This window comes from Rhamphochromis sp. 'chilingali' (genome assembly GCF_963969265.1).
Source record: "Rhamphochromis sp. 'chilingali' genome assembly, chromosome: 9".
Lineage (NCBI taxonomy): Eukaryota > Metazoa > Chordata > Actinopteri > Cichliformes > Cichlidae > Rhamphochromis > Rhamphochromis sp. 'chilingali'.
In genome coordinates, this window is record NC_137936.1 from 8,420,198 (window position 1) to 8,487,097 (window position 66,900).

General features: G+C 40.9%; 2 protein-coding genes and 1 long non-coding RNA gene across 4 annotated transcripts; 1 reads left to right on the forward strand and 2 right to left on the reverse strand.

Moving 5' to 3' along the window:
* Positions 1-858: 858 nt before the first annotated feature.
* LOC308402305 (uncharacterized protein) lies at positions 859-14,650 on the reverse strand. Of its 2 annotated transcripts, XM_080891039.1 has the most exons (12): positions 14,531-14,613; positions 14,385-14,454; positions 12,876-13,065; positions 12,698-12,789; positions 12,367-12,599; positions 11,916-12,152; positions 11,761-11,835; positions 10,948-11,164; positions 6,864-7,072; positions 5,808-5,880; positions 3,355-3,472; positions 859-1,832 (listed from the first exon to the last, which is right to left on the reverse strand). In XM_080891039.1, the coding sequence occupies exons 2-12, from the start codon at positions 14,398-14,400 to the stop codon at positions 1,637-1,639; spliced, it is 1,656 nt and encodes a 551-aa protein (XP_080747165.1). In that variant the 5' UTR covers positions 14,401-14,454; positions 14,531-14,613; the 3' UTR covers positions 859-1,636. The 2 variants fall into 2 exon arrangements, with proteins under 2 accessions (XP_080747165.1, XP_080747164.1); XM_080891038.1 differs by having other exon boundaries at positions 861-1,832; positions 14,385-14,650.
* Positions 14,651-24,286: 9,636 nt separating this feature from the next.
* LOC308402306 lies at positions 24,287-25,162 on the reverse strand. The gene is made up of 3 exons (XR_013972731.1): positions 24,783-25,162; positions 24,397-24,706; positions 24,287-24,316 (listed from the first exon to the last, which is right to left on the reverse strand). It is a non-coding gene; the product is annotated as an uncharacterized lncRNA (long non-coding RNA).
* A 26,421-nt stretch (positions 25,163-51,583) lies between these two features.
* Positions 51,584-54,796, forward strand: eevs (2-epi-5-epi-valiolone synthase; the record flags this gene model as incomplete). Its single annotated transcript, XM_080891897.1, has 5 exons — positions 51,584-51,726; positions 52,542-53,175; positions 53,376-53,615; positions 53,898-54,150; positions 54,360-54,796. 5 exons carry the CDS (start codon positions 51,584-51,586, stop codon positions 54,455-54,457), a joined length of 1,368 nt encoding a protein of 455 aa, XP_080748023.1. The 3' UTR covers positions 54,458-54,796.
* Between the last annotated feature and the right edge of the window lie 12,104 nt (positions 54,797-66,900).

Below are 66,900 nucleotides of genomic sequence, written 5' to 3' on the forward strand. Positions count from 1 at the left end.
AAACAGTGAAACAGTCCTACAAAGGACAAACTCGTGAACAAATTCTACAAAGTCTCACCTCCAGATGCTGAGCCAAAGTTTGATATTTCACCAGAAAATACGAGGATAAGAATCCCAATAATTTCCAATGTGCCAATGCAGCTGGAGATAAATACAGAAGAGAGAGGAGATGATCAGATCTCACTCCATATCTTAATGGGATCCTCTCACGAGCCATTCCGATTAATGACCAATCTCACAATTATGGAAATCAGAGATTGGTCACTAACAGTGAGAACTTGAAGTTGCTCACACAAACAGCAACAGTGTCACATTGCAGAGAGCGCTAATTGGCCACTACTTTTCATGTAATTGCGGCAACCAGGGTCACCTCCTCTGCTAACCTCTCCTTTAAGTATTGTTTTTCAGCACACAAACAGTTAATGGAGCAATTAAGATGGTTCTCACAAGTACCACTTCTGGGGACCATTTGGCAAGAAAGAGGTAGAGAGAAGCGGACTGGTGACTGCTCGGTCCATCATGCTGGGTGCACGAGTCCTAGGCGAAATAGAGCGAGGTGCAAGACGTGCAAGAACACTCCCACACTGGTGTGACTGGTCACCGATGAAGCAAACATTGTGTAGGAGCAAATTTCTGGAGTTTTTAAGAATTCACAAAATATATCAGTTTACTGGTGCTGTCGGCAAAAACATCAAAACTACCTGTTATGCAGGTCTTCTTTGTCATACCAAACAGCGCACCAGGGCATGTGGCTTTGGGTGCCAGGGTGGTGGCAGCTGATCCTTTGGGTCTTTAAGGTAGCAGCCTCTGTGGATCAAGCTTGTTCCTATTTGCCTAATAGACAAATAGGTCAGGTCAGCGCCTTAGGAGTTTTTGTCACATTCTTGTCCCTGAACAATTTTTGCGTTGTGGCACATCTATGGGGAAGAGCCAGCCGCGTTCAGGCACACCAGGATGCCGGCAAACACATGATCAATATTATTCATTTCACATGTCAGTGGTTTTAATATTGGGACTAATTGTTGTACACAGCACTCAACAGCAGCTAATGAGAGGGAAAAAAAACAGTCACACACAGTCTTTCACTTTAACATGCAAGGATAACTTCCCCCAGTTCATTACAATACAAAACCTTTTTACTTTTTATTACCCATTTGTATTTTTGACAGCATTTATCTGTGTTTGTGTTGGAGCAGATACAATAAAGTGTTACAGTCACAGTCATCAGTATGTTTAAGCAGCATCCAGGGAATAAAACACTGTAACAAAAAAGAAACTGTGATAATTTGGTCTCAATTGAAAGTAACGCTTGGTACTTTCCTGCTAAAAGAATTGGTAATAAAAAAAATGTTTATAACTCTTTCCTGTATTTAACATTGTTGCTTTATTTTCCTTTCAGTAAAACATTTTCTGCTGTTGTACCACACCGGACATTGAACTAAGCCTACAGTCTGCACAGAGAAAAAAAACCCCAAACTCCCAAAACTGATCTCACCTGTCCAGAAACTGCAGTTTCATTTAAACTGATATTACTGTTCAAGTCTCAAAGGGACATAATATGAATGCCACCTATTTTTAATCCCTGGAGAATGAAGAAGAGGGGGGAGGAAAGTTTTCATCTCTTCATCTAACCCTTCTACCACAGACTTTGCCCACCTTCTATGACTAAGTTATGCCCTGTCATGTAGTCAGAGGCATCAGATGCCAAGTAGACCACTGCAGCTTGCAGGTCTGTCACTTGAGCCAGTCTACCAGCAGGAATATCTGACAGCCAGCGCTGCACCAGAGGCCTCAGACTCTCCGAGTGGATGAGAGGGGTGTCAACAATCCCCCTGAAAAGAGAAGCAGACAAAGTGAGAGAGCGAAAGAGGAGGGAAAAGCACACACACACAGACACACACAATGAAATCAGAAGACATCACAGTTCAGAGCCAGGAGTGACAGCGTTGTTTCAGAGCCACCACTTGGGTGACAAAAATAAACCCAATTATCCTTTGCAGAAAGGGCATGGCATGGCATCTCTGATGATATTTACTGTGGGACGGGTGGCACTTTAATGACTGGCACATCTCTGGAAGAGCCCATGGGTACGAGGGGACGTGTGGTATAATTTGCACATAGCCTTTGGTTAAATACTTATTATATTTCCCCATTGAAATGTGCTACTTTGATGCCGAGACAGTATTTAGGCGAAGTTTATCAGAAAACCGCTGCTTTTAGTTTGCTGGTTGCACACTGGCATCTAATAGCGCCGTGTCACAACAAATGCCATTCTCTCCACTCCTCTACAGTCAAATATCACAGAGCTTACATTTGAATAAATATGTCAACATGCCCGCCTGCGCCTAATACGAGACGACTTCTGACTTTCCCCACAATCGCTGTGACAGTGACTAAAAGCCATGAGGCCTGAATCATTGTTCGATGTATCCTGGTGCCTTGATATGGAATTCCAACATTTGGCTAAATTAGCACTTCCAAGGAGCGTGTGACACCTTGGTTAACATATTCCACCTCAATTATATTTCTCTTCAGCTGCCCTGTTATCTGGAACCTTTCCTGGCAATCAGAGGTACTGTTTTCCCTCAGCCAATTTTCTAGATAATGCAGCTTATCACTGCTGCGGCTAAAGTTGCCAATGGAATCAGGCTCCAGTCAACCTCGTGAGCGCTAATTGTGTCCCTTTTTTATGCATATTTACCGACTGTCACTTCAAAGAAATCAGCGGCCCATTGAGACACCCGGTTAGCGAGGGTGGGGGGGGGAAGCGAATTGCTTCTTTGCAAATTAAAATTAGCAAACAAGCTGCCGATAAATAAAGCTGAGCGTGGCGCGTGTGTGAGGGCTTTGTTCTGGGGCTGTGACTGGGCCCGGCTCGCCCGGTGCCACCGGACGGATTTGCTCAGGGATGGCTGGGGCTAAGAGATGCTTCACTTAACACCCCCCGCCCCCTCAACCACCACCCCTACCTCCCCTCCCGACACACATTCAAACAGCCCCCTTCCTGTGTTCTCCTCCTTTTTCTTCCTACTACTCAGCTTCACAGACAAATAGATACAAACAAGGGCGCTATTGTTGCGCCGACACTTGGAGTGAGGTTGCAAATTTGATTCCCTAATTGAACAGAACAATTAGAGCAAGTGTTTGGTTGATTCATCCCTCAAGACGTCATCTAATTAAGCATTGATGCATTGTTTGAGGACTTAAATTAGTGCATCCCCCTCAAACGGGAGCTCTTCATATGAAAGCAAAACGGCGCTAATCACTGCCTCCTTTCGCAGCTTGCTATAATCAAAAGGTGGGCCGCTGTGTTTTGGAGGAAGACGAGGAAGGCCAAAAATAGGCAGTACTTACGGCGAGATGCAGTTGACGCGCACTCCTCTGTCGGCCCATTCAGTGCCCAGAGTCTGAGTCAGTTTGACCACACCGGCCTTGGATGTGTTGTATGAAAGCTGCTTCTGAGGATGGGGGACTGGACAGTGAAGGGTGGAAAGAAAATGAGTTACTGAAAAAAGTCACTGCTGTCCATTTCGGGAAGTGGCACGTGCCATTTAAGAAGGCAACAATTACAGCATCATTAATAGTGGTATGCACTTTTCACATTCTTATTAAAGCCTCTTGTTGTTTTATCATTTGCCTTAACTGAAGAGTTTCCTTCTTACAGCGGGCCAATAGCTTCTACGGTGCACATTCCAGTTCCTGTGGTTTCTTGTGCACACTACATAAAAGCTCTTCCATTAGCTGCTGGGGACTCTGTGGATGATGCTAGGTAAAATTAATTGCTTATAATGTCCAGTTATGCTCTGTCCTCAGCAACAAAGGGAGGGAGCCATTTGTTTGCCTTGACCATCACAGATGCTGCACACTGCATGGGATGCCGGGACAGGGGCTCATTTTCTCCTGGTTGATTAATCATCACAAGGAAGGCTCCAAGTTACATACAACTTTAGTAGTTAACCTCATCACCCGCCGATCTGACTGCCAAATGGCTTCAGTGTGAGACCGGGGATGATAAATACCAGCCAGCTGCGGAGAGGCAGAGAGTGGTCCTGAGGAGAAAAGGGCTGGAGCATCCTGCATGCAATTTAGGGATGTTGGAAAAAAGAAGACAAAGAGGAATAAAATTTGCAGTGTAGGGGTAAAAGCTGGGATGTGTTGAAGAAATAACAAGTAAAGGGTGGGACAGGAGGATGGTAGCCATGAGCAGGGTTCAGCGACGAGATTGCAGAGGAAGGTAAGGTTGGGTTGGGCTGGGCTGGATAAGGGTAGGCTGGGACCTCAGAGGAGCAGGCGAGGATGAGCCGAGCCCAGGGCTTACACGCAGATTGACGGTGAAATCCGACTTATCAGGACAGGAAACACAGCTCAAAATGCCTAACAGCACTAATCCTTGCTCAAGACCTGATGATACGGCCGCAAAATACCATTCAGAAAATGCCTTCATCCTTTAAATAAACCTGCATTGATGTTTTTCGCCGTCTTAAAGAGCAGTAATCCCCAGAGAAGCGAAAAAGAAGTAGAAGGAGAGCATTTTCCAAAGCCCTCTTTAACATTCACCCTACTTATTGCCCGTTGCAAGTGGGAGAAAACATGCTCTTTATCAGGCACGCCTTTTAAATTTTGAATTCTTCTGAGCAGATAAGGAGTTCAAATGATGTACTCTTTTCCCAGCTGCTGTTGTTATGTCCATTTCTATGCAGGGCAGATCTGCAGGTATGAGTGCGAGAGTCACAAATCCCTCAAGTAAGGTCAAAACCAAAAAAGAAAAGAAAAAAAAAAAATCAAGATAGATATTTCCTGTCCGGGTGTCTTTGAGCTGCTGGCCGTCATTCAGAAAAAAATAGTTGTTGATGTTCAGAGAGTGTCTGTGTGTGTGTGTCGAGGGGGTGTTTGCAGGCCCACGAGCACATTCCATTCAGCAGATGGACAAAAAGCTGTCATTGTGCATTTTAATTGGACATTTACGGCTGCTTTTTGGTCGTCCACTTGGCTAGAACAGGTCCCATCTGATTACACATTATGACAATATTATAACAGATGTCCAGACCAATAAAGTAAATTCCTGAAGGACTGAGCGTAATGCGAGTAATTGATCATTTTCTTTATGCCGGCCTCTATTTACCAGCATGTTCCTGTTTTACAGATTGCCCCTGCAGTCGGGACTGGGGTCCATATGGCACGGCGCTTTACTGGCGATTTGACTATACTGCTGATGAAGTGTTGCAGTTCCTCTGGAGAAACCTGTTGGAGGAGGAACATTACACCGGTGCAGCGAATTACAAGGCTTTTACTAGGCTCCCACTAAACTCTAAAAGTGTCTTCCGCTGTTCAAACAAGGCCGTTGGCACAGGCTGGGGTTTTGCCGCGGCACAGGAACCCTCCCCTCCCAAGTTGGACCTCAGGTTGCCTTCCACATCCTCCAGACAGCTCCGCGGAGAGGGGATGTTTATTATGATGCAAAAATGCCTCGGCGAGATGCAATCACAACACTGCTACTGTATGCAGGGGTGGATGCATCTCTATAGAACTGTTTAACTGGGCTAAAAGTTGCCTAATCCTGTTTTAAAAGTGAAGGCTCACCTTAAGTTTCTCATAAACGAAGAAAACTGCTAAAAAAATGACTTTGTTTGAAGATGAAAATCTAATGCGATGTGCACTCACCCACATAGCTGTACAGCACAAATGTATTTAACTCTCCCTTCCTCCCCCTCCTTCACTCTGCCCAACTCTCCACGCCAAATGGAGAGATTAAAAGCAGACATGGAGGGGCTCCAGAGAGAAAGTGGGGAAATAGAATCATCACTCACCTATTAGACTGGCCATGGAAGCTGTGTTGATAATCTTGCCGTACCCTTGCTTCAACATCACTCGACCTGCTGCCTAAGGCAAGGATTCGGAGGGGCGAGAGACACGTTAAACACCTTATTATTAAGGCCCTGATATGCCATGCCCAAAGCTGAGCACAGATCAACACAAAAACATGCAGTTTATCGTCGGAGACGGGAAAACGTTTGGTGTGGATTTGAAAGCGGCACAAAAAAAAGGGTGGGCGTGGGGGGGGGTTGTAGGTTGTACATATAGATGTCTCGCAGCAGCTCGATAATTTAGGACTAAATTTAGTTTCTACAAAGGAGCTCAAGCTGGTTGGACCATTAATTAGGTCACAGTCTTAACTAGTTTGGACAGAAATAGAGTGCTGAAGGAATACGTCACCGAGAATCTGTTTGGCTCTTTTTTACTCATATTTAACTGGGAATAATTTGTAAATATATTAAACTGATGGATGCATTTTTCATTTTAACAGAAAATAACATTTCAGCTATGGGGTGTTTGCATGAACTGTACTCGTTGTGTGTGCAGAATCAGGATTTTTTCCTTCTTAAGCTTCGAAAACAGCAAGAAAACATGACCCGTCACAAAAGGACAGATAATGTGATTTATGTATGTCAAGTCTTCAGCTGCTATAGAGGCAGCTCTGTTTTAGATTTGCTTCAGTAAACATGTTCATTCAAACACTTTCCTATTAGTGAATCTGACTGATCAATAAGTGCACGATTCATTTTGAATTTGTCTCTGTTTATAGATTAGTTTTTAATTTGTAATGGAAATAAACCAACTCTATAAAATTAGTGCAGTGAGATGAGCGAAAGCTACAGTGGTTAAGTACATTTTCTGGCAGTTCTGGTAAACATAAAACCCGTTTGTATGCTACAAAACGTCTTCCTACCCAGTGTTTATCAAAGCAGAGGTGTATGTGAGTGAATCTCTTACAAAACTAATTAGGACCAAATCACTTGGAAAAATACTTGATAATATTTACTGCTATTGCACTACCCTCGCACAGGATGGGAGGTGACACACACCTGACAGCACATGAAGGTCCCCCTGAGGTTCACATTAAAGGTTTTGTCCCACTCCTCTAGACTGGTGTCTTCGCTGGCTGAGTTCATGTTGATGCCAGCATTGTTACAACCAATGTGGATCACTCCCCATTTGGAAACGATGGCGTCGATCATCCTCTGGACGTCATCTGACTTGCTGATGTCAGCTGTTATCGAAATGGCATTGATACCTGTTTGAAAGTAACACAGGGGTGTACTGTGAGAAAATTCGGCATTTTAGATTCTTTGACACAAAAAGTAATGCCCTAAGTAATGTGGATATAGTGAGATCACGTTTGATCAAACATTTTATCCTTTAGTATGCTGCCATCTGCTGGTCAAGACACAAACTAATGACAAAATTCACAATGTGAAACTCATTTTGAATGAATAAACGCAGGGCATGCTTGTTTTCTCACAAATAAAGCCCGGTTTGAAGCGTGCTATTCAACAGTGATGCTGTCATAGCAGATTTTCCAGTTTAAGGCCAGCTTCACCACTTTGAGGCCAACATATTGTTGTGACTCTTACAGGTTTTCATTTTAATTTCTGGCTGTCATCGATGTCTTTGAACTTATTGCTCTGCACCGCAAGCAATCTTAAGACATCTGCAGTATTTCGGCTATTGCAGCGAACAAAAGCAGGGAGACTCCAGGCTGTTCAGCATCACATTCCTTTGGACTTCTTTAACAATTGAGTCACAGCAGGGTGAACAGTCCGAAAAAAAGGAGCAAGTTATGTTAAATCAGGGTTGTAATGTAGTTCTTCTTATTAACTTTAAGGAAAGTTTTAAGGAAAGGAACAACTTAAGAACAACAACCATAACAACAATCAAGTGAGTAAAGAAAGGAAAGTAACCAGTAACTTTTTTTCCTTAATTACTGATTACAGAATAAAACTGAACCACACTGTTTTAGGAGTTGTGGATTAAAGCCATCCTAGTAAGTGGACTTCATTCCATATTTAGTGGCGACTCTATCCCTAAATTCTGTCCCAGATATAAATTTTGTTGACCTTGAAGTTACGTGAGTGACGTCCATTCAATGAAACAAACACAAATGGAGAATGTAAAATCACAAGTGCGGGGGGGAGATGATGAAATTAACTTAATGTATACAAAATATATATATATATATATATATATATATATATATATATATATATATATATATATATATACAATATATACAGAAATTCAAAGAATTTAGATTTGTAATAAAAGTATTTTCAGAAACCTGTACATGACCTGGCGGGTCGCGGAGGGTGGGGGTGCCTACTGGGGTCAGCGGGGGAGCTGGCCCCAGGGAGGGGTTACCTGCCCCTCCCTTCCTTCCCTCCCCATCTCCAGCTGCCTCCCTCTTCCCGCTCCTCCACAACCACCCACACATGCAGGGCCTTGGAGTGGGGGTATGTCACCAGGGTGCAGAGGAGGCTACCCCCCCCCCCCCCCCGTCCCCTTCTGGCTGCCTCTGCCTCAATTTTATCCCACAACTTAGACATTCACATTATTCACACTCTCATTACACATACATATAGGATCTTGGGGGTGGGCACAATCACGGAGTCCAAATCACCATCAGGGTGTATACCTCACCCCTGACGTCGTTGCCCACCTCTCAATTTTAAATACACTTAGTCATTGAGGGCTAGCAGGAGGGACTATGCGCTTACCTGCTGCTCCTTGGCAGGTAGCTCCATGCCCTCCTGGGTTTTAATTGCACCTTAGAACACATATGCATCAACACTACAATGAGCGGGTGGAGGGAGGTTTGGAGTCTTCTCCCACCCCCATTCTCTGCGGCCTGCTGGAGCGGGAGGGCTAGTAGGAGGAGTTGGCCGTCCGACTGCGGTCTGGGGTGTGGGGCCTCCCTGCTGCTGCGGAGTCGGGGTGGTCTGCCTCTCCCCACCGCAGGGAAAAGGGTAACACCACCTGGGTCTGGGTGCAATTCCCCCCTCCAGGGGCAAGGGTACCTAGACCCGGTTTGTAGAGTACGCTTGGGGAGTGTGATCGTGTGTACAGCGTCTCTTTATGTCTGTCTCCACGTTGGTTGAGTGTGGAGTGAGTGCATATGAGAGCATGAGGGTGGGAATGGATGTTTGTGTCTGTGTGTGCCTGTATGTCTGTGTCTATATGTCAGGTTGGGTATCAGACGCCACCTCTCTGGGGACACCTCAGGCCCTCCAAGGTTTGGAGGCCTATCTCCACCCACCACCACTTCCCCTGCCGGTGGCGGACTCCCTCAGGTGTCGGTGTGTTGGTGGTTCTTTGTGTCTGGGGGTGGGCGTCCGGGTACACACCGGCTCACTCCTTGGCGGCCGCTTGTCGGGGCCTGGGGCCTGGGGCTCGCTCGGGCCCCTTTGGAGGTGGGGTGCCCCCGGCCTCTCGGCCTGGGGCTCGGTCACTCAGGCGCAGCTGGGGGCCGGCGGAGCTCACGGGCGCGTCACTGCAACTCCCCCTGACTTCTGCTCCGCGGCTGCTGGGCGAGCCCTCATCTGGGACTCTCCTCAGCTCTTACTGGAACAGTGGCGCGGCTGCCCCTCTGTTGGTCTTCCTTGGTCTCTTGTGTTCTGGGGGCCTCTGGATGTCTGGAGTTTTGATCTCCTCCATACCTGCTTCACACCCTGGAGGACGGGGCTGTGGCCCCCCCACACTCCCTAGCAGATCATTACATGGAGAAACCTTTGGAATGCAAGCATGCTGATCCACACAGGTATGCACACATGGGTATTCACAGACGCGGACTAAAGCTTTCTTGGCTGCTGCCTCAAAGCACACTGTGCGCTGTCTATCTTGCGTGCTGCACAATATCGTTTATTATTTAGTAAATATTGATATCTATGACTAGCTAGTTTATTGTGATGGTGCTTTGTTTTCTCTATTATTATGTTGCTCTTTGTTGTTTGCTGTCTCCTCTGTTTGTTTTTTTTGTTTGTTTGTTTTTTTTCTCCATACAGGTGACCCAGGAGTTCTTTTTTTTTTTCTCTCTCTTCCCCCCCCTTCTCACCGTCTCTTCTCCCCTTTGGTTTTCTTTCTTTCTCTCCCCCTCTTTCTCTCATTCATTCCCCCTGTCCTATTTATTAAAAAAAAAAAAAAAAAAAAAATGACAAAGGATGAACTGAAGCTCTGCCATCACGTAATGTCGCATACTGCTGTTTCTGATGTCATTTAAAAAAACAAAAAAAAAACAAAAAAAAAAACATGTTAATAATCACTGTCTATGTAACAATGTTCGTGTAAAGTCTCACATTGATTGGCTCACCAGTTAAGAAGGAGACATACAGACATATGCCATGATCCTTACAGTATGAACACTGACCATTCAGTCCTAGCCTATATAACAACCATAGCTTCATAATGATTACAGAACATCAGACTACTTGTTCTTATTGCTTAAAAATGCAGAATTATCATATAGAAATAAAAAACCTGAAGTTGTGCGCTATTTGAACACGTTGCCTGCCTGCAGCACTAAAGGACTTCGTGAGAGACGTCTGTCTCGCCCTAGCAGCACCTCTCCTCCCCTTCAATTTGCCTCAACATAAGCTCATCATATTCTGTGACATGATTTACTCTGAGGTGTTTGACGAGGTTAGTGATGTTGCCACAACACCTCACTGTCTGCCACAGTTATCGCAAACCGCGTCTCGGCTGTTTGTGGAGGTAAAATACGTCCACACATGACTCCAGTTACGCTCAGCCATTGTTGTGAGTGTGCACGTCAAGGGGCTGCGACACATTCATACAGCCATATTTCGCACATGACTATGAAAGGTGGAAGAGGAAGTAGTTCCGCTGTGTTCCTGTTAATGGTAAACTACATATTTACCCCAAATTACTAAAATATTGATATTTTAATTTGAGAATCAATTCTAGAACATAAATAACTGGTATCGGAGGAATCGGTATGTCAATATCGATCCGCACACCACTACTTCACAGGGCCAACCTGCAGTACCTTAATAGCCCACCAGGAGGCTGCAGACCACTTTGGGAATCCATTCTCTAAACTAGGATGGGCTGTGAAAAAAAGGGCATTCAAGTCAGTCCTTGTATGTTTTTTGTTACCTTTAAGGAAGAGCTCCTCAACGACTGTCTCAGCTTTTGCTCCATCCAGGTCTACCACAGCCACCTTTGCACCAGCTTCACCCAGAGCGTGAGCGAATGCTCGGCCTATGCCTTGTCCAGCGCCTGTCACATAGGCCACCTTACCGTCAAGACGCATTCGATCCAGGATGAAACGCCCTGTGACCCCACGGAAAACCTCATCATCTGTAATTTTACACTAATGAACGAGAATAAACAGGCAGATGTAATCAGTAAGTATGATGATGCCTGGAGAAACTCGTCACATCAATCATTACATGCTGTAAATAAAACGTAGTCAGAACTACAAAGTGGTAATCCATAAATCAATAGGATTTTGCAGGGAAGCCACAGATAGAATCAATAATGGCACAGTGAAAGAAGGAGTACAAGTAAGCAGATACAAATCAACATAGAAAAGCTCCTGCTAACAAGTGCTAACAGGTATATTTTAAAATAGGATTTAACTTTTCACCGTATGAAAAAACCTCAACACAGACCTTTTAGATCATCTGTAAGTAAAATTAACCACACTGAATAAGTGCCCCAAACATTTCATTTCATTCATTCATTTGTGTCATGATGAGGGAGATGAATTGTTTATATGGTAAACTCTTTCTTTTGATGGGGTCATGAAAAGAATTAAATCACTACTTGGTAGGTGAGATAAACTTGGATCCCGCTTATCCCTGAGTTGTGAGGTGTTTATATCTAGCATTTAATGTTATAGTATTGCTGATACTGTGAATAGTGAAGGCACGTATATCAGCTGTGACTGAGGGAGGTTAACAGTACCTGATGCCGAAAGCACTCAGCAGCCGGAGGTACCCGACGGATAAGAGTGAGGCCGTCTCTTAAAGGGACTATGACCTTTCAAACAAGGAGGCATTATTAGAATAAAGGTTAACCAACAAACAACTGACTGCAACACGAAAACATCTGAAACTCACCTGCTCTACTCGGGGGTCATTAGACACAAACTGGTTGAACTCGCGAAGGGCCAGTCCATTGCTATCTGTGGTTTCATTAAGATAAACCCTGGCTTTGAACAGCGAGTTATCGATACATATGACCCCTCGCAATCTGAGCATGTTGTTGTCCATGATAAATTTGTAGTAGTTGATGTAGTTGTTTTTGTCTGCATCGATGAAAACCATGTCGAACTGTTCACCGGCGGTGGCTAATTCCTGGAACAGAGACAACGTTATTACAAAACTGACCCCATGACCCACAGTTTGTTCACTTATTGACAAAAAGGGTCAGCGTTAGCCTTGGACTGTTCTGATTATGGAACGCATGTGACACGCAGTGAAGGCTAAGTGTTACCTAAATGTATTTTTAGTTTGCAAAACAGTTCATTGGACCTTCAAAAGGATCCAAAGTTGATCGATTTTTATTCACCTTTAGTGTCTCCATGGCATTTCCAGTCTTGACGTTAATCTTTTTACCATGTGGAGACTTATCAAAAATGGGCTGAGCAAACTCTTTAAGGTATGGCTCCAACTCGCAGGCCACTAAGCACCCGTCCTCTGGTAGGGCTTCAGCCATCGACAGAGCTCCATAGCCAGTGAACATCCCGATCTCTAGGACCCTTTTTGCTTGACTCATGTGGATCAGCATCTTCAGCGTTTGACCTGCCAAAAACAGATCACAGATCATGTTATCACATTATGACTAAACCAGTAAAAAAGAAAATGGTATAGTGTAAGCAGCACATGTATGAAAGTCCCACCTTCAACGTGTCCAGTGATACATTCCTTGGGAAGCTTGAACATAGTCTTGCCCTCCTTGTGCACTTGATCCCAGTCATGAGAAAAAGTCTTTCTACAATGGAGTGTAATCGAATATGTTAATGCTTATTTCACACAGCAAATGCTTGCTGTGCTTTATGATTATAAGTGAGGACTTACTTAAAAAGTTCTGCAAGCTGTTCACTTTCCTGTGTGGTCATTTTCTCCAGGTAGTCATCCAGGCCACTGGCGATGTCCAGAGCCTTCTGCAAGTGGCTTGTCAACTCTTCTGGAACATTCCCACAGGATGCAGCTATGTCCTGGGCTTTAGTTAAAAGGTCCACAATGACTTCCACTGGGGTGTCAGGAACTGGGGAGGATGTCATATGTAATGTTACTTAATGATGTCTCCATTCTAGTTTTATTGTCATTTCCTGCTCCAGTAAAATGATGCATCTCAGAAACTCTGAGTCGATGTTTAATATCAAGTAAATTATTCAGCTGGTTTTAAGAATATCAGAAAATTGAGGTAATGACTAATATGCATTATTCATGCATTATCCTTACAGAAACGTTGTTTTCACTTTCAGCATTTTGTGTTAGAAAAATAATAAATATAACTAAAGAAAAATCAGATAGATCAGAAATACTTTATTGATCTCCAAAAATCTGCAAATTATAGAAAGCATTATATTGTGTATACTTACTGCACAGTAAAGTCAATAAATTGAATAGTTTTTAGTGCTAAGTCACAGTTTCTTGCCTATAATGAGTCAGCTGATATCTGCACTCATCAGCCACTTTGGTAAGAACACCTGGTCAACTGCTTATTAATGCAGATATCTAATGAGCCAATTATAGGGCAGCACCTCAGTGCATTAGGGCATGTAGACATGGTCAAGATGATGAAGAACATTTGAATGGGGAAGAAAGGTGAACATGGCATGGTTGCTGATTCCAGATGGGCTGATTTGAGTATCTTAAAAACTGCAGATCTGCTGGGATTTTCTCATACAGCCAACTGTGGGGTTCACAGACAAGGCGCAGGAAAATAGAACACATCTGGTGAGCAGCAGTTCTCTGAGAGAAAATCTCTTGTTAATGTCAGAGGTTAGATGAGAATGACCAGACTGCTCAAAGTGGACACTAACTCAAACAACCACTTGTTTACAACTAACTAAGGCATGCAGAAGAGCATCTCTGAGTGGGATGCGCTGTAACGCCCCACAATAATCTTAATAAAGTGTCGCCTAAGTGTCAAAAGAACTACCTGAATTATTCAAATTATTAAAAAGTTTTAACAGGGACTTCCCAATAAAAGTAAGCAGTTTACTTAAACCTAAAGCACTCTACTCGAAATAAGTACTTTCACTTTTATACTTTAATACTGCACGTGTTAATATTTCAGGAAAATATTCCACCTTTTATTCAACTGCCTTATGCACATAAAGTTAACATAACGTTGAGAATTAAAATTGTGCATATGACACCAGCACACTAACGCATTATAGCGTAGTTTAATACACAAGTAATACAAATATGCACCGTTTATAGAACTGTTCTGCCACATATACGTTGTTCACGTGTCTGTGTTAATATATCTTTTAAAATCGAAAAACTTACAGTACCGTTAAGAATTGAGATATCGATTTATCAGAACGGGAGTAAAAAAAATGGCAATAGTCTTACCTTTTTCGGTTGACATGCTTCCGTTTTATGGGCGTGACGCTTTTACCGAGTAGAGGACGCTAATCTGTACCTGCGGAGGTAACTGAAGTTTCAGTTATATCACCAAAACTAGCTAATTGTTAGGTAAGGCGGAGAGACTGGCTTACACAACAACGACTCTTCATTATTCAACTGGTTCTGGCACGTGACAGCGGCTCCTGCCTGCCTCCGACCAGTGTCTGAACGCTGGTTATCAAACAGCTTTCCCAGCTCAGGGTGTCGCTCTTTCTGAGAAGAAGCTGGGTAGTGAGTGGGTGGGTGGAAAAGGGGGGGGGGGGGGGGGCGTCAGTGAGCCAGTTTGTGGGAGGGCCTGAAATGTCTGAAGTTCCTGAAATGATTTTGGCTATTTACGGCTGACTGCGATCCAAGAAGAGAGCAAAACTCCAACCAGTACCATTAGCCACACGTGTGTGTGAGATATAGATAAATAAATAGATACTTGATCCCGCAAGGGAAATTACTTCATTACAGCTGCAGCAAAAAGAATACTAATTGTGTAATCTACAATAGAAAAAGCATTGTAAAAAGTACCACAGGACCATACTGAATGCCTTATTATGTGGAATTCTATATGGAAGCGTTATAAAATAAGCTAATACCATACAATACTAAGTTTAAAGCACTTTAAAACAGCTACATCAGATACAGAAAAGTGAATAAATACATTGAAAACTATTTTTTTAAAAAGTTGATACAAAAACAACATTAAATGCAGCTATACCACAATGAAAACAAACAGTCACAATGTTATAAAAACAAATAAGATCAATGTTTCGTACTGGGTCGAATGCAAGGGAGTTTAAGTTTGCTTTTAAGTGTTGGTGATTGTCTAATGTGCAGATAAAGCAGATATAGTGAAAAAAGCAATGTCCCTAAAACTTAAGTAACTCTACACTTAAGAGTACCTATGTTAGCTTACACTAATGCAGAAAGTGGTTTTGAAACACATCCATGATTTTTTTCCCGTGGTCTTTAGCCTGAGGTAAACCAGGTGCTGTGTTTCTGAGAACTGTCTGCAGTTTGTCAGATCATCACCTGGGGCGGGTGTGGCACCTTTGAAATGCAATTAAAAAGCCTCACTAGTTTTTTTTTCGCTCTAGATTTGCTCCGTTAGCTCAGACATGAGAAATATTCAAGCCGTTTGAAAAATAAAAGATGAGTTGTCAAGATCAGCCTTTACACAAAGTCTTTTACACGTTTCAACCACTTGACACAAGTGATGATATAAGGCCGACATATGTTCCTCTTCTAGGTTTCGTAATGTTCCACTCTGTTACAGCAGCAGTGCAAATAATGCTTATATGTTTATAATGTTTAAAAGGAAAGAAGCTGTATTGATAAAGTTTATCTTCAAGGATCTGCACACAGCCTTTTGTTGGAGCAGTTTGACTACAAGTGCAACAAGTTAAGCCCTGGTGAAGTGAGTTTAGGTTAAGTGCAGTGTAAATGTTGGGGGCCAACTGTGAACACACATTCTGCCTTTCATTAGCTGGCTTGTAAAAAATGTAAAACCCTAGTCAGAGATAAGGCATATAAAGATTTTCTTTTTGCATATTTGCCACACATGTTACAGATCATCAAACGACTTTTAATAATAGACAAAAAATAACATGATTAAATACTAAAGTTTTATTTATTAAGGGGGAAAAAGCTATCCAAACCTACCTGACTCTGTGTGAAAGAGCACCCTGTAATCAACCATTAGTGATACCTGGCGCAGAGTCTTGCACATTGCTGTGGATGACTGTTTTAAACGAGAATGGTGTGTTTAAGGTCACGCCAAAGCATCTCAATTTGAATTTAGACCTCATTGCATGAACTGAATCTCCTTCAGGACTTTCTGGTAGAGAGCAGAATTAATGGCTCCGTCAATTACAGCAAGTTGATAAAGTCCTGAAGCTGCAAATCAGCCCCAGACCACTTTTTCCGAATAGTTTTGTCATCAGGATGCTTTTAAGATGTATTTATATTTGGTTATAAGCTTTTGCTAATACTCTTGTACAATGCTGAAATTGCAAGTATACATCCGTAGATTATAAAAGTGATCAGGCTTTTTTATCGTCAACAATACCCGTCCAATCAGTGAAACTGATGGGGGGGTTTTCTAATCTGGTGACAAACGAAGGCGATTTCTACATATCCTTTACTAGACAATACAGCAGTAACCTGTAGTGTTTAAATGTAAGCACTGTAACTGTATGCAGATGTAAATAAAGTTGCGCTTTGCATTTAGCTACCACAACAGAACAGGAGCAAATATAAATGCAAAGAGCAAAGTGGCATGTAATAATTTGAAACGAAACTTTTAAAACAGCTCAAAATATCATCAAACAAAGTGTTCGTGTGCAGTTTGTTAAACAGTGTATCTGTGAGCTAAATGTACAGTTGCTGTAGTTCCCACTAAGTGGAAAAAATGTTATTGTGTGGCCCCCGACAGAAGGAGAAAGATATAAGATGGGTACAGGACAGAAGAGGAAGAAGTGAGATCATTTTCAAAGGTAAGGACTGCTCAGCAGGAGGAATAAAATAATCTGTAAACGTAAATCCTACTTATAACATTCTAAGTCATTTCAAACCTTTTAAACCAGATATCAGATCGATTCATGATGTATTGCCAAATTATGTTTTTGTGAAGGGTTTTGCGAAACAAACAGAAGTACACGGATGTCGTGTTGTTCAAAGGTTGCATGAAAATGCTATACAAAGCAGTTTAGTACACTTCATTGACCATGAACACGCCAGTGTCATTTTAGGTCAATGTTCATGGTCAGTGTTCAGTTACATTAAGGGTAGCAGACATTAATGTATCTTTAAAGTGATGATTTAGAATTTATTTACTCACAAAGGCACTTTTTCATACTAACTTTATAGTGTCCATGAGTTGGAAATCAGCTATATAGCTTATGTAACATCTTATATGCTGATATGTTGAAGTTAGTTGGCTAAATACATAAAGAGCAGGAAACCTCAAAGCAGCAGCAGCAGCACAGGTCAGCTGATCAGAGCCAGGGAAAATCTTGCAGAACTCCCTCCTGCTTCATCTCCCACGTGCCAAATTACAATTTAAACCCTTAGTATACCCTTCTCCTCCTGACTAAGTCACGTGTTCGGCATATATTGGTGAAAAAAGGGCCACCTCCATCACACAGAAAACTCTGATTTTAAGCTCAACAGCTAATTAACACCTATTAATCTCCCTGAGCAATAATTTTGTTTTGCCCATGTTCTAAAGTGTCCTACCTTTCCATTTGTTTCCTCTTACTTCATCTTTCTGTTATCTGCGGGGATCCACTCATTTCACAGTTACTTCCTGTTGTTTTTGGATGTTAGATATTTTCTTACTCTCACGAGTGCATTTTCCTGTCTCTATTATTTCTCGCCCTGGTGTGTATTTAGTCTGTGTCAGGGCTGGACTGGGACAAAAAATCAGCCCGGGCATTTTGACTAGAGACCGGCCCACCAGGTATTATAGGAAAAACCATAAAGCCTTTGAATGAAAACAAACGTCGTTGTGACAGTGATGTACACTGTCTTGTTGGTACATATGTATCAATCTAATAAACTTAAACCTACACCATCCTCCCTATTCTGGTATTCTAAACAGTACTTAGCCGAAACCCAAAGACTGCATGGTTGAGTTAACTTCCTGAACTATCTACAACATATGGTGGAAACCTGAAATTAAGACAGAAAAGACTAGAGGTGAGACATGACCATTACTGAATATTAAAAATAATAAATGACAGATTTAGTGATATTTTCATAAACTATTTATTTACCACATCAATAAACAGCATGGCAGGGCAAAATATTTTTTCTAACATGGCAACCTTTTAAAAGTGAAAGGAGACAGAAAGACAGGTGAGAAAGAATAAAAATTTAACTGACTTTTTGATGGCATTTTACACAAAGTACTAGTACAGTATCTAGAAAATGTGGGAAAATACTGGCATCTGAAGAAATTATGTCGGGACCCTGAAAAAAACTTACTATGTACAATAATGGATTTCTATAAATTTGACATCAGATGAAAACTTTGGTTGTAAGATTCGGATAATTATTTGTTAAAAGCTAGAAATTTTAAATGAGAATAAGAAAGAAAAGTATTTCTTTGTGCCCCCCTTTCCCTGTTAATGCCCTACATGCCCCCCTGCCAAAACTTTGCTAGACCCGCCCCTGCACAGTTACCAGCTGTCAGCTACATAGAAAAGGATCCTGGTGTAAGTTGTCTCTCAGAAACAGTTCATGGCTTTCCTTCAACCCATTCATGTCACCTGAAAGCTAAACCTGTTTCTCCATCACCTGTTCAGCTCTGATGATTCAGTAAGGACATCTCCTGGTTTCATCTTCATGTTTCCCTCTCACCAGATAACCAAACCGATCTCATGACCAGCAGCTTTTACAGCTCCAACAAACATCAGCTGATACTAGAAAGTAATATTAAATAAATTCTAACAACAGCTGATCAAGTTTAAAGGCGCTTCTGCTGTTTAACGCGACCTCCGCTAGTTTCCTCTTTCTGGCGCAAAGCGGGAGATAAACAAGCAAGAGAGACGGGACTTGTGGCAGAAACGCAGATCAGCTGATCACTGATCAGTTTCATGATTGAAGTAACAGCAGGAGAGGGAGGGGGGAGAATGAGAGAAGAAGAGGCAGCTGACAGCGTAAAGACACAGAATAACTCCAGCTTTGTGCCTTTTTTTATTGTAGCTGAAGTACGGGACAAATCGCGTTTATTTTCAGCTCAATGTGAAACGCGTAATATTAACTCTGAATACCAGAGGATTCCGTTTTTTATGGCACGGTTGGCAACTCTACTAACTAACCATATGAATAAAATAAAGTTCACCAGTAACATCATAGCACCCACCCAACTGTATAGAAACTCCGTCATGCTAGCTAGTACACAGTACGAGTTATTGTAACTGACTGTAGCACAACGTTAGCACAACGAAAATAAACTACACCTAAACTTGGTTTGACCCAGATAGACTGCAGGGGCCCGTTCTTCGTACCTCGCTAAGTAGGTTAGCCGGATTAGATTGTTAACGATTTCGCGTGATCCTGGATCAGTCGGTTCCCCGAAGCTCATCCGGGACTTGCTGTCATAGCAACAGAGCCGTAAGCGTAAACCTGCTCGGGAGCAGGTTTACTTTATGTAAACAGGATTAGATCGCGGCCACGCAGGTATGTCCGCGTCATCATACGAAAGCAACAGCGATATTCCACCACTGTTTCACCATAAATAAATAACATCAATGTAACTAAAGACAATGCAGCACCTGATCCATTTATTGATTTCACACAGGTCATTTCCTAAAAAAGGGAAATGTACTATTAACATTCTATTACATGTATGTGATTATTACAGATTTAATTCATATTTCAGAGTAGCAATTGTAAATTACTTCGTGTAATCAAGATGAGAGACCACGGCTATAAAAGCGAAGGTGGATTTGGGAAGCCTGTCGCAGCCATGTCCTGTCCGTATACGCGAGCCACCCATTGCGGAAGGTGCAAGATTGATAAGGAGAGTCCTCAGAATTCAGCGTATATTGCGGGATAGACAGGATCCTTTAGCTCAGCGCGACAGTGTGCTCATAGAGAGATATCGATTTTCCCGTGAGGGTATTATTCACTTAACCAACTTGTTGACGAGGGGGTGCAGGACCACCACCTGTCTTTTTTTCCTCTGCCCTTTTCTTGGTTGCTGTTATAAACAAACAGATTATTCCAGGGTCTCTTTCCAAGAGACTAAAAGCAATATAAGTGATAAATATTACCATTCTGTAGGATATTCTTATATTTCACTTTTACCTGTTCCCATGTTCTAGTGGGTCCTGTTGTGGCTCTAATGTGAAAGAGGATAAAATATAACATATTATAATATAATGTAATATAATATTGGATAATATAGTGTAATATAATAAATCTACCCTACCGCCTACTGGTGTTGGCCAGAGGGGCCGATGGCGCGATATGGCAGCCTGGCTTCTGTCAGTCTGCCCCAGGGCAGCTGTGGCTACAACTGTAGCTGCCTCCACCAGTGTGTGAATGTGAGAGTGACTGAATAGTGGCATTGTAAAGCGCTTTGGGTGCCTTGAAAAGCGCTATATCAATCCACTCCATTATTATTGTTATTATTAAATTACTTACGAGTTTAATTTGTCAGCAACTTCCTGCCAGCCCTCGCTCCTTGCTTTTGCAGCCTTTGCAGTGTTCCCTTGCGTTCTGATTAAACTCTGAAACTCCTGAAATCCCTCACTCAAGAGTTCTTGCTCTGCTGCCGAAAAATACCGAGCCGAGCGCGCTCCGTCGACATTTTCGCCGACCAATCAGAGGGTTGCCGATCAATGTTTCTACTATCGATGCGTGGCCCCTTTTACGACACCCAGTGATGTCACATTACTGCGTCCAGCTGTACTAATCGTCAACAGCAGGTGTGTTCGGGGAACCGGATTAGCGAGCTCACGGTTAGCGCGATGATTTGATCTTGGATGTGTCATTTGATCTTGGATGTAGTAAGCGACGTACGAAGAACGGGCCCCAGGTCATAACTTCTTACCTGAAGCTCATTTCACCTGACAGTCGGACTGGCGGCCGCCTTGGGTCTCTCCACCTCCGCCACCCCTTTCCCCCATCCACCTGCTGGCCTCCACCACTTGCTAATTTTACTGAATCTGTGAAAGCTCCACCATAGCCACTACCAAACAATTGAGTTATTTTTACACGTCTGCCAGCATCTGTCCAATCCGCCACCTTTCACTGTTTACACGGTTACGAAAAAAAGACAACAACAACAAAACATTGGCCCATTTAAAACGAAAAATTACCATCGGCCCACTGGCAAATGCCCGGTATGCCCGATGGCCAGTCCAGCTATGGTCTGTGTCTGTTCCCTCATCGCCCCTTTTGCTTTATTTGGTTAGTTCACTGCCTTTTTCTGCATGCTCTTCTTGTTCAGCTCATATTGTCACAAGATATTTTAGTACCTACTTTGAGTCTCACCTTGAGTCCACCTCGGAGCTTTGTAACCAATGCCAAAGAAAGAAAATTACCATGTCAAGTGAAACCATTTCAATTCTGCAAAATGAACTATATCTATTTAACCTCCTAGGACCTGGCGTCCACATATGTGGACATCACATTTTGGGTTATTTAGACCAAAATACTCAATTTTGCTCTACATGGGCCTGATATCCACTTACGAGGACATTATACTGCTACTGTTCTATCAAAACTTTAAACAAATATCCTCATATGTGGCTCTTATTTTTCTTAAAAACAAAAATAAGGTTAAAAAAAATTCTGGTAATTCTTTGTTTTTACGTTCATCAGGCCCCAATATGCCCAAATATCAAAGACAAATTAAAAATGCATGTCGTGGAAGAGTTCGGGTCTTAGGCACTGCAAAAACCCACTTCCTTAATACTAGATAAATACACTTATTTTTGGTGAAGATTTGCTTAAAACAAGTGAAATTATCTGCCAGTGGGGTAGGTTTTTTTTCTTACTAAGATTTCTTGAAATAAGAACAATATCTAGATTTAAATAAAGCTAAAAATAAGACTTTTACACTTATTCCAGGTAACAAATCAGAACAATTGAAACTTAAAATAAGATTTAACCACTTATAGGCAACAAATAAGATTTTTTTTTTTTTTTTTTTTTGTGACACATTACTTGGTATCGGATCGGAAAGAAAATCAGTGGTATCGCACATCACTACTGCTCCCTCATGTCCTTCACTCCGATTCAAACAGTGAGATAATGGACAGAGCCACTTGAGGGCAGCCAGGGGGGAGGTAGTGTTACACATTTTCGTCTCTGTAAAGCTTGTAAAACGTGAACATAACATGCATAATGAACTGGCATTAGAAAAACAAATTTTAACAAATAACCCATCAATTACTATGACTGTTGTAGTCGTCTTTACAATTGCATTACTACACAAGTTAAATGCAGACTTGGTATAAACCACCCCTTCAAACTTGGTATTGACCTCTACTATTCTGCCCCCAAGAACTTCTTTCAGGGCCCTGTTTCAGGAAGCCGGTTTGGAAAACTCAGAGTGAAAAACGACACTCACGGTTGAGTAACCCCGAACTGTCCAACTCGGAATATTCCGTTTCAGAAAGGCTGATAACAATTAGTTCAGTCAACGCGGAGTTGCTTTAACCCCAAGTTAAGCGCACGCACGAGGACACATAAAGCCCTGATTAGCGGAGCACAGATTAAGCGAGTCACCATGGAGACGGAGGGAAAGAAGGCGCGGTCAATGTATTTCACAGCGCTTGAGGCCGAAATCCTGATGGCAGCATATGCCGATAACATGCAAATTTTGCGGAAAAAAGTAACACAGCCACAGCTGCAAAAGCATGCATGGCAAAACATAGCCGACAGAGTCAATGCGTGAGTGTTAATTTAAACATTGATCGAGGGATTTCCACCCATTTAACACGTTATTTTATCATATGTTATTTTATTTGTTATTTTATACATTTTATTTTGTGATGTGATGTGAGCGCAGGTGCAACCCAACAGGCCCCAAACGTGCCTGGCAGCAAGTAAAAATGAAATATAAAAATATAGTCCAAACAGGTAAGGTGTAATTGTATTATGAGCCATAGTGCTTGGTCTGTTTGTCCGATGTAAATCAATTGCAGTTAGAGGCTACATTAATTTTCTTTCTGTAAGCACTTATTGAAATTATCTGAGCACATTACAAGTACATATTTGCTTACTCTGTATGCTCAAATGTGACCCGTTATAGCCAACAGAAAAAAAGCGGAGGCCCGAAAAACAGGTGGGGGTCCTCCACCACCACCACTCACAGAGGCTGAGCAGTTGGCCCTCAGCCAAAACAGTGGGCGCCCTGTGGCTGAAGGCATCTCTGCGGGGACATCCTCTGAGGCAATAACCCCGCAAGACACAAGTGCCTACATAAGGGGTAAATTCAAAATAATACATGATGTGCATACATCCTTTCTTCACAGTCACCTTTGCAGTGCTGCTCATTCATTTGATAAACTCTTTACCATAATGGATTATTTTGTAGTGAAGTTATTGTCCTACTGATTTTGCCTTCCCTCAGCCTTGGTTGTCTTTGAGAGCATAATGACAATGAAGTGTAAGGTGATTGGTATGTTTGTTAATTGCCATTTGGTCCCTTGTAAGTTATAAGTGACCTGTATAAACCTCATATTCTATCAGTTGATGGTGGTGGTGTACTGCATCTGGTGCAGCCTCCTGTTGAGCCAGACCAACATGCAGTTGTGAGTAATACTCCACGATTATATGAGTTTACAGTAGAACAGCAATGTTGTCTATTTCTTTACTACAGGAAAATAATGAAGAAACATTGACAGCTGTTACAGAGGAGGAAGCAACAGAGACACTTTATGAGGTTTACATCTTTTAATACTTTGTGTACAGGAAACACAGGTGACCAATAAAGCCAGTTGAACAAAAAATCTGTTTATTCTTCTTTCAACATGTTGAGGTGATGGGTCAAAAGAAATGATTGTGACATATGGTGTCTCTGACTGCTCTTCCATCTTGTATGTCCGTGGGAGGGTCAGGATGTTCATGGTTTGGATCACTGCTGATGTTTGGTTCAGAAGGACAGTGTTCTCCTCTAATTGTGGCAATGTTGTGAAGAATCACACATGCCACAATAATGTCACATGCCCTTTCTGGGGTGACCCTGAGTCTTTGCAGGCACTGGAACCGGGCCTTAAGCATTCCGATAGTCATTTCAATTCTGGCTCTTGTCCTGCAATTAGCCAGATTATATCGCTGCTGTGGGCCCGGTTCAGGGTCAGAGTAAGGGGTAAGCAAATAGGGTAAACATGGATACCCCTTATCACCAAGCAAGTAGCCAGTGAACTCTCCTAAGACAGAAGGGTACACTTCAGTTCAAATGTCCCTGAAGCAATTGGTCTTTATATATTTTAAAGTATTCTCAACTCACCATGTCCAAATTTTGTGCTCAGTGTACATTCACGGAATATTTGTGAGTCATGGACAGAGCCTGGCCACTTGGCTTCCACATTTGTGATAATGTTGGCAGCATCACATATGATCTTCACAGTGCAGAGAACACAAATTAGCATCCATTACTATAATGAAATAATTTGTTAGTTTGACATGCTACAGGGAACTATGTACCTGTACATTAATGCTGTGGAAAGACTTCCTGTTCACATAGTCTCCTTCATTTACTGAAGGAGCAATGATTGGAATGTGAGTGCCATCTGTACAGCCAATCACGCCTGGGAACCCTGAAAATAAATGTGCAATTTAAGTAGTAGTCCAAGTATCACCACATCATAAATTAAGTTTCGTTCATCCTGATACCTGCAATTTTGTGGCATCCCTCTTTGATAAATCTTGTGGGTCTGTGACCGGGGAACACCACAGACGAGTACAGGAGACGTTTCAGTGCAACTGTAACATTCCTGACTGCCCGACAGACGGTAGCCTTGGAAACGTGCTCAGCGTCACCAATATTATACAGAAAGCTCCCGTTTGCAAGAAACCGAAGTGCAATACAAATAATATGCAATGAACTGAGAGCATGTCCACGATGTGTCACATGCGTAATATATGGCCTGAGGATGTTATCCAAATAAATTATAGATTGTGCTGAGAAACGGTAACGTTCGCACAGAAAATCATCAGGAAATGATAAAATGTCCAAACGCACTCTGATCACTCTCTCCCGGCGGAGAGCCCTGCGGAGAATTTGGGCTTCACGATCTACTGGCTCTTCAAGGAAGTGGCACGCCATGTCCGACACTTCCTACTGTCAGGTTTCCGACAAAGGGGCGGAGACAGTCAGGGTTAGTTGTAGTAAACCTGCTAGGGGGCAGGTTAGCTTCACGGCGTGTGTCGTCATAGTGACTCACTGAGGCTTCATCTGAACTCGCTTTGTGAAACCGAAAACCCAGAGTTTTCGTTAACTCAGGGTATACTTACTCAGAGTTTGCACTAAACCGGCTTCCTGAAACAGGGCCCAGGTCTTTTTCCCAAACAAGATGGCCTGTTGGAGGTGTGGGATTTGTTTTGTTTTTGTTGCCTTAGCATTAAAGTCTCTTTTGAGACATATTATTACAATTCATAGCCGTAGTCCAGACTTTCGTGTGATATGTGGGATTGATGGTTTTACGGAGGAATACAGGAACCTAACCTAGTGCTAATACATTATAGACTATGTGCACATTAGCATATGCTACTTCCGGTGCGGAAACTCCTGTGGGGAGCTTTGTTTCCGGTGTCCTATTCGCGCCCTGTTTACGGTCCAAAACAAGTTAAGCAAATGAATGAATCAAGCGGCGATTTACATTTCTATAGATGTCTTGGGCATTTACCCAATATATCTGTAAATGATGTTCATCGACTTGTCGATATTTTTTCCCCCGCGCCTCAGAGCAAAACAGAAAATGGATTCAAATGTTATATTTCTCAGTATCTGTAAACAGCGGTCTCTCGTTTATCGCGGGTGTTATGTTCTAAAAATAACCAGCGATAGGTGAAATCAAGTAGCCAAATTTATTTTTTGACGGTGCAAAAGTTTCGTGGACATCGTGGACATACAGTACTGCACTTCAGAGTCACACTGCCAGCGATGGATGCAGCGATTCTGTACTGTACAGGAGAGACGTCACGGAGGAGATCGTCTGCAGCGATCAGGACGCAGGACACAATGTGATGTAAAAAAAAAAGCATGCAAACTTGCACTAAAAAAATCTGCGAAACAGCGAGGTGAAAGGTGAACCGCGTTATAGCGAGGGACCACTGTAATTTTGAAGGTAAGTCACAACTAGGGCTGCCACAAACGATTATTTTGATAGTCGACTAGTCACCGATTATTTTTGCGATTAGTCGACTAATCAGATCATCATCCATTGGACGTACAGCGTACAGCTTATTGCACCAGCAGCATCTGGTCTTATATAACTATCATTAGCTTACAGCTTGAAGTGTTTGTGCTAACTAAAAATAAAGACAAGATGGTAGTTTATTAATTTTTAATGAAATTTGCAGATTGTTTCGGTGAAGTTTAATAAACTCCTTGCTTTCTAAAATATAACAGGACACCGGAGTATATTCTCCAGCGTCTCACACTTCTGATAATCAGCTGTCTGCTTGACAGTTTTAGCTGTGCAAAAAACTATAACTTTAATCTCAGCCAAACCGATTTACTCAGGAACAAATAAAATACTAAAGAAAGCCAAACAATAACATTTTTAAGTTATCTAAGTGACTTATATATATGTTTAACCTGACTAGCGAAAGACGGCGGTGGGTTTGAAAACGATTTGCCGGGAGTCCGGTGTTCTCACGGCTCTAGTTAGCCTTGCCCCCGCCTAGCTAACGAGCTAGTGGGTAACAGACGTCTCCGAAAACGTCGGAGCGCTTTTGAAAATATGTGGTGTCCTGATAAACTGAGCAGATATTTGAGGTTTACACAGCTACATTCTCGCCTGAAAATATGTTAAACATTTATTTTGTGACCCGGAAAGAATAATAAGAGTAAAGTTAAAACTAACTAGCTGCCGCCATTGTTGACAGCTGCGCTATGAATTCTGGGACACAGCTTCTTCTTCTTCGGGGTTTAACGGCAGCTGGCATCCTTGTACATGCAGTGCTGCCATCTTCTGTTTCAGTCCGTTATTACACTCTTAAATCCTACTACTCATTCCTGCGTCCTTTGTGATCTTACAAAGCTTCAAACGATGCGTCGACTATTAAATTAGTCGTCGACGATTTTAATAGTCGACATAATCGTGACTAGTCGACTAATCGTGGCAGCCCTAGTCACAACATACCCTTCGTAAATACTAATGTATAGAAACCCTTACCAGCAATCATTCATTTTTTGTGTGGCTTTTTTCACGGTTTGTTAACATGCTGTGTAGGTGTGTACTTGACTAGCTGATATCGACATAATGGGGGAAACATCTGGTTTGACTATTCTTCACCTGTAGTTTGAATGCTGAACATTTGCCTGTTTAAATCATAAGACCAGTCACTATACAGAGATGTGCTTCTGAATGTGGACGATGTGTCTTCTGATTCTGTAATGCAGTTCTGCTTGTGTTGAGTGATGTAAACAACTGATCGATTTAAACTCTTTAAACGTCAAAATTGATCATTAGATTTTTTATGACACAACAGTGGTGAGTGTTCCCACCTTCTCCTCTTTGTAACTTAACGCGATCTTTCCGTTTTCGAGTTTTGGACATGATTTTGGAGTATATCTTCGCAGTAGCGATTGACGGCAAAGTAAAGCTACCGGAAATGTACAACCCCACATGCGGTCTCAAACCAGAAAGTTAGCATTTTCTCGTGCACAGGGTCTATTTAACTTTTTAATATGAACTAGACTATGGAACACCAAAGTGTTAAAATGTGTCATTTAATTTTTATTTTACATTGTATATTTTTTATAATATTTTATTAAATATTTATTTCACTACGATTTTTTTTGTAATAATAGAGACACTTTAATTTTAAGCACCTGTTTAAGCAGCAGCCAATGAGCGTTCAGTTTCCCACCCACTGACCCTGATTGCCTGAATAAGAAATTCAGTTGTTAAATGACCTTCTGAAATAAATACACCAATTTGAAAAACCCATTATGAAACAAAAACAGACTTTGGGAAGAAGAGATTTTGGAATATAAACTCAATGAATTTAATAAAATGTCTCAAAAAATGTTCTATAATTCATAAAAAAAATTTAATGTTACTTTAGCTTCAAGTGACAACAGACTAAAACAATCCTCTGGACAAATGCTTATATTGATCAAGATTTTGCCCTTCTTATCCCTTTATCCAGTTTATTTTGGATTTGATTGAAATTGTTAAAATACTTTTTGCCCCAGTTGTGTCTTTACAAACTGAGTCCAAACTAAAAAAAAAATGATAGAAGATTACATGCTGCATCTTCCCTCTCAGATTATTGCCCTGGGACCTGTAATACGTCATACATGTATGAAATTCGAGTCTAAACACAGTGTTTTTTAAACAATGGTCAGCCAAATTAAACTTTAAGAATGTGTGCAAGTCTCTTGTAAACCACAATCAGCTGCTGGAGTGTTGTCAAAGTGAAGCAGGAAACGAGCATCCGATATTTGTAAATGAGAAATGACTAGGTCCTGTTTCAGAGGTTGCTAATATGGAGCATTTGCAATCAAATGTTGTGGATTTTTTGGTGATTGAAGATGCTATACATCATGCCGTTAGAGTAAAGTGGCTTATTTTACATGGTAACAAATACATCTGTGACAGGTTTCAGAAATAAATATACCTTCCAATGATTGACTTTCTTATTTCAAGGAAAAAGGTGAATGTTTCTTATTTTGAGATAATTTTTTGTTTTACACTCTATCTAAAAGCTATTTTTGCTAGAAATAAATGTAAAATGGTTCATTTTTAGATTTACAGACTAAATAAGAAAAAAAGTAATATATACTTGAAACAAGTCTAATCATCTAACACATGAGACTGGAAACTAGCTTGTAATGTTCAAAACAAGATGGACAGGATAATCTGGCTAAATTTAAGACAATAAATCTTGTTAAGCTACAAGAAATATGCAGTGGGAGGTTAATAGCAATAAATAGTCTGGATTTAAAAGTCTGTTTCTTAAACAAATGTTATTCTATGGGCATAAAGTCACATATTACAACACAGAGCCCTGTCAGTCCTGTCAACAGACTAGAAACAGATCTCAACAGATCTCATTGCTAAACTTCTACTGTTGTCTTTCATACCTTGCAAGTTGCCCTGGGGCTGTGAAACTCTATGAACTCAGAGTCCATGGAACCTGTTTTGTAAAATGGCTTGGTTAGACAGTTACAAAATATGACATTTTAAAGAAAAAATAACCCATCAGCATTTCTCTCTGCGATTAATCTTCCTGGACATAAAGCCAGGATTCTGGAGCTGTATTTACTGGAGCTAAAGCCTATCTATTACTGTACCGGAGAATAAAGATGCAACAAGTTAAGGCTGAATTTGTTTTACAACATCTGTATAGCTTCAGTAACACTCATAAAAGATGTGTTGGTAGATACTGATAAAGTCTTCAACAGGTAGAGAAGAGTTCAGCAAAAGAAGTTTCTCATGGAAAGTTCAACGTGAGGATGCCTCGGGCATTTCGTAAAAGATTGAATTTGGCCTGCAGGTCTCAGTGCCTGCTTTAAAACTGATTTGTAAAGGAAACACTGAAGGAATTTAAAGGCCGGTCAGATAAAAGCAATAGACAAGTTAGAGGAAAAAAATGTAAGCCTCTCCAATGACCTTTCACCAGTTCCCAGAATCCAGCTGAGCACCTGAGCTCCAAACACACAAATGAAAGAGCGCAGAAGCTGTTCTGCCCAACATTTCACTTAATGCTGCTTTGTCCTTTATTTGTAATCCGTCTATTATTCTAGGGTCTATACCAGGGGTGTCGAACTCCAGGCCTCAAGGGCCGGTGTCCTGCAGGTTTTAGGTCTAACCCTGGGTCAACACACCTGAATCAAATGATCAGTTCATTACCAGGCTTCTGGAGAACTTCAAGACATGTTGAAGAGGTAATTTAGTCATTTAAATCAGCTGTGTTGGATCAAGGACACATCTAAAACCTGCAGGATACCGGCCCTCGAGGCCTGGAGTTCGACACCAGTGGTTTATACCTTTTAATATTAAGTAACTTGAGGCAACTGTTGTTGTGATCTGTTGCTATATAAAGGAAGGGTTCCAACACAAGGACGAGGGGACAGAAATGTTTAAAAAAAAACAAACATTTTTAACAGGTTTTAACAAAAACTTTGCTTTATAAATATGGGGCAGTCTGGGCCAGAGGTCAGCAATCTGCGGCTCGCCACATTTCTTTAGTCGCATGCAGCTTGCGAGCCATGGGTTAGAATTAGAGTTAACAGTAACCCTATTAATACATTTACTACATGTGTTCATTTATCCTCTTCCGTTTATATCTGCCACCCTCAATGGCGTGTCCAGCGGGGTGGCCTGGGGGGGCACAGGCCACCCCCCCAACCAGACTGGCCACCCCAGGTGCCACCCCAAAGGTAAAACAATAAAATTCAATCAAATATCAAATGTACGATTATGTTTTCACGGTGAAGCTCAGATATCCGAGTGTAAGTGAATGCAGCATCGGCTTCTGCGCTATGCGCATCACGTTAGCAAAGGTAGGAGAGCCAAGCACGAAGGACAACACTGCAGGAAACAATTTTTCGGTGAAAGAAAATGAGGACAGAATAAATGTCCCGGTAAGTAATATTAAGTTTGTTGAGTTTAGTAAACTTCGGTGAAATTAGAATACCAAGGAAAAAAATAACACTTAAAGAATTTTTGCAACCATCGAATATTTCAGACAGTATGCTACTGAGGGCAGCTAACATAAGAGTTATGAGTTATAAGATGCAGGTCGATGTGTAAAAATAACTCAGTGGTTTGGTGGTGGCTATGGCGGGGCTTCCACAGAGGCCAGCAGGTGGATGAGGGAAGGGGAGGCAGGAGGAGAGACCCGAGGCGGCCACCAGTCCGAGTGTCAGGTGAACTGAACTTCAGGTAAGAAGTTATGACCTGCAGTCTATCTGGGTCAGATATAAACCAAGTTTAGGTGGAGTTTATTTTCGTTGTGCTGACTTTTTACAGTCAGTTACAATACCTCATACTGCGTGAGCTAGCATGACGAGTTTATACAGCTGTTCGGTTGCTATGATGTTACTGATAGTGAACTTTATTTTATTCATAAGGTTAGTTAGTAGAGTTGCCAACAGCTCCTTAAAAATGGAATGGTCCCTCATTCAGAGAAAATATTACGGGTTTGGTATTGAGCTGAGAAGAGACGCAGTTTGTCCCGGACTTCAGCTAGGATGGAAAAAGACACAAAACTGGAGTTATTCTGTCTTTACGCTGCACAGCTGCCTCTTCTCCTCTCATTCGCTCTCCTCTCTCTCCTGTTGCTACTTCAATCATGAAACTGGGGCCCGTTCTTCGTACCTCGCTAAGTAGGTTAGCCGGATTAGATTGTTGACGATTTCGCGTGATCCTGGATCAGTCGGTTCCCCGAAGCTCATCCGGGACTTGCTGTCATAGCAACAGAGCCGTAAGCGTAAACCTGCTCGGGAGCAGGTTTACTTTATGTAAACAGGATTAGATCGCGGCCACGCAGGTATGTCCGCGTCATCATACGAAAGCAACAGCGATATTCCACCACTGTTTCACCATAAATAAATAACATCAATGTAACTAAAGACAATGCAGCACCTGATCCATTTATTGATTTCACACAGGTCATTTCCTAAAAAAGGGAAATGTACTATTAACATTCTATTACATGTATGTGATTATTACAGATTTAATTCATATTTCAGAGTAGCAATTGTAAATTACTTCTAGTGGGTCCTGTCGTGGCTCTAATGTGAAAGAGGATAAAATATAACATATTATAATATAATGTAATATAATATTGGATAATATAGTGTAATATAATAAATCTACCCTACCGCCTACTGGTGTTGGCCAGAGGGGCCGATGGCGCGATATGGCAGCCTGGCTTCTGTCAGTCTGCCCCAGGGCAGCTGTGGCTACAACTGTAGCTGCCTCCACCAGTGTGTGAATGTGAGAGTGACTGAATAGTGGCATTGTAAAGCGCTTTGGGTGCCTTGAAAAGCGCTATATCAATCCACTCCATTATTATTGTTATTATTAAATTACTTACGAGTTTAATTTGTCAGCAACTTCCTGCCAGCCCTCGCTCCTTGCTTTTGCAGCCTTTGCAGTGTTCCCTTGCGTTCTGATTAAACTCTGAAACTCCTGAAATCCCTCACTCAAGAGTTCTTGCTCTGCTGCCGAAAAATACCGAGCCGAGCGCGCTCCTTCGACATTTTCGCCGACCAATCAGAGGGTTGCCGATCAATGTTTCTACTATCGATGCGTAGCCCCTTTTATGACACCCAGTGATGTCACATTACTGCGTCCAGCTGTACTAATCGTCAACAGCAGGTGTGTTCGGGGAACCGGATTAGCGAGCTCACGGTTAGCGCGATGATTTGATCTTGGATGTGTCATTTGATCTTGGATGTAGTAAGCGACGTACGAAGAACGGGCCCCTGATCAATGATCAGCTGATCGTCTCTCTTGTTTGTTTATCACCCACTTTGCGCCAGAAAGAGGAAACCAGCAGATGTCGCGCTAAACAGCAGCAGCACGTTTAAGCTTGATCAGCTGTTGTTAGAATTTATTTAGTTAGAATGTTTGCTGGAGCCACAGCTGTAAAGCTGTAAAGCTGCTGGTCATGATGTCGGTTTGGATATGTGGTGAGAGGGAAACATGAAGATGAAACCAGGAGATGTCCTTACTGAATCATCAGAGCTGAACAGGTGATGGAGAAACAGGTTTACCTTTTAGGTGACATGAATGAGTTGAAGTTATGAACTGTTTCTGAGAGATAAATAACACCAGGATCCTTTTTTTTTATGTAGCTGACAGCTGGTAACTGTGCAGGGGCGGGTCTAGCAAAGTGTTGCCAGGGGGCCAGGTAGGGCATTAACAGGGAGAGGAGGGCATAAAGAAATACTTTTCTTTTTTTATTCTCATTTAAAATATCTAGCTTTTATTAAATAATTATCTGAATCTTGCGAAGAAAGTTTTTATCTGACGTAAAATGTATAGAAATCATACATATACCAAAAAGACTGTACATCACTGTCACAACAGCATTTGTTTTCATTCAAAGGCTTTATGGCTTTAATACCTGGTGGGCCAATCTGTAGTGAAAATGCCCAATTTTTTGTCCCAGTCCAGCCCTGCAGGTTAATACTGGCAGTGTCACCATGCCAGCTGACTGCATTTCATCATCAGCCTGTGTTGTTCTCAATATTACCAAAGTAAGGCAGCATATAAAGTATTTACTTGCTTTCAGGTTTTATTCAAATGTTAGTCTTTTCAGTTGTTTCTCCACTTTTTTCCTGTTTCAAAATCAAACACCAGTTTGTGAGAAGATTATCTTCTTTTTTTTTTTTTAACAGGCATTGGTTTTGCATTGGAATTGGCTAATTTGCCAATTGTATGTTAAAAATGTTCGTATTTTAATATTCAAAAATGTTTTTGCCCAAAACATATGTGCACTACATGTCAGTAAAAATACTATGCAAATATTGATGTCCTTGAATGCTGAATAAACACTGACTGATTGTATCTCTTGTACTTAATCAACACAGTATCTAAACACTTTGCACCGTAGTGGTTAAAATCTCATTCTAATAAGGTTACGGTTATTAGGTTTACAGGGTTATTGAATTATGGTTAACGGTTGGTAGAATTGTTTTTAACATTATCTGCCAATTACATCTGCCACCCTTCTCCAAATCTGTGCCCCTACCTGGCCCCCCCAACAAAAATTTTCTAGACACGCCACTGGCCACCCTTCCCCATCACCTGCGTGTCCTGCTCTTTATCTCTTCTTATCTGGTAGGAGGAGCTATAATGGCTCTTTTTCATGTTGTGGTTTGCCAACATCGGATCTGGGCAGTGACCTACCAGACCTTCATGTAGAAAAACTGAGACGTGCTGCTGTAATTGCATTTCTTTACGTAATATTAAGATATGTCAAGGATTGAATGTGTAAATAAAGTAAAAAGTAAAAGTAACCCTTGCTACCCAGACCCAGGTAGTGTTACCCTTTTCCCTGGGGTGGGGAGAAGCAGTCCGCCCCGTCTCCGCAGCAGCAGGGAGACCCCACATTCCAGACCCCAGTCGGATGGCCAACTCCTCCTCCTAGCCCCTCCCCCGCTCCAGCAGGCCGCAGAGAAGGGGGTGTGTGAAGACTCCAAACCTCCCTCCGCCCGCTCATATGTAGTGTTGATGCATGTGTGTTCTAAGGTGCATTTAAAACCCAGGAGGGCATGGAGCTACCTGACAGAGAGCGGCAGGTAAGCGCATAGCCCCTCCTGATAGCCCTCAATGTCTACATGTATTTAATATTGAGAGGTGGGCAACGACGCCAGGGGTGAGGTTGTACACCCTGATGGTCTTTTGGATACCGTGTAGCGTGCCCACCCCCAAGATCCTATATGTATGTGTAATGAGAGTGTGAGTAATGTGAATGTCTAAGTTGTGGGATAAAATTGAGGAACAGGCAGCCAAAAGGGGACAGAGGGGGGGGTAGCCTCCCTTGCACCCTGGTGACACACCTTTACCCCAAGGCCCTGCATGTGTGGGTGATTGTGGTGGAGCGGGAAAAGGGAGGCAGCTGGAGATGGGGAGGGAAGGAAGGGAGGGGCAAGTGACCCCTCCCTGGGGCCAGCTCCCCCGCTGACCCCAGTAGGCACCCCCATACTCCGCAACCCGCCAGGGAAAGGGGGTCCAGGCCCCTCCGGACCGGGGCCTAGTTCGGCATCGCCACCTGGCCCCACAGAGCCCGGGACAGCCCACCCGACCCCACCACAGAGAAAACTGCACCCACCCCGTCATCCACTCATCTTCCAGACTACACAAGACAATAGACGCTCAGGCTGAGATCTTCCTCTACCTCTCCTGTATCTCCCCCTCCTGCAGAGTGAGTTCCTGAAGAGAGGAGACCTCCTGCAAGATGTGACAATCTCCCCCACTAGTTGAAGAGCCCCCCCGGTGGCTCGATGAACCGGCGGAACCCTACGCCAGGGCTGGGCCCCCCATACACCCACCCGCCCACAACCCCGGCAACACACCAACCGGGACCCAAGCCACCGAGGCCCAGCCAGGGCCCCAGCCCAGAGACGGAGCGACCCCAGAACCTCACGCCCGTCCCGGACCCACCCAGGGGCAGCCAGGCTACCAGGTCAGTAACCCACGTCTGTCAGCACAGACCCTCCCCTAGCCCCGCTGCACGCAGCCACAAGGAAACCGTCACCTAAGAGCCAACAGAGCTCTTAATAGGCCATGACCGCTACCCTGGGTTGAGCCCCCCAAGGAAGATGCTCCTGGGGAACCCCCTGACGCCCTAAGCTTGTCCCTACCCCCACACCAATCACATCAGCAAAGATGGGACCAAACTATAACCCCCCCCCACCCCCATTAGGTGATGGAGCTGATCAATGGAGCCCAGAGCAATTGATCTGATGTGGTGGCAGAGGCTGTATCAAGACTAATGTAATCTAATAGATAATTTCTATTTGGTTAGAATTAAGATTATTTTTCTTTTTCCAGTTCATGAGGACTGTTGTCTTGGCTATGCATAGGGCAGTGAAAACCATATGGGCTATATTCTTTTCTGTAGTGACATTATCTAAGCTGCCCAACAAACACACTAAAGGGGAAGTTGGAATGTTACATTTGGCAGTGTGAGCAGTTGTTGGTAGACGTAAAGCCCATCTTGAACATCCGATGACCTGTATAGTGCACTCTATGTAGTATTTTGTATTGAATTAATTGAAGACTGGGATTTCTAATTAAATGAAAGGTTTTTAAGCAAATTTGAGACCAGAAGTTTTGGTCTAAGTTAACTGATAAATCCGCTTCCCATTTTGTAATAGGAAGTGATATTGATTCATCTGTTTTAGAAAGCATTCTGTAAATTTTGGAAAGTAGTTAAACTTGACCCGGTTTAAATTTCTTTTTTACTATGAATTTAATTTGTTGATATTCTAAAAATCTTTTCTTGTTGATCCCATATTGTGTAACTAGTCTGTCAAATGGAATAAATTCTGTTCCTTCCATTATATGTTCTAAGTATTTGATTCCTTTACCACTCCAATCTGAAAAGTTTATCATATTATTGTTTTGTAATATGTCAGGGTTGTTCCAGATAGGTGTACGTTTGCATGGGATTAATGAAGACGCCGTCAATTTTAGAAACTCCCACCATGCTGTCAGAGAAGAGCTGATGCTGACGCTTTTGAAGCATTCATGTCATTGGATATTTGAGCTGATAAATGGTAGGTCTGAAATCTCTAGATTATTGCAAAGTGCTTGTTCTACATCTAGCCAAGGTTCATCTAAGAAGGTATGTTTTAGCCATCCTGAGATAAACTGAAGCCTGTTGGCTAAGAAGTAGTGCTGAAAGTTAGGTAGTTCTAATCCTCCTTTATCCTTGGTCTTTTGTAGTGTTTTTAAGCTTATACGTGGTGGTTTCTCTTTCCAAAGGAATTTGGACATGTATGAATCTAGAGATCTGAACCAATCTTATGGCGGTTTAGTTGGGATCATTGAGAATAAATAATTTATTTTTGGTAAGACCATCTGTCACGTCCGGTGTCTCCCTGCATCTGAAATCACTCACATAAGACGCAGACCTTCACAATAAAACAGGAACTTACACATGCAAGGACACAGACTAAGAAACGCGGACCTGATACAGGAACACACGGGCAGAACAGAGTAAACACTAAACAGAGGAAGAACAGAACCAACAATCACACTAATAGAAAACACAAAACGCTGGGTCAAAAGGACCCAGGACCATGACACCATCATTTAGTGGCAACCCTTCCCCCTTCCCATGAGTGATATGGGTAGACATTTCCATCTAGCCAGATCGCCTTCTACCTTCTTTAAAAGTGGCATATGGTTTAATTTAGTTAGATCTGCAAACTTGGGAGAAACATTAATACCTAAATATTTTATATTTCCCGATTGCAGTGGTGAAGAAGAAGAATTATAGAAGGAGCAATTAATTGGGAGGACTGTAGATTTTGACCAGTTAATTGAGTAATCTGATATTCTTGCAAAAGAGTTTATCAATTCAATCACCCCAGAGATATTGGTTTGTGAGTTTTGGAGAAAAGGTAGCACATCACGTTATGTGTCATGTTATGTTCCACATTTTTGCATTTTATGCCCTTAATTACTGAATTTTGTCTAATTGCTGCTGCTAGTGGTTCAATAAAAACTGCAAACACTGAAGGGGAGAGTGGGCATCCCTGCCTGGTGCCCCTCAGGAGACAGAAGCTGGAGGACGTTTGGTCATTTGTTTTGACACAAGCTGTTGAGGAATTGTATAATATTTTTAACCAGTTAATGAAAGAGGATCCAAAACCAAATTTGTGTAAAGTTCCAAATAGAAATTTCCAGTTAACTCTGTCATATGCTTTTTCTGCATCTAAAGAAAATATTGTAGTTTCTAGGTTTTTACTGTATGAGTAGTCTATCAAATTAAGTAATCTACGTGTATTTGTTGATGAGTGCCTACCTTTTATGAAACCAGTTTGGTCAGGATGAATTAAGAGGGGGGTTATTTTCTCTAATCTCTTTGAGAGAGCTTTGCAGATTATTTTGAGGTCTACATTTATAAGGGATATTGGACGATAGCTTGAGGGATATACAGGGTCTTTGCCTGGTTTTAGCAGGAGATTAATGTGGTGAATCCAGTTCCATTGCTTGAGTGTCTAATAATTTTGGAAGAGCTATGTTGTCTAAAAACTGATCAATTTCCTTTTTAGATGGATTTATTTGTGGTGAATACAACGTTTTATAGAAATCCCTGAAAATGTTGTTTATTTGTTTCGGGTCATATACTGTGTTCCCAGATGAATCTTGAACAGCACATATAGTTGCTTTTTATTTATTTATTTTTAGCTGGTTTGCTAGAAATTGACCGGATTTATTACCATGTTCATAATTCTGTAAGCGTGGTCTTTGTACTAAGAATTTTTTTTTTTTTTTATCAATTATCTCATTTAATTCTAGTTTTCTTTTGCGTATTTTGTTCAATGTTTCCTGATCTTGGTGGGACGCGTAGGCTTCTTCTAGAGATTTGATGGTTTTTTCTAATTCCTGAATATTTTTGTTTTCTTCTTTCTTTTTATGTGATGAGAAAGAGATAATTTTACCTCTCATCACAGCTTTCCCTGCTTCCCATAGAACAGAAGCTGATGTTCCGGGAGTGTCATTATAATCTAAATATGAAGTCCATTCTTTTTTAAAATATTTAATAAAGTCTTCATCTTTAAGAGTGATGTATTAAATCTCCAGTTTTTACTTGGCGTAGTATTATTCTTGTGCATTAGTGTTAAAGATACAGGACCATGATCGCTGACAGCTATAGGGTGAATCTCAGTGTCTGAAATGTCGCTCAGCAGTGAGCTGCTGACCAAAAAATAATCCAGACAAGAGTAAGAGTGATGGACATGTGAGAAAAAAGTATATTCCTTACTGGTGGGGTGAAGTGAGCGCCGTGCATCGCAAAGACCAAAATCGCTCATATACTGTTTGATTATATTTGTGGACTGCCAATTACGCTGAGTTCCCGCTGTATTGACCCTAACCATTTCTTCATTTAGTCCAAGGTTGAGGTCGCCTCCACGAACAAGTGTGCCATCTAAGTGTTCAGAGAGTGCACTGAAAAAACCGTGAAAGAATGAGGGATCATCAACATTTGGACCATATACACTTACAATACATAGCTTTTTTTTTTATCAAGTGTTGGGGGAAAACTCTGTAAAAAACCCAGGAGAAATAAAGACACAATGAGACAAAGTTACTTTCTTTATCAAACGTGTACACGGGTGAGCTGCTAAGAACAACTCACCCCATGCACAGTGGCTTGGTAATTTTTATAGGCACGGAGCACAGAGACAGTGAGAACAGGATAACAAATAATAAACAGATAAAATAAAACAACTCCATATATGGTGCTAGTCTCGTCAGTAGAGAGCTAGGGAAGATAAAACAATCTAAAACAATATGTCCCAGAAACAAGATGTGTTTGCTGGGAAAGTCTAAAAAGATAATTCTAAACTAATCTAACCATAGGCAGAGGGCAGACAAAAGGCATCTTTGTACATTTAAAAGAAGGTAAAGAAACATAGAATCATTTTTCCTGTAACATTCCCTCCTGTTTTAACTTATTTTAAATGTATACAACAATTGTCTGTGAAGGTTATTTATTAAGTATCTTAAGCAATTTTTTAATTTTCAAAATGTCAGCATAGCAGAAATGGAAGTCATTTGGTCTAAAGAATAAAACAAAAGAAAATAATAAAAAGAAAAACATAGTAAATGAAATAACAAGTGGAATAAACAAGAAAAAATAATAAAACTGAAACTACAAAAAATAAAGGATAAAAACCTTATATTTTAAAACATAAACTACAAAAAATAAAAGGATGAAAACTAAAATGAAAACTTTGTATTTAAAAATGATGAAAACCTAATATTTAAAATGAAAACTTTATATGTAAAATGATGAAAACTTCATATTTAAGATGAAAACTTCAAAAAAAATAAAAGGATGAAAACCTTATATTTTAAAACCTGCATAACCTACTAATGTGTTAATCATATCATGATCACTTGACAAGTCATTTTTAAACACCACGTCATTCATTAGCAGTTATTACAAGTTCTCCTCTAACAGAATCGCAACGGGATGCTGGTCTTCTTCAGGCACGGCAACATAAGCAGTCATTGTAGTTGTTATCATCTTTGAAATCATTACTCTTAGGCATGGCAACACACACAACACTAATATGAGCAGTGCTATCATGATGAGACCTAGAAGGAAAAATGGCTTTGCTACAGCAGCCAGCCATGAACCGCTGAACAGCCAGTCCAGCCAGCCTTGTGCTGTAGCTGCTCCAGGTGTGTGGTCAGTGACATATTTTTGCAGAGCGGTCAAATTCTGCAAAGCTTCATAAATGTCTCCTCCAGTTTCGTATCCATCAGAGATAAAAGTGCAACATGTTTCCCCGATCAGCTTGCAAACTCCTCCTTGTGATGCTGTTAGCAGGTCTAGTGTCAGTCTGTTCTGCAGCACCATCGTTCTGATGGCCTGCTGTTCTCCTGCTAAGGCGGTTCCCAGGGCCTTAGTTAAGTTGATGTGTCGTAGCAGAGCATATCGGTTGATTTCCACGTGATCCCGCACCTCGGCAACTCCAATGCCGGGGATCAAGCTCTGTAAGAATTTCACTCCTCCTCAGATGCGAAACTCTGGTTCCTTTACTGCTTGGTGCCGTCCGTGCACATCCTGTCTGGTAATGAGTCTTTGTTTGTAGTATCATTCGGTAGCTGTAGTTGGAGCGACCGTTGAGGCTCATCAGTGTCGCGTTACTGGCACAGGTTTCGTTGAGTGAACAGTCAATACACTTCCTCTCGTTCCTCGGTGGGCAGAAAGTGTATTTGCATAGCAGTCAGTTTTATTATTCAAGTGAGCTGTAGTGTTCATAAACTGCCACCAGAAATTAGTGGCATAGCCATGGGGAAACTTGGTGTACTTTCCTTTGTCATACAGTGTCTGCCTTTTCTTCATATAGCGTGACTTGTTGTCCCTCACGGAAGCAAAGGTGAGGAGCCCGGCCATGGTCAGGGCCGCTGCAGTTGTTAAGAGCCACCACCTCATGACGACGGGACACACCCTCCTGTCGCGAGTAGACCCCCCGGCCAGGAAAGCTGACCCCTCCACCGGGCGAGATCACAACAAGTGGGCAGGCCTGCCGTCAGCTGTGTTTAGATGGCTTCACTTACTGGCTCTGATGGATGCAAGATGGTCGTTCCGCTATTTTGCAAGCTCCAGTTTTTCCTTTGGAGCACTTTGATCAGAACCCAGTCACCGGGCTGTGATCTGCAAGACACTTGATAGACATCATTACATTCTTCGTCATTTACAATCATCTCTTTATTTTCCTACAACTTAGACATACATTTTGCTACTGAAATTGTATCTGCCTTTTTCACTGGGTAGATTTCTGGCCACTTTGAGAATACATCTATAACCACTAGGGTGTATTTTTACCCTTGGCATTCATTTAGCTCAATAAAGTCCATATGGATTGTGTGGTCTCAGGTTTCCCTGAGCATTATATTTTTGACACGTCATGCACGTTCTGACAAATTGTTTTGCTGAGGTTTCAAAATTTACAGTGTAGAATTTACAGTGTAGAAATGAGAGTTGACAATACTGGTCAGTCCCCCCGTTGACAAATGCGTACAGCCATGAGTCACTAATGCCGCCATTTTGTGGAGGAATTTTGGCAACACTGGCTTGCCATAACACATCATTAAGTCGTTTGTCAGAACTGCACCGTGTTTTAGCCATTTTGCCTGCTCTGCTGTGCTTGCTGCTTTTTGTTCATTTTTCAACACATCCAGTGGAATCTGATGTGTGTTTACTGCCATCAATGTGATGTTTGCCTGTTGTGCCGCCTATTTTGCTGCTCTGTCAGCAAAATTGTTGCCTGTAGTAATGAAAGAGTCAGTAGGCGTTGTAAGAGGTTGGCATGCTGGTTTGCCAGTTGGTGTAATCATTCCTCTGTTATGCCAAATTTTTTGCAAAATGATGCACAGCAGAGAAAACATACTGGCTGTCTGTATGTATGTTTATTAGTTTGTCTTTGTGTATTTAGCTTTCGCGTATCACAGCTATCAGCTCAGCGCTCTGTGCAGGACATGAAGAAGAAAGTGGTTTTGCTTCTATTATTTTACTATCTGTGGTTACTGCGTAACCTACACAATTTCGGCCTGTGCTGTAAGGTCAAATGCTGTTCTCCTAGCTTCCACACTTGCTGATCATAAGGTGGATCTGGGCCTGGAGTTTGTTTAAATCTCAGAATGTTGTGATACTCGGTCGGTTTCTGGCACTCAGGTGTAATACCAGAAAAGAATGGCATGACTGCTATCTTAAGTTTTGTCAGAGCGTCTCTACCTAGCAAATTTACTGGACACGACGGGTCATATATGCATTTAATAAAGCACCTGCGGCCACTTGCTGTGTGTACTAGTTCTAAAAGGGCAGTTAATTGTTGTACAGTTGTGTGGCCTGAAGCTGACTTTACAACTAATTTGTCCTCTACTCCTACAATCTCGTGGGAAGTGACCTTCCTCTCCACGGTTCTAGCAGGCGTTGTCTCTATGTTATCTGCTGTTTCTGCATGGCTGTCTGCAGCCTTGGTGTTTGTGACTTTGCTCGCCTCTCTGTTCCTGATAGCCACCTGCGGATTAGTGTTTTAGTCTGTTGTCAACACGTCAGCCTTATTTCTAAGTTACAGAACGCTTCTTCTCCTTTTTTTCTTGGTTTGGGAGAATAGATGCAACACTACATTTTCACTTAAGGCAATTTTAAATAATTTCTAGTTTTTTAAAACAATTCATGGATCTCACACATTTCAAACTTTCAAGTTAGGGTTGTTTCCCATTTATACATATATATATATATATATTTAACTTTGCATTGCTCACAGCTCATAGCTCACAGCTCTAAACCTAGGCATTTTTCAATCATATGCCTAATCACTATGTGTCACTGTGATTCTCAAGTATTGTCACAAGTTCGTTTAAATTCGTTTCCAAAACCAACAAAATAATCAAACAAAAACAAAAAACATAAACGTGTCAGGACACAAAAGAAAAAGAAAAATGCTGCCACCCGAACAAGGCAGAAGTCTGCATATGTTGGCTTTTAATAGCATGCAGCTTGTAACATGGTAGACTAATGTGCCTGTGTTAATTCAGCTCCATATTATTGTGTGAAGTTGCACTGGGTTGGGAGTGGTTTTGTGGTTGTCACATTTTTGGTGAGCCAATGGCTGGAATGGGGTTGGACTAATTAGAGGCAGGTGTACTTGATTGCACTGATACAGTGGTCTACATATAGCCCACACTACAAACACTGCTGTGTTGTTTTGTCTCTCTGTGCAGTCCAGGGCCTATTATATGCCACAGCCTAAAGGCAGCAGAGTTCCAGAGGCTTGAGTGACCACTGACTATATGCTTGCAGGGTGGTGGGTCTCCAAGGACAACTTCTAACCCTGTTAAAGGCAACATGTGGGGTGCAACTTGGCCGTGTGGCATAGCTGGCTCTGGCCTTGGGACTGTGTGTTTTTATACAATTCATAAGTGGGACACTGGACTGTTTTATCTTTTATCTCTTGATATATTTTTCGTCAATAAATTATCTTTTAGAATTTTATTGACTGTCATCTTTTTGCCCACGACTGAGACGGTTGGTCAGACCTAGAGTCTTTCTTTGGGTGTGTTACAGCAGCTTCTGCTCTAAAAGAAACAAAAAAGAAAAAGAAAAGAAAATGTGGAACATGCTCATCAGCTTAGCAGTGTCTACATATTTAATTCAGCTTCTCAATCCTGTAGTTGTAGCTGTTGTCTACAGGGTTTTGCTTATTGGTTGTTATTATAGGTGTGCTCTATATCTCAGCAATGTGTCATTCTAGGATGATAGGTTTCAAGCTGGTCAAGTGCCTCTATGCACTTCATTAGTTTAGTTATTCTCTGTATTGTCTTCATCTCACATGTCATTACACTGAGTTTCAGCAAACCTTAAGCTTGATGCAGACTACTGCTTAACAATTATCCACCTCACATCATAACCGATTAAGGTGCCTCTTCATATTAATATTATGTCATTGTTAATATTATCCTCTTTGTCTTATATAACAGCAATAGCATATTATAATATTTTATTAGTGTGTACCACTATACTACTCCTGAGCCAATTTGTTAGTTAGGATCATCTTATTCAGCAAACAGATAATTTAGAATTCATCCAATCTGCGGTCACATTTGTTCTCTCTGTTGCATGGCGGACCAGGCAGTTCTATTATAATATATTATTTATATTTTATTTTGTATCCATCAAGGGCTTCAGATGACCTGCAGAATCATCCTTTTCCCAAGGTGGAGACAGTTACCTTTTCACACACTGTCCTTGGCTGAACAGTGACACAGCCTTAATATACTTTATTTATGTTATTAAAATATTTTCGTGTGAATTATTTGCTTTATATTCATTTTATACATGCTGGGCATGGTCATCATGCCAACTGTGTTTCATTGTTAATATCACTTTACAGGTTGTTATCCTTGCTATTATTAATTTCAAATACTCTAAAGATAATTTCTACTGTAACTTTCCCTTTGTTCATCTTTATTTCGTACTTTTTATATTTATATCTACTCAGTGGGGTCTGTTTTCAACCCTTTTAAACTACTACAAAACTACTGTGATCTCTAGTTTTCACTTAATAAGGGATTATTATGTTCTTCCTGATATGGGTGTTGCTGCAGATGCGGCTGCAGGAGTGAGTGATGGTTTACTAAAAGGATTGTGGGAACTGCACAGTGTCTCGTCTTCTGGTTTTACTAAACTGGCAGTTGAGTTCTGTTCTTCTGACTGTTTATATTTTGTTTTCTTAAATCTCTCAGTTTACAGACACTGTTTTTGTCCGGCGTCTGGACTTTTCTTTTCTCACCACTGCTCGTCAGCAGGAGTGAGTTTTAATTTCACTTGCTTGATTACCCATCTTATTTATGTATTTACTTATTTTTGTTTAAGTAATATATACACAATACAGCTGCTATCACCTTCGCTGGTATTAGAGACGAGAGTGGTTGCTCACACGCCCTTCTACTTTCGGACTATTTCCAAAAGCGGTGTGAACTTTACGAGACGGAACTCGACCGTTCTCTCAACTCACCAGCACGTCAGTGAATAGCAGTAAAAGAAAAACACAGTAGGAGCAGCTCAGTCTCTTATTGGACCGTGAAAATTCAGCTTGCTCCATTAATTAAAACAATACACACACATACATTCACATTCACACTTATTCGCGCGATCGGAACCCTTATCATAAGGGGAGCTGCCAGTCTTTCTGTAGACGAGCTACTTATTCCCTTGACCCAGCTGGGGGAGCTACCCAGAGCTCCAAACCTAACCCACAAGAGTGGGGAGCTTCCAGTCGACGAGCTCCAAGCTACCAGCCGACGAGCTACTTTAAACCCACAGAAGTGGGGAGCTTCCAGTCGCGACGAGCTACTTTCGCTATTTTAAATTCCCTGAATTCAAAACTCCCTGAATTTAAAATTCCCTGAATTTAAAATACGCTTTTACGCAAAATTGTGTCAGTGTGTCTGTATCTACCTGGTCGGTGTCGCCGGGTCTGGTCCACCTCGATCGGGCCCCACCACCGTGGGTCGCTTTCTAAGACGTTGGCCAAGACCCGAATTTAACGCTCTTGGTCTTTTTCCACACACCTGGTGTGTGGGCTGTCGACAGGCGAACAACGTGGACTGGTCACGGAGATGGGACACGATGGAGGCGATCCGGCTCGAAGGACCAAGAAATGTTGGGGGAAAACTCTGTAAAAAACCCAGGAGAAATAAAGACACAATGAGACAAAGTTACTTTCTTTATCAAACGTGTACACGGGTGAGCTGCTAAGAACAACTCACCCCATGCACAGTGGCTTGGTAATTTTTATAGGCACGGAGCACAGAGACAGTGAGAACAGGATAACAAATAATAAACAGATAAAATAAAACAACTCCATATATGGTGCTAGTCTCGTCAGTAGAGAGCTAGGGAAGATAAAACAATCTAAAACAATATGTCCCAGAAACAAGATGTGTTTGCTGGGAAAGTCTAAAAAGATAATTCTAAACTAATCTAACCATAGGCAGAGGGCAGACAAAAGGCATCTTTGTACATTTAAAAGAAGGTAAAGAAACATAGAATCATTTTTCCTGTAACATCAAGTATAGATAGTTTAATGATTAAGAATCTGCCCTCTGGATCTATAACTGTATTGAGTACTGTGAAATTAATTTCTTTATGTATTAAAATTGCTACTCCCCTTTGTCTAGAATTATAACAAGCTGAGAACACATTAGGAAACTCAGGTGTTTTAAGTTCAATCGAACCTCTAAAAGGTCTGTGGGTCTCTAGTAAAAGGACAACATCTGCCTGTAGTTTTTTGAGTTGGTTAAATATTTTTAACCTCTTTTCTCTGGGGCCAGCTCCATTTACATTCCATGTAACAAACCTTAGTGCGCCCATAGATGTCTGTGTATAACTAGGGGTGTATGCTGTGTGTGTCGCTTCAACAGGTGGAGAGAATACGTCACTTGTTCGTAAATAAAGAGAAGGAGAGAGAGAAAAAATGTGTGGCTAGATGCTCCCTGAGTCTGACTATGTGTGTGCATACAGTATTTACTAATATGAATAGGCTTGGCTTAAGTGTGTGTATCCTGTACGTCTGTGTGCGCTGTCTGACTGATGTAAATGTGCTGCCGTTGAGCGCATGATTGTGCGTGATCGTGCTGTGCGTATAATGTCAAAATAAAGGATGTTGTTTGTGGATGAGTCTGGAAGCAGGTGATCGAAGCAGTGAAAGAAAATAAAAAAGAAAGAAACCAAGGACAAGGGTGAGCAGCATAAAAACAAGAGGGGGAAAATGAGAAGATGCGATATAATACTGGTAAGTTAAACAGATGTTAATGCAAGTTAGTCTGAGTGGATATGAAAAGAGTGTAGCGGATTCTTATCTGGTGTGAAGTTAATACAGCCACGGAGTGATGTTGGGGTCGCGGTAAAGCTGTCCATCCACGTACAGCCGGTCCACAGCGATGACAGTGCGGGAGCCCTTCTGGATGAAGCCGGGTCGGATTGGGAAGAGGACCCTGCGTCGTTCCAGGATCTCTTTTGGGAACTGGTTTTGTTATACTTTTTAATACAATGGAAATCTATGACTGCTGCATTCTTCTTGCGAGGTACTTCCTTTCAGTTTTTTTGTTCTAATTTTTTTTTTTTTAAATTTGCTGGTTATGGTTGCTTTTTGAGAAAGAGCACTACAATACCAATAAATAGCAAAACACATTCATTATTGCAGTGGATCCAAGTCAACTGGTTTTATTCATGGCGCTGCCCACACCCAGTGATGAAGGGCTGTACTTCGGAATCACACTGCTGTGAAAGTACTATTTGTATAAATATGGATCACAACAGGTAGTGCATACCCCAACAAATACTACACACAGTTGCACATTTAAGCAAAAGCTTTTACATGCATTTCTACATGTGTGCATATATACAAGCAGAGGAGAGAATAGTGTTCTGTAGTAATGCTATAAACTCTAACCATGGTTGCCTCTGCATTTAAAATAAGAAACCACAGAAGGCCCACATCCTATGATCAAATAGGTCAACTGCTGAATAAAGTCTCAGATATCATCGCATGCTTTTCCTAGTGAAAAGTGAGTTCTAGCAATCCAGGGGTGAGAAATTTTAATTGTAATAAAACTTTTAAGCAACTCAGTGCCAGCAAAAGTGTGATACGTGAGTTTCCTGTTGCTAAAAGCATCAAAGTAAAATATCTCTCTCACAGGTTTTTAGCATTGCATACACTTAAAAACACCAAAGAGTAAGTGTATCTTTTATTTTCAACAATGCTTATCTTGCCTTTGTACCGATTTTATTTAGATTTAGACTGCTCTGAGCTTTTTGTTTGTTTGATTATAGTGGCCATGGAGCACCTGTTTCGAAAGCCACAGATACACAGCAGATAAGACTGAAGCCATCTTAAAATGAACGATAATCTTTTAAACAAGAGTGCATAGTTAAAATAACCCCCTACTGCATAGCGTTGCCCTGAGGCAACAAACCACATTTTCATGCCTTATGGTGGCCCTTCAAAAAAAACCAAAACTTTTTTTCAAACAATTGGGGGGGGGGGGGGGGCTTTCTGCAAGCTGCACTACATGAGAGACATCTCCATTAGGAGGCAAGATAAAGATCACTATTTTACATGTTTATAGTGAAATAAATGTATATTAAAAAATACTTGTATGTGCATGAATATGTTAAGAGGCATATTTGATTGTTTGTTCTACTTTTTTAAATTTATTTATACAGTAAAACTGTTAATTTTCATTCGTTGCCTCAAGGCAACACTGTGCAGTTAGCCCAATTTTTTTCAGGCAATATAATGCATTTGGATATGTGTGTAGAGATGTGTTTGTGTGCATTTATATGATCATAGTCAATGTTTTTTACTTTACAATCTACTCATAATTACAGGAAATGGATGTAAAAACTTTTTATGCAAGGAAACCAAGGGAATGTGCACTTTCTGTCCTCAGAAAGTGAGGACAGTGAGCTTTCAGGGAGTGACAGTGAAGTAGAGGAGTGGATCCCTGAATGAGGTTTGAGGGACACTTAGGAGCTCAGGGGTCAGGGGTCAGTTGGTAAAGTAACTGTGTCTGTGTGTGTGTTAGTGCCCACATAGCAAGCAGGTCTGGCCAGGATCTGGTATCAAGCCGGCACTTTGAGTAATCTGGGAGAGTAGAAAAGCGCTACATAAAAATCAGTCCATTCACTGTCTGAACAGAGTTTCGGCATGTTACTTTTGCACTGTTTTGCATGTTCTGGCACACGTTGTTATTGCATGGCTTGATTAAGGTACACATTATGCTGACATCTGGGGCCAGAGCTGAAACCGTTCTGGGCCAGCACAGGGCCAGCAGTGTGTCTACAACTGGCCCGTGGCTGCACACCACCTACAGATGGCCCACATACCGCAATGAATGACAGCCCTTTGGTGGCCCAGATCAGGTTTGCCAGAGGTAATCCACACATGGGCCAGCACAGGACGACCAGGGTGTCTGAAACTGGCCTTGTGCTGGCCCATGTGTGGGCCACCTCTGGCAAACCAGGTCTGGGCCACCAAAGGGCCATCATTCTTTGCGGTATGTGGGCCATGTGTAAGCACATTGTGTGGGCCTGATCCCTGCCATACCAATATTGCTGTGTGGGTGTCAGTGTGTGTGGTCATGTATTACTTATTGTTGTGGGGACACATATTTGTTTACACACTCATATTGTGAGGTCTCGCCTACTTTATGGGGACAAATTGCAAGGTAAATCATTCAATTTTAGGGTGAAGGCTTGAGTCAGGATTAGGGTAAGGTTCAGGCAGGGACTTGTGATGGGTAGAGTCAGGATAAGTCTCCAGTAAACCCCATGCACACGCGCGCGCGCATGTGTATGGGGTTAGGGTCAAATGTTGGATGTATTTTGGTGTTTTATTGTTTTGTGAAATGTTTACATTGTTTATTTGTTGTTTATTTATTTGTTCATCCTTGTTGTACTAATACAACTTATTATAGAATAACTTGGCATTTTACTACCCTTGTTGCACAGTGTTGCCTTGAAGCAACAAACCAATATCTGTTTGGGGGTGGACAGGGTGTCAAATTTATGATTGATATATTATTAGAGACCCTAAAGCTCCCCCAAAATAGGGAGAAATATTTTTTTCCCCCAAAATTAAAAAGTCATGCAGTAGAGGGTTAAAAGAAGTGTAAAAAAACAACTGATTGCAGCTTAAAAACATATCTTCTCAACTCATGGATCATTAGAGATAAACTGGTTGAACTCATAAAGCCCTATTCTAAGATAAATAGTTATCTATACCTATAACCTGCATAATCACAGAAAATTGTTGTTGCTGATTAGTCTCTTCTTCGTGATATTCTTTTCAGGCCTCATCAAACTGCTCATCTGCAACAGCTTGAAAGGGATTATTACAAAACTGACCACGTGACCCAGTTATTCACTTATTGAAAAAAAATGTCAGTGTTAACTTGACATGTCTTTGTAAACCAGTGTTTACAAATATGAGCCTGTTCTGATTGTGGAAAGGATGAGACCCATCACAAAGGTATTCTTAATATCCAAAAAGGACCCAATGCATCTTCAGAGTACATCAAATTCTCTGATTTTAACTCACCTTTAGCACCTTGATTGCATTTTCAGTCTTGACAGCGATTTTTTTTCCATGTGGAGAGCCATGGCCAGAGCTCTATAACCAGTGAACATCCCCATCTCTAGGACCCTCTGTGCTTGACTCAGGTGGATTAGCATCTTCAGTTTTTGACCTGCCAAAAGCACACGAAAGATCACAGCAAAATGTTGAGTCTGTTCATGGACATAGCATTTTCTTTGTCAGTCTCACTGAAGACTGAGAAGTCACTTGGATGAGTGACAAAATGTTTCTCTTACTGAAAACGCTCCAAACAGATCAACAGAATCAACAGTGTGGGATCACTGAGCATACATCACGTCTTAGCCTTGCTTTACTTGATCCAGTCAAATTAAAATCGAAAAGAACTTTAAGTGGTTAAGTGGTCAAGCCATTTATTATCAAGGAAACCATTGGGTTTACATGACTACAGTTAGTCAAGCCTCTCAGTTTAATGGGGGTAGGGAAGTTTTAGTTGCAAGATTGACTAGTGTATGTGTCAAGGTACTGTACATCAAATGCAGTCTTTTTTGGTTCACTCACTCAGTTGTGTGTTTCCTGTTCTGCTGCTTGAAAGGTTGACATGGACATTAAAGGTGTTCAACAATAACATGAACTATAAAATGTAACAACAGTCCTGTGAAATAGAATTTTCAAATATAGCTCAAATAATATCGCACTAGGAAGTGCCAGGTTTTTTTTTTTTGGAATCCAATACACAGATTTCTGTCATGCAGCAACATGTTGGGGTTAGAAAGTCAAGTTTCACATGCTGAATATTAGTTCCCTTATTTGCTGTTGAGCAGTTGTGTTTATAAAGGATTTCCTTGAAGTGCATGTAGCACTTGCTGTATTCATTTTGTCCTGGTGTATTGTCAAAATATCTAACATGGCTGTGAGCTTACGCTATTCTTACTCCATGTTAAGTTGCAAAGCAATGCCTCTTTCCAGGACTTCTTTCTCCATTTTAACCATCAGATACATAGAATATTCCTGACAGGAAGAAGATTAGAACTGAGCGAGTTTTGGTGAGCTTGTAAATCCTTCCAATCTCAACGTTTTGGATTCTTTTCTCGTTGTATTTGTACTTCTGTGTATCCTGTAATTAGTGTTTACAGAATAAGTCAGGTTGTGTTTTACAATGTTGTTAATTAGATTAAGAAAAAAACATTAATACTTAATCAGTGTTCTCAGTCTAACATATTCAATGCCAGTGCCATGTTGTTTGATGCCTTAAAACTTAACCTTGAAGTCAGTCAAACCTGTTTTGAAAAATGTCCTTGTTACCACATGACTGTTTTTCAAAGTGTGGTTTGAAAAAAATAAAAACCCAACAAAAACTGCACCTTCACCAACAGGAGCAAAAAAGTGTGCATATTCCAAAACTGTTCAACTGCTGTATGTATTTATTGTGGTTAAACTGTTATACATACAGTTAAGTAATGTCATACTTTATTCAAAAAGCAGGTGTTACCTCAGAGTTACGCAAAATGCGTGCATTGACATGTGAAGCATCTCAAAAAGCTCCTCCCTTGTCCTAAGGGCATTCTCTAAACACTGCTATATCTAAAGGCTCCTAAGGCAGGATGAACTTGTCACTTGCTTTGTTCACACCTGTAACTTACAGCCTACAAGAATGGGAAAAGTTCAACCAGAGGAAAAAGATGTCAAAGAAAAGACAACTGAGTTTAGTTTAGTGCGGGTCAAAAGTACATGGAAGGGCCAACTGGGAAAAAAGATCACTAAGGACAGAGTGGACAGTGTCTCGGCTGCAAAAATGTGAGTACACACACCGTAGTCTAATTTACAGAAATCACAGGGAAAACTGTGATAAACCTTTAATCGTATTTTACGACTGACCTCTTTTTGTTTGCAAATTTCTTTCATTTTCTTCAGTCTAATGCTCTTCTCAGTAAATTCTACACTGCAAATTATCACTTAGTTAGTTTGATAGTAGTAATCTGATATTTGCAAATATTGCCGAGTTAAATTATAATTTCTGCATTATTTAGTCTTTTCTAATGGCAGAAAGTGCCACTGGTATTTTTCAGGAAGTGGGATTTAGCCAGAGGTTTGTGGCTAAATTCCACTTCCTGAAAAATACCAGTGGCTGCTTTTGGCTGCAATTCAAAAAACCCATTTTTCTTTGCTTTAAGTCACACATCAGTTTGAAATGTAACACTACAGTCTTTTTCTGTAATAATGCATTACATATGATTACATAACACAGTTTTTTTTATTGATAAGTACAACATCAAGCATTTTGAAGACGAGCGTTTTAGTGCTTTAAACTGTTTGTATCCTGACATAATAAGATTCCTGCTTGGAGATAAGAAAGAAAGAATGCTGTAAATGAGGCTCAGATGACACCTCTGTCTAATAAAGAAGCTATTTATTGTTTTTAATCTTGCATAATTGTGAGGTTAGACCAAGATGATGGACAGGTAGATGACGTCTCTGTTCAGAAATACTTTAATTGTTACTGTTAACTGTTATTAACTTACAGTCTTTTTAATCTCAGCCCAAATACAGACCAAAGGTCATCGTAGTGTCCTGTGATTATAATAAATACTTTTTTGTGTCTTGTCTGGCAGCTGTGAAAATGTCACAGAGAAGGGTACAACCTGGACAGTTATCAGTCCCATTGTCTTTACTTACAAGGTAACTGAAACTCAGGGCTTGCTGGACCCAGGCAACGACACCCTCCTTCTGGGCCACATCAATGACCCTCAGCAGCTAGAGGACATTAAAAAATCAAACAAGCCAATCAGACGCTTTGTGGTGGTTGACCAGGCAGTCTTTCAAATCTATGGCTCCAAGCTAACTGAATACTTAGAGGCCAACAATGTCTCTTACAAGATCTTGGCTCTACCCACCACTGAGGAGAACAAATCTATGGAGACGGCCCTGAAGATCTTAGATGAGGTCAACAACTTCTCTCTTGACCGACGAACAGAGCCCATCATTGCCATTGGTGGAGGCGTGTGCCTTGACATAGTGGGCTTTGCTGCCTCACTCTACAGGAGGCGCACTCCTTACATCAGAGTCCCAACCACACTGCTCTCCTACATCGATGCCAGCGTAGGGGCAAAGACAGGGGTTAACTTTGCAAACTGCAAGAATAAGCTGGGTGCCTACATTCCACCTGCTGCCACCTTCCTTGATCTATCATTCATACAGACTGTTTCCCGACGACATATCTCCAATGGGCTGGCAGAGATTTTAAAGGTAAGGCAAATTTAATTTATGATAAAGTCTGTACGTTGAAAAAAACCCAGCAACTTGTGCTAATCTCATGGGCCATAAAGGTCAAGTACTACAGTCACACATGTGCCATTTATAGCAGAGAAACTAGTCCAGAGGTCACTAAAGATGAGTGGCCCCGACAGCAGAAGTAACTCCATGCAATTTTTGTCGGTTTTTTGCAGATGGCTATGATGAAGCACGGCGGCCTCTTCGAACTTCTCGAGAAACATGGCTCTATGCTATTGAACACTAAATTCCAAACTGATAACAGTGTATATGGGTGCAGCACCCTAAAGGCTGCATCACAGGCAACTCGCATAGCTATTATGACTATGTTGGAGGAGCTTGCCCCAAACCTTTGGGAGGATGACCTTGACAGACTTGTGGACTTTGGCCATCTTATCAGTCCAGCATTAGAGATGGTAATGATCACTAATGGCAAATACAGCTGAACCCTTTGTATCTTTTGCTGATAAAGTTTATGGAGTATGTGCAAAATATACATTAACGCTATGTAGAGCTTTAAACACTTTTGAGATTTTATATATATATATATATATATATATATATATATATATATATATATATATATATATATATATATATATATATACACACACACACAGATATCTTAAAAGTGTAGGGTTTCACATTTTCATTCAGGTTGCAAATGATATCATCTCACCTTTCTCTTCCCCGTCCAGAAAGTTCTCCCGTCTCTGCTTCACGGTGAGGCAGTGAACATAGATATGTCCTATATGGTTTATGTGTCCAAAGAGAGAGGTCTATTGACAGAAGAGGAGAAGCAGAGGATCATCAGCTGCATGGTGAGCCTGGAGCTTCCTGTCTGGCATCAAGAGTTTACTATGGAGCTCATACAAAATTCTCTGCAGGACAGGCTGAAACATTCTGGCGGCCTGGTCAGAATGCCTCTCCCTGTAGGTCTCGGGGAAGCAGGTACGGATCCTGTTGCTTGATTTAAATGTACTTGTCACTGCTACAAAACACGTTTTTTCCTTCCAGAAAGAAGTAGAAGTCATTGCTTATGTATTTGCAACAAAGGCGGAACTGGAAGTTTCACATTTTTTGCTGCTGAATTAACTGTTTGAGTTGGTCTTTTGTACTAAATATTTAAAAATTTTGCTTTGCTCTTCTTTTTATTGCAGAAATTTTTAATAACACATCATATGAGATCCTGCACAGAGCTTACGAAAAATGGTGCGAGGAACTGAGCACCGCTTCTGAGAGCAACTGTGACCCTTAATAGTGTCATCCTACAACCCCCTCAATACTGTTTTTTTTTAATGTTTTGTTTTTACATTTTTAAGTGTGTAGTATTATGTACTGTACTTTTAAATGTTTCGTACTGGTAGGAGAAACTGGTTTATAGCATTGGTCTGCTGCATTTTCAGAAACAGTCACATTGTGAGATAACTATTTTTGTATTGATAATCTTAAAGCCTGTAGAAATGGCCTATAACTGTCAGAATTATTGTTAGTGTGTGTTCCTATTGTTATTATTGTCCTAAGTGTTCTCATTGTTGTGTGATACAGTCAAAAATAATTTTTCACATAAGGGCAGCAACAGCTAGCAAATAATATAAGATCCACAGAAATATAAGAAGCCGCTTACAGCTTGTGTTCGTTGCTTGTTATGTCTGTCAAATATATAAGCGCCATTAAAGATTTTTAATTGGTTATCAGTGGAGTTTGTGTTTGTAACAGTTCACCCGTGTTTTACCCTTAAAACTTTTTTAATAGCATTATTTCAACTTTAAAATTGATTTAACATTTATTAAAAAAAATTAAATGTTAAGTGTATTTATTTGCTTATTTCATAGCAAACCTGATATGCTAAAAACGTCAACATCAAGGCAAATGTAGAAACAGCATCACACAATCTTACCACACGTATTTGTTTTTTTTAAATGAATGATTAAAAAACAAATGAATAAAAACACAAAATGCAGTTTCAATCCTGATACTGTTCCTGATCCTTTCTTCTGGGAAAAAAAGGTGCAGTTGGAAATATATGATTTGGAAAGTGGGGGAAATTGCATTTTTGTCAACATCAAAATGCAACACAAAAATCTATAAAATGCACATTATTGATTAATTTCCTCTTCCTCTGTATGTCCCACATTTCCTGATATATCCTAATACTCCAACTGCCACATCCTTACACCAGCACCCTGGCATTAAGTTTTGTTTATGATAGTATGACTACTTATCTTCTTTAAATTTCTCATTTTGGCTGAAGATGCAATTACAGGTTTTACTTAAACAATTTATGGATGGATGGATAGGTTAACGTAAAATATAAACTGACTAAATATTCAATTCAATTTTAATTATACAGATGCTTAATAATGTAAGGCACAGACCCTTCAATAAATAACATTGCAGTGATAAATACGTAACCATGGGTGCTTTTTGACAGAGGAGTTGTTTAAATGGCCAGTAGTTCTAAAGAAGTAAAGTAAAGCTTGAGGGAGAGATACAGACCAGCCCGTGTTTATTCGCCAACACTGAATGATGTTAACTGGCATCCTTCTACAGGCTGCTACTTCTGCTATTGACCCCCAAGCCATGCCATTGTATCATCAACTATTATGTAATTACTTCCTCACTTAGCCTACAAGCTATATATAAAATAAAAGTCTATCCTGATTCCTCATTCATTTTTTGTAACAAGTATTTTTCTTTCATTCTTAACAGTAGTAGTTTCTTTATTTAAGTTCAGTTCTTAATTTTAATGGAAAATTCTATTTTTGTAGCTTTTAAATAAGTTTATAACTTTATAAAAGAAATCAATGAGTGTGAAAGTTTAGAAGTGAATGGTTTTCTGTTATTAGCAGGGATTCATGTTAGGTTCATGGGTGATTCAAGATAAGCCAGGTGTGAGTGTGAGCACAAATGGTTGTCTCTGTGTTTTAGCCCTGTTATGGATGGGCTAAAAACACAGAACAATCAGGTGTTGCAATAAGATGCAACACAAACCGAGGAGCACATTGCAGGCCTGACAGCAGGAGGTCCATCACTCCTCCGAGACATCATTTACATTGCAATCTGCATTCATAACTGTACATTCCAAACACACAAATCTCTCACATCTGAAATCCAGGCTGCATCTTGCTGCTATACATCATCGTTCATGTGATCTGGACACCCCAGAGGCTTAAATATTCCCTTAGCAAGTGGCACACAACCAGATGCTTTTAGCAGCCGCCAAAAACCTTCTGGTATAAGTCTAGCTGGATATCTGACCACTGTTCCTGAGAGATTTGGCAGAGCTCATTCATAGGACACTGAGAAAAAGTTTACACAGGTTTATTTACAGGTTGCTAAAAGTGCAGAGAAAAAAACTGTCTGAAATGCAGTGGCTTCTAGGCTGCATATAAGTCTGTGTACACACACACACAGTCACATTTACTGGAGGTGAGGTCTGCAGAGAAACAGAGATTAGAGCAAACTGACAGGAAGCATTAACAGCAGGGATGGCAAAACAAGGCTTATGAAGCTCTGATCCCTTTTTCTACAACTGTGTTAAAAACTGGCCAACTACCCCAAGCTTCATTCATTGCACTCATGGTGGACATCTACTGGCAACAGTGGTTGTTGCACAGCCAAATCTGACTTCATTTGATAGGTCGTTGTTGTTTATACCCAGCACTAAAGACATCTGGCTGAGTAATTCCATCTATAAAATAATAATAAAAAACATAAAAAATATAGTGAAATGGGTTTGTCATTAATTGTAAATTACATAATTGACATGGAGGATATTACATAATGCAATGAGGCAGTACGTATGACTATGTTGTGATGTGTTTATATACAAACCCTGCCCTGATGTCGTCAGTTCATTGTTTTCACCCACATTCCTTTATCTCATTTCCCAATATTCATCTCACCATCTTCCCATATTTATTTCCCAGTGAGTAGGAAGGCAACTCTTGAATAATATGCCACCATGAGTATATTATATTTGAATAAATATGGAGAATAAACTAATTCTGTAGCACCAACTGTAAATATTCCCACACTTGGGAACGTTTCATCAATGGCTCTATTATTGAAAAGTCCAAAATACACCAAAGCAAAAGCTATTAGTAACGCTCAGTGCGCGTAGCACAAGATGTGAAACAGTGAATCAGTCATCTTAAGTACACCGAGTGTAGCTCTGGCCCACTGCTTCACAATAAACAAATTAAAAGCTCCATGGTGCTGAAGGTCAAAAACTCTACTGGGAACTTCTGATTGGAAAAGGGAGGAAAACTTTCATTGATTTTTATTCACATATTAGACACACAGGCTGTGTGTGCTGACTGCACAGGCTCAGGCTGAAGCAGTGCAGCGCCTGGCCCTTTTTCAGGTACCACTAAAGTTACAATGTCACTATTAGATGCCAGTAGATTGCAGTCAACTGAATTCAATTCTCTTAACCCTCCTAACTCCTGTAAATCCTGCATTTGTAACTCTGCAAAAAGCTGACAAACTGAGAATAGACTTAAGTAACAATGAGTAATATTTAATTTCTTTGACAGGTGTTGTTCAACACACCTATTTACAACGTGGCTGTGAAGATCTGCTGGCATCTTCCGGTGAGTTACTGTGACACCTACAGACCATCCACCCCACACCTAAAAACCTGTTTGTGATGAAGTGTAAATACTTTGAGAAAGCCTCTCTTTTGCTTTGCTTTGAAGGCTTTGGGAATTTGAATTCCCAAAAGATTTAGAAGAAAAAGAAGCCAAACCTTTTCTGAAACTGGAAATTTATTTTATTCATTATGTTCACATAACCTCTAACTGAGGCTACGTCCACACGTACCCGGGTATTTTTGAAAACAGATTTCTCTGTGCGTTTGCACCTTTCGTCCACACGTAAACGGCGTTTTTGGTCACTGAAAACGGAGATTTTTAAAAACTCCGGCCAGGGTGGATATTTTTGAAAACTCCGTTTTTGCATTTACGTGTGGACTAGAAAAACGGAGAAAACGCAGCATCAAAGGTGTGCGCATTTTTTGACGTCACACTGTGCGTTATTGTTTCGGTGAAATGGATTTCTACGATACTGTTACTGTTAATTGTACTCTCTGCAGTGTTTAAATGCTTACATATACACACAGTTACTGTCCCTCCACACATACGACTCGGTTCTGCTTCTATGCCCCAGCTTTGTTTACTTTTTCCCACCGAGGCTTCTAGACTTCTGATTGGCCAACATTTCTGCACGGTTAGGAATATATCGCCACCTGTTGCTTTGGCATGTTCCTAGCAGCGTTTTCCTTCATTTCTGCGTTTACGTGTGGACGGGATTATTTTTTAAAACGAAAACGGAAAATCTCCGTCTTCAAAAATACCCGTGTACGTGTGGACGTAGCCTGAAACTGTACCGTAAATATCCTTTCTGTTTCAGATGTGGGCATTAAACATAATTAATAAAATGAGGGACAGAGTTTCAAGCCTGAATCCTGCTTAAGTTTCCAGAGGCCATACCTCCTAAATTTCAGTGATTCGCAATTATTAACAGTCCAGCTACAGTGTTTCAATATTTCTGTGATTCTTTAAATAGCTTTAAAAGATAATTCTTCTAACTTTATTTTACCTAAACTCCTCAGCAATGCCAGAAATGACATCCAAACCCTTAAAGAGAAGCAGCAGGAAGCATAAAGCTCCAAACTGCTCACAGCACATGAAGTGGTAATAGAGGTAGTTCCCCCGTGTCCTTCTGGGAGCTTCCTCCTTGCCCCCTTTTGAACATGGCCTCCCAGAACCTCAGCATACTCTCCAGCATTGTCACAAAAGCCACTTTGGCTCAAGTCTCCAAAACCCTCAGAGACATGGAAAGCCAGGACATCTTCTCCTTTTCCATCAGAGATGACATGGTCCAGACTGTCCTGAGGGAGATCAGAGAGAAATATCCAGAAGAAATTCTACTCAACAAAATTGCAAACTTTGCACCAGAGCTTCTCAGAACAATTGCGGACGTAGCAAAGAACACCATATGCAAGATCTTCAAGCCCCCTTTTGGAAGTCCACCAGTGTCTGATGTTATTCCAAATGAAGAACCTTCTTCTAAAGGTCTGCCAATGTCTAATGTTCTTTACACTGAAGAACCTCCTTTTGAAACTGAGTCAGAATTTTAAAGGGTCCTTAAGGTTTAACTTCACTAAATCCTACAAGGACTAAAAACATTTGTTATGCACTGGCTGAGCATTTTATGTAGGCTAAAAAATCATGCAAAATATATTCAAATAGTTGAAATCATCTAAACTATCACACCCCAACATATAGCATAAGTGAAAAAGTGAAAAGCAACTATAATTACTATAGACAATTATAGCTTGGAGTGTATGAAGTTGTAGAATTCCATTTGCAGAGATAGGCATTATTGCTAAACGTTCAAGGATGCATAAACCATCACAATCAGAAGCACATATTCCACGTTTGTTTTTTGTCCTTTTTACTAATATTCAAAAGAATATTCTTGCTAACTTTGGTTTCCAATTAAATTTAATTTGGTGTAAACAATGAAAAACTAAAAGGGAAAACACGTTTCCAAAAGTTGAAGAGAGCACTGAAAAAACGATTTTACAAAAAGAAAATCGCCACTTCAGAGGGACCTGACAATGAGAGTGAAAGGCAATTATATGCCTCTTCGTAGTCAATGCTAACTGACAATGAGGTTGTGCAGGATGCTGCCATTATGTACACTTGGGTTTTAAGGGGTATTTATTATTTTCTTCTTTTTTTTGGGTTGTATGGAAGCCCCAAACGCAATTTCATTGTTCTTGACAATGACAATAAATAAATAAATACTAAATATACTAAATGAAAGATCAGCTGTCACTACCAGTGATGTCAGAGAGCCCCCTTGACACGACAAAGAAAACGTCTAGTCAGAAATTATTGGATGAGAAACTTGAAGACTTGGCAATAGGACACCACGAACATGACGAGATAAAGGCTGGTCATCCGATCACTGATAGCGTGTTGTCAACAAATATCTGTGAGAGAGACACGGAGGATGATGTGGTGTTAAAAGCGGTGTTAAAATGCTCAATCAACAATCTCTTTATTCCATACGACACTTTGAGCATTACGTCCGGATGGGAGATTTGCATAGGAGGGTGTCCAGCCAATCTCGAAGTGTCTGACCGTTTCTCACATTCTTATAGTTTCAGCCCCCTCCAAACTAAGCATGCACATTATTTCTCTCTCTCAGTGAGGCTAAGTTACGACCTTGGCTGTCTGTGCAGTATGTTTTGTTCTTTCTAATCAGACAAATAAAGCCATGATTCTCTGCAAACAGTATTTCTTATACATCAGCAGTATAATGCATCATAAAACAGTGTATCATCCCATTCCTGTTTTTTTCCTCAGAACAAACAATTAATTAAATCAAACAATCAATCTGCTGGTCCCTCTCTAGTTTAAACAACAGTGTTTTTGTGATACCCACTAATGTGTGATCACATTTATGTGAATTAATTTAAGTAATTTCACTTTCAATGTAAGTGATATTTCCATTTGGAAATGCCCTAAATAACTACAGTAATTGTAACAGGAAACTTGGTAACTACCCTGGGATATTTGTAGTGGACGCTTCATTTTTATACCAATAGGTGGCAGTGTGAGACCATGGTTTGGCCTGTTGTTAGCAGCCTGAAGCGCATGCTCCGCGCTGTTTTCTCATAATGGCGGAGTATTCAGGAAACGGCAAGCCACGTCTCCCTGTCTGATCATTTCTTTCCTGTTTACAGGTTCGTATCGTGCCCGAAATAGAATATAATAGCAATCACATCCATTATATAGCATAGACTAACCATTACGGTTGGAAAGTGAAAGCGTACAACATTGTGTAGTACAGTAAATTACACTTTTGTAAGTATTTGTTTACGGCTTTAGCAGCATGCTAAGGTTAGCATGTTAGTTTGGGTCGCACACCTCCTATGCTCTGTGATGTTAGTGATCGGCTCCACCGTTATCCTGTATTGTTTTAGTATCTTGTTTCTGCCATAAAGTGTTTCCGTGAATTCAGTGCACATGTCAAGATGGTGCTGATTATACCATTCTTTCAAGCTATTTGAGATTTATAGATTTGTCTTGTTGGAATTCATTTTGAACCAAGTCTTACAAGAAAATTGGTCATGTTTATAACATTGGAATGTGTTATGGAGAATGTGTGTGTGAGCTATGTTAAGAATAAGTAAATACACAGTTGTAATACTGTAAAAGTAATGAAAGGAGTGCATAATTGTGAATTTGAATAAATAATGGCGGAGTATTCAGGAAACGGCAAGCCACGTCTCCCTGTCTGATCATTTCTTTCCTGTTTACAGGACACATATATAGCTGTCTACAGGTGCTGCCACCCGGTACCTGTAACATTTTCAGTAGCTTTCCACTAGAAGATGGTCCCCTGTTATCTACTTACTCCCAGGCAAGCGTGAGCGAGAGTCTACAGCAGTCTTCAACTAACTTTAAACATCTATGAAATAGATAAATGTATTTTCATGAATAACAGGATATTTATTCCATGTTTTTTTTTGTAGTTATTAACAAATATGACATGACACAGCTTACCTTTCTCGTTGACTCTTCTGCACCTGACAATGGGAGAGCAGATTGTCACTTGTAACCAGCGTGATTTAGATGCTACAAAATGAATCTTGGGAGCTGAGTTTGTATACTCATAACTGTTCTTAGCTAAGAGATTCTTGTATAAAGTAAAATTAAAAATACTTAAAATACAACCCTGAACATTTGAAAAATATCAAATTGTAGAATTTCTATCACAAAGCTATTTATAATTGCTAAAGGTTCAAGGATGTATAAGCCATCACAACCAGAAGCATATACCACACGTTTCTTTTTTGGTGCATTTGTAACAGAGTCAGAAAATAGCTTAATGAATTTCCTCAAAATTGATGTGCTTTGTGAATAGTTGGAGCCACCTGGTGGACAAATACCGCAACTGTTAAGGTTCCAAATTGCATGCACAGCACATGCAAAGGAAAATACTCCCAAGCTGGTGGTAGGTGCTTGTGAGCAATGCTGTTGTCAATTTTGTATGTGTATTGATGAAAACATTCTCATAGTGGTAATTGTCAACAAATGTATTTTGATTTTTAAGCAGTACTAGCATGTATCCTGAAAGTTACAGGCATTTTGATGCATGGGTAGTAATTTTATTCACGAGTAGCATTTTTAGTTAGCATGCTAAGCTAATACTCGTTAGCTAGTTGGGTGCTTTTTGACTTGCATTCAGCTCTAATTTTTCTCTATGAGATTGTAATTGTTCTAATTCTTGTTAACAGAACTGAACGTTGCAGTTGCTTTTCACACTGTTGACGACTGTGTGCTGTTTTTTTTGTACCAGGTAGGCGCTGTTAAGTACAAGTTTTAGTTGATGCTGTTGTATAGAAAGAAAATGATGAACAATGATGTTTGTTTTATTATAGAAGAGCTGTTTTTATATGTTATTGTTGTTGTAGGTTAGGAAAAAGGAGATATGATGTCTCTCATCTCTCAGTTACCATAGGGAGAGAGGTAGATAAATAATACTGCCACTATATAATCACAGGTTTGGTTTCAGGTAGAGCTGGGCGATATGAGATTTTTTCATATCACGATATGTTTTTTTCATTTCAGGCGATAACAATATATATCACGATATAAGCCAAATAACTATATTTGTAAGATTTAAATGTGCCGTTGCTCACAAGTAAAATGTGAAATAATCAGCAGCTTGTTTTTATTTAAATATTTATTTCCCATAATAAGTTCAACAGGGTAGATGTACTTAAGGAACATGAGACTTTTTCAGATAAATAAAGGCAAATATTACAAACTACACAAAAGGCAGCCACTAAAGCGTTTAAGTTTCAAAATAGAACAAACGAAACAGACTACTAAATTGTCAATTCCACTTAGAAACAAAATATTAATTCTAAAAATATGTTTTACAGAAGAACAGGCAAAACTGACTAACTTTTGTCAATATCAAATAAACTGAGAACTAAAAGGAAATTCTCAATCTCTCCTTGTTGTATAGCTGAGCTTTTCAAACAGTTTTAACAGTTACTTTAGTCTGACAAAAGCTGAATGACGAATTAGCGCTTTCAGTCAGAGACTGAGGCTACGTCCACACGTACACGGGTATTTTTGAAAACGGAGATTTTCCGTTTTAAAAAATAATCCCATCCACACATAAAGGGAGAAATGAAGGAAAACGCTGCTATGAACATGCCAAAGCAGCAGGTGGCGCTAGATTCCTAACCGTGCAGAAATGTTGGCCAATCAGAAGTCTAGAAGCCTCGGTGGGAAAAAGTAAACAAAGCTGGGGCATAGAAGCAGAACCGAGTCGTATGTGTGGAGGGACAGTAACTGTGTGTATATGTAAGCATTTAAACACTGCAGAGAGTAGAATTAACAGTATTGTAGAAATTCATTTCACCGAAACAATAACGTGGCGCACAGTGTGACGCATGCTCCAGTTTATTGAATTTCCAGACTTGCTTTCGGCACAATTTACAGTGCACGCTACTCTGTTTTTTGTCAGACTTGAAATAGCCGAAATACCTTCACACTACGGAACTTCTATGGCTCTTCCGTTCGACAATCTCTCCGGCGTTGGAACCATCATCTGTTTTCTCTTCGGTCACGCTCGGTTGATTTTTCTAGTCGGCACACTCATTTCCTCGATTACGCGCTGCTTCCCAAACAAACACACGTGCGGCTTGGCACTTGTGCTGTACGTAACAAGTCACGCGACGTGACGCTGCGGCTGTGATTGGTTCGGCTCTGCGCTACTTAATTTGGATAGGCTGACTTTTTTTTTTTTTTTTTTAAGAGGACAAGAGCGGCGAGGTCTATCGCGATAGTTTAATTTCTCTATCGAGTAAAAGTTATATCGCGATACATATCGTTATCATTCTATCGCCCAGCTCTAGTTTCAGCTAGAACTTTTAAAGAAAGACTTTGTTGATGTTGTGTTGTATAAATATATTCATCTTTTGTTAAGTGTTATGTTTCGATAAAAAAGGAAAATACTCCCAAGCTGATGAACTGAATGTTGCAGTTGCTTTTCACACTGTTGATGACGACTGTGTGCTGTTTTCTTTGTACCAGCTGCCAGAATAAAGAGGGAGCCCAGAGTAAGGGCAAGTCCAGTTTCGCAGTGCCATCCTTTCTACATGGGCATATGACACCACATGCACCATAGACTCACAGAACAGCAATAGTTACACATTTTATTTATAGGCAATATATATATTTATATACATATACACATACATATATATATAAATTATTGCTGTTAGTGTTTACTAGTATTAACAAGATTAACACTCCTTCTTCCTAGCAGTTCATATCTCGCGATGCAGGGTCCGCTGTTTTGCATGTCTTCCTCCACTTCTTCCTATCCATGGCGTCTTCTGGTGTAACATTCGCAGCCTTCATATCATCTTTTGATTCGGTCCATCCAGTGATTTTTTGGTCTTCCTCGTGGCCTGTTGCCACTGTCTAATTGCTGGGCTGTCTTTGCGATAGAGTTTTTATCACTACGGGCAACATGGCCGTACCATTGGAGCCTCGCCTCCCGCATCTTGTCTGTGATCGGTGTCACTCCCCATCGTTTCCTGACATCTTCGTTTCTCGCTCGGTCTAGTCGTATGAGACCCAGAGGCCACCTCAGCATCTTCATCTCAATGGTGTGAAGGGCTTGTTCGTGCTTAGTCATCGCTGGCCAGCACTCTGACTTACAGTTTTGTTCCTCAAGATCCAATTGGTGATTTAAGTGTTCCAGAAATTTTTTGAGCAGTGTGTTTTGCTGATTTCTTTACATTGACACAGAAAGGTGGTAAGGAGAATGGTATTTTGTTAATGTGCTAGATGGAAGTTTGACTGGGAGGCTAAGGTTATGGAAGAATCACAGATGTACTGCAGCACATCAACTTCCACGAATTGTTTCTTTATATCTTTAATGTCAATTTCTTCATTCAGACTAATTTTTATCATTCTCTGCAAGTCCTTCTGCCTCTTTCCTATTTGATATCAAAGGGTTTTCAGTAGATTGGTCACTTGCCTTCATCATTCTTTGGTCTTAATGACCAGTGGGCAAGTGTTGAACTATCTGAATCTATCTGAATTGAAGAGCCACCTCCACAGGACAAGACTCAGCAGTCCATCTGCATCTTAAGGATAAAGGACACTCTTTCGAGGATGACAATGTTCACATTTTGGACAGAGAGGACAGATGGTTTGAAAGAGGAGTGAAAGAAGCCATCTATGTCCACTGTGAGCGACCATCTTTGAACAGAGGCGGTGGTTTACAACACCAACTGTCTGCCATCTATAATCCAGTTTTGAGTTCCCTCCCCAGACGCCTTAACGCCCACTCACATCCTGGGCCATCTGACCTCAGGAAATCGCATGATAAGGTGGGGCCAGGTTTCACAATGAGCTCACCCGAAACCCTGGCTGATTGGGACCCACACCCATTTTTACACCTTGGCTCAGGCGATTAGAGGATCATCAGGGGGTCCTTTTGTCCCTCTGTGAGGGGATTCTCCCACTAGGTTTAAATCTGGGACTCCCCACCATTTGACCTTAGAACTGAAGAAGCTTCTCGGATGAGAGGTGAAACGTCTTCAAGCAACTTAAAGAAGTCCAGACGCTTTTTTTTTTGCAAGCTCCTTTGACAACTATCTGAATCAAGTAATTCTGATTTGATGTTTCCTTCAGCAAGATGTCTGACAGCACTGGCTCTGTGATGGTTGCACCATCATGAATCAGAGCTGATTCAGGAGGGGGATCTAATAACCCATCTTCAGGTGCGTCTGAAGCAATGACTGTAGAAACATGGACGACGCGACAGCTCCCCAAAGATGACGGCAAAACGTCTCTATCGTCCCCTGGTGCCTGGCTGCAGTATAGGTCATAAACCCCGCCTTCTTCTGGATGAATAATCTCAGTTCTCCTGACTGAAGTTTGTATAGCATCTTGCTTGCGATTGCATTTGTCCCTGACCACCAGAATCCCTCACGTTAATTTTTATCGAGTGGAAAAAAAAGTTGGCGTTCATCCTCCAGCTTCACTCTGTTAATGTTATGCTAACATAGCTGTGTCGCTAGCAATCACGTAGCACAACATTATATACCAGGTAGTCCAACTTCAATAACCCTGCAAACGCCACTGCTGTTTAGTTTTCTGTCTTCATTTATGTTGGAAGTGGTAACAGAGCTGTACGTTTTAATTAGTTTCAAAAATCTCTCAGTCAGAACATGGTATGTCATGTTTAGGTGGAAACTAGCGAGCTAACTTCCTGTTAACTTGTAACTCCGTTAAATTTAATAAATTTTGTTTTCATGGATGCCTGGATGTTAAACTTAATTGTTACACCTGGTAAAGCAGCAACGCTGATCATTTTATTAAAGATGAAATAATTTAGATCATTTTTAACTCTCAGTGTTCTTTGACTTTGGGGCCTGAAGTGGACGGAGTTTTGGACCCAGATTACTCCGCGAAGCTCCTCACTATGGCAGCCGTAATGCTCTGACAATCCATCAAGCAGTGCGGCTTACCAAAGTTGTACTAAAACATTTTTTAACAGATTTCTGCACGCCCAAATCGGTTCGAGGTCAGTAAGCACAACCAGAATTCATACATAAGGCACACTCTCGATTTTTGAGAAAATTAA

What these genes read in the sequence shown, in the direction of transcription:
- LOC308402305 (XM_080891039.1), bottom strand. An exon ending in GGACCTTCATGTGCTGTCAG is followed by an intron (nt 5,881 to 6,863) that starts GTGTGTGTCACC and finishes TCCTTGCCTTAG; the next exon opens with GCAGCAGGTCGAGTGATGTT. An exon ending in CGCGTCAACTGCATCTCGCC is followed by an intron (nt 1,833 to 3,354) that starts GTAAGTACTGCC and finishes TTCTCTTTTCAG; the next exon opens with GGGGATTGTTGACACCCCTC.